At 40.9% G+C, this 71,556-nt stretch overlaps 4 protein-coding genes across 5 annotated transcripts; 3 read left to right on the top strand and 1 right to left on the bottom strand.

The window, feature by feature from the left end:
* The first annotated feature begins 1,571 nt into the window (after positions 1-1,571).
* frrs1l (ferric-chelate reductase 1-like) lies at positions 1,572-4,951 on the top strand. The gene is made up of 5 exons (XM_029504349.1): positions 1,572-1,830; positions 2,162-2,246; positions 2,581-2,719; positions 3,347-3,593; positions 3,713-4,951. The coding sequence occupies exons 1-5, from the start codon at positions 1,626-1,628 to the stop codon at positions 3,883-3,885; spliced, it is 849 nt and encodes a 282-aa protein (XP_029360209.1). The 5' UTR covers positions 1,572-1,625; the 3' UTR covers positions 3,886-4,951.
* Positions 4,952-5,406: 455 nt separating this feature from the next.
* tmem245 (transmembrane protein 245) lies at positions 5,407-17,617 on the top strand. Of its 2 annotated transcripts, none has more exons than XM_029504348.1 (18): positions 5,407-6,036; positions 7,855-7,972; positions 8,520-8,615; positions 8,887-8,999; positions 9,441-9,654; positions 9,746-9,915; positions 10,521-10,544; positions 12,731-12,835; positions 12,911-12,993; positions 13,090-13,180; positions 13,262-13,360; positions 13,458-13,589; positions 13,852-13,974; positions 14,417-14,562; positions 14,660-14,760; positions 14,851-15,025; positions 15,816-16,010; positions 16,300-17,617. In XM_029504348.1, exons 1-18 carry the CDS (start codon positions 5,437-5,439, stop codon positions 16,346-16,348), a joined length of 2,634 nt encoding a protein of 877 aa, XP_029360208.1. In that variant the 5' UTR covers positions 5,407-5,436; the 3' UTR covers positions 16,349-17,617. The 2 variants fall into 2 exon arrangements, with proteins under 2 accessions (XP_029360208.1, XP_029360207.1); XM_029504347.1 differs by having other exon boundaries at positions 8,887-8,994; positions 9,451-9,654.
* Positions 17,618-20,451: 2,834 nt separating this feature from the next.
* galnt1 (UDP-N-acetyl-alpha-D-galactosamine:polypeptide N-acetylgalactosaminyltransferase 1) lies at positions 20,452-58,702 on the bottom strand. The gene is made up of 14 exons (XM_029503726.1): positions 58,229-58,702; positions 43,256-43,368; positions 35,175-35,314; positions 34,926-35,094; positions 29,283-29,449; positions 28,569-28,696; positions 28,349-28,428; positions 27,778-27,948; positions 25,894-26,011; positions 25,467-25,647; positions 24,190-24,329; positions 23,906-24,004; positions 23,605-23,739; positions 20,452-22,763 (listed from the first exon to the last, which is right to left on the bottom strand). The coding sequence occupies exons 3-14, from the start codon at positions 35,311-35,313 to the stop codon at positions 22,617-22,619; spliced, it is 1,674 nt and encodes a 557-aa protein (XP_029359586.1). The 5' UTR covers position 35,314; positions 43,256-43,368; positions 58,229-58,702; the 3' UTR covers positions 20,452-22,616.
* Positions 58,703-65,968: 7,266 nt separating this feature from the next.
* On the top strand, positions 65,969-68,721 carry ino80c (INO80 complex subunit C). Its single transcript, XM_029504917.1, has 5 exons — positions 65,969-66,272; positions 66,975-67,091; positions 67,189-67,300; positions 67,496-67,563; positions 67,659-68,721. The coding sequence occupies exons 1-5, from the start codon at positions 66,096-66,098 to the stop codon at positions 67,788-67,790; spliced, it is 606 nt and encodes a 201-aa protein (XP_029360777.1). The 5' UTR covers positions 65,969-66,095; the 3' UTR covers positions 67,791-68,721.
* Positions 68,722-71,556: the final 2,835 nt, after the last annotated feature.

Here is a 71,556-nt window from a genome sequence, read left to right on the forward strand (position 1 = left end):
GTATAGAAATAGATGTAATGTGATCACACATGAAATACACTGTTTGCACATGTAAATTTTTGTGCTACATTTTATGTATTTCATGGTATCTGGATGTTAAACATATACATTACAATTTTATACTAATATTACACATATCTTAGTAAGCCAAAACATTTGCTAGTGTGATTTTTGATAATTTATCTCATCACTACAGATGAATGTTCAGTATTTGATCAGCGGCTATTTGATTGAGACACACACTTTACTGAAGTGACTAACGGCCTCTCAAATGAAGGCAAAACTCAGCCATGATGAGACGACTGATGAGGTGGAGTTAGATGAAAGTCCAAGAAGAGACTTCCCCAACAAACTTGAAAATAGAGTTAAAACTGTAGATTTATATCACCATCAAGTGGCAGGACTGAGTACAGCCACAGAGAAAAAGAGGATTGAGGAAAGATGGCTGGGTGTGAGGACGACCAGAAGAAGTATCCCAAAGAGCTGCCACTTTTTCCATTTGAAATATGCATCAAAATACATTCACAGTCGTTTTAATCTGTGTGCTGTGTGCGATTTCACTCCTCCAGTGTCCCTAAAGACTCATAACAGGACAGACCAAATCAGAAATTAACCTGAATGGCGCAATATTTAATTGATATTGTACTCAAAAGACTTCAAGATCCTTTATAAATGTTTAAAATATCATGAGAATATGGGCCTGCATAAAAAAAAAAACCAACTTATTATGGGTTGACAGTATGTAAAGGACACATTAAATTAAGCAAAGCTACTGAGGACACCACAGTCGTGTCCATATTCAGCATTCAGGACTTTTCAATATTTTTTTCTATCCTGTGGGTTACATTTCAAATTTGCAATTAAAAGTAAATAAAAGTTGCATTTTCTAAGAGAATGTTATTCCCGGCAGTGACTTAAAAAAACATTTAAAGTTGCACTTCACAAATAAAATGTATTGATCTTATTTAAGTATTTCAGCATGTTCTTTCTTTTGTTTCAGTTCTGGTTGTGACCCTGGGGATGATTTTGTCTTTCACCAGCTCTCATCAATTCCAATTTCTTTTCAGTCAGGATATTTATTGAAACCAATTTTGGTCACGTATGCGTTTAATACTCCAATATCTCCTCCAAATCTGTAAAATGTAGTGTCACCTATGTTAAATATTTATATTGTGAGTATTCCCCAGTTGATTGATTTTACACAGCACGTATCGGCTCCTCATTGGACGTCATTGTGTCAGACTGAGGAGGGAGTGGTGATGGAGCCTGGACGAAACCATTCATCCAGACAATCCTCCGGCTGAAAAACGCCTAAAGATTAATGAGCAGCAGCGGCCTGGGCGTCTAGATCCTGATTTCAAAGAGGATTATACTCGTGTCTCTGAATTAGATGGTAAGATTACAAATCTAGGCAATTCGGAGTTGCACTGGCGCCTTAATCCGGCGGTCCTCGGCGCTCACCCCCCTCATCCCTGTGGATAAACACCCGATCACACAATTAGGATGCGGAGATGATTTTTGTGACGCTACCTGCTGAGAAACCGAAATGAAAACCACGATGAAGAGACGATTTGATCTCACGATAGTTTAGTCGCCGTGTGTTGGTGCTTTTAGAATTATTGGCCATGATTTTCCAGAGGAGGATCGTGCAGTTGTTGGCGCTGTTGATGGAGATCGGATGGTCGGGGGTCGCGTCCAGTCCCACCGATGAGGGAGCGCTCAGGGCCGGACACGGAGAGCACGGAGAGCCGGGACACCAGGAGCCGCACAAAGACTCCTACAGCACCTTCGCCTCCGAGTTCCTGGAGTCCAGATATCTGTCCGATGACGGTAAGGATCCGGATCTGGGTCGGTTTACGTACGATTCCCAAGCAAGTTGGTTTTGTTTGCATGTTGACGAACGTAGCAGCAACACACAAACAACACAGGCTGTAAACGTGACATCTAACCTGAGTCCTCAGCATTGGGCCTTTCAGCACCCAGGCCAGCTCCCAGCTGACACACACACACACACACACACACACACACACACACACACACACACACACACACATACAAACACAGTGCAGATGGCCTCCCCCTAGTTGGCCCTTTGACTGCATTGAAATCGAGCATCACTTGTTTTTGTGTGGAACAGAGTTGCTGATTTTGTCTTTTGCAGGTTATCCGTTCCCCACCGCCCCACCAGTGGATCCCTTCGCTAAGATCAAAGTCAGCGACTGTGGAGTAACCAAAGGCTGCATAAGGTCAGAGAAGGATACATCTCTTGCCAGCTCTCTCCTCCTGAAAACAGAGCCCCAGTGTGGCTGTATTCCCTGGAGCTGCTTTATCCTAGTTGCTCTGGCCTGACTTCAGAGAATCTGTTTTGCAGGAGCTAAACATGGAAACTCCCCACTGTCTAGTTTTTGTCCCCCCACACCTTGAAGAAATTCATATAAATTGTGCTCTACTTTCAGTCGGTCTCTTTCATTATCATAATATTAAGAGAAATTGTGAATCTCGCTGTCTGTATGGCACTCTGTTTGAAGGTGCAGGATGATAAAGTGCATGAATAAAATATTTGTTTGTGTTTATGTCCAGATATGGGAAGCCAGGGTGTGACGCAGAGACATGTGACTACTTTCTGAGTTATCGTCGCATTGGCACAGACGTGGAGTATGAAATGAGTGCAGATACAGATGGTTGGGTGGCTGTAGGCTTCTCCTCTGACAAGAAAATGGTGAGCAGCCCAACAAGCTCTCTGATTACTTTAAGTCATTTAACTTTGATTTGCTTTATTGGAACAAATTACAGGAAAAGCAGGCTCAGAGATTCAACCAATCAACCACATGGTTATGTTGAAAATGCAACTTTAAAGAGCTCTCTGTCAGGTTATTATAAAACCAAATTATTAACACAAAAATCAAGTTTATATGCTTTCATTATAAGAATAGCCTAACTTTCACAAAACATGAGGAACTTCTAACTTTGTTGGCATGAGTGTTAAAAGCTTTATATGATGTATGATACAACATTTAATGGTAAGCAAAGAGTTTATATACATCCTTTCTACAGAGAGATAACCCAAGATAACCTTTCCTATCAATCAATATCAATATATCATTGCAAGTCCTTAGAACAAAATGGGGCTTAATTGAATATACTAGTCACAGATTTTTTAAGATTTCCGTTCCAGTAAACATGTAGTGTCTGTAGCAACTTTTCATTGGATATTAAAATCTGTACTGTATCACTGTCAAAAAGGCGGCAACTGTGGACTATAATGAACTGTTTAGAGTTTAGAGTCCTAAAAAAACTATTCTTTGGAGATTCTTCATTACTTGTTGTGTCCTTTCTATATCCTCAGGGAGGAGATGATGTCATGGGCTGTGTGCACGATGATAACGGGCGTGTGCGGATTCATCACTTCTACAATGTTGGTCAGTGGGCCAAGGAAATAAAGAGAAACCCAGCCAGAGATGAGGAGGGCATTTTTGAGAATAATCGGGTGACCTGTCGTTTCAAGCGGCCACTCTATGTCCCTAGAGAGGAAACACTTGTGGACCTACACCTTTCATGGTATTACTTATTTGCATGGGGTCCTGCTATTCAAGGTGAGTGGTTTAGCATTAACAAAAAATAAACTCAGAATATTTTTATTCATATATTTATACATAATATTTAATTATAACGCCTTCAATGGCATCTGACATTGTGTTACGTTTTTCAACAGGATCCATCACAAGGCATGACATTGATAGTCCGCCAGTCAGCGACCACATGATCAGTATTTATAAGTATGAGGACATCTTCATGCCTTCCACAGCTTACCAGACCTTCAACTCTCCCCTCTGCTTACTGCTCATTGTAGCTCTCACTTTCTACCTTCTTATGGGAACGCCATAAAGAAAGCACAGGAAAGCACAGACTGGAGAAAAACAGGGAAGAGAAGATGAAGCAGCAATAATAGAAAGTTGCATTTTTTGTGAGATGCCACATTTGAGTGTGCACTTTGTACAAATAAACCCAGCTTTAGAAATGTGAGACATGATAGAAAATATATATTCATCACTCAGAAGTCATACAAGGCTTTTGAAAGGTTGATATCTCTTTATTTCAGAGATGTCTGATGTACTGGTGTCAGTATGGAACAAGAAGTCTGTTATAGGAACATTAACATATATAGGCCAATTATTTTAAGTATATATCATAGTCCTCGAGTATATAATAATAATAAATACACGTGCCAATAAATCCCAAATCTTTGAAAGTATTACATGCACTGGAAAACCTGCAAATACTTTAAAAACTCCACTGTTCACTGGTGAGGAGAAGACAATGTCTGATATTAATCTATTGCAAGGTATTCTGAGGGCAGTCCACAGCTTTCTGTCCTTTTAATTCATGTTTAAAAAGAAAAACAGATGGTCTATTCGGTGGTTTAGGATCAAAGTATAGTTCCTGATGTCTGCGGTACAGTCTTCAGTACGCATTTAGTATTTACCAGATTTCTAATTATGCTTTTATTTTTAGGTCTGGCTCATCTTATTTTGCCATAATTTCCAAGAGGGGCTGTTACCCCTCCTCTACTCACAGTGGCTTCCATTAATACTGGGCACTGTGTCTGTAACAGAGAGACTGCTACATGACTGTTGCCTACACAAGCAACAAAACACTTTACAAGGGGAAAGAAATACTGTGCATTGACGAAGAAAATCCTTGGGCACTTTGCCACCTACAATAATAATGTAGCTTACCATAGACAATATGTAAAAATAAAATACTGATCTGTGTGTGTGTGTGAACAGACAGCTTTGTGAATAGAATTATAATAATATGCAGGGCAAAACTTAACATGAAACCATTGAAATATATACGTAAGTGTCAGTTCCAGCAGAAACCTTTTTCTGTGTGTAGTTGAGAGAATGAAAAAATGCCACACGTTACTGATAAAATACAATTAAAATTAACATTGTACACACTTTTTAGTGACCTGTTTTCTTTTTTTGATGTTCAAAATGCTTAAAATAACATTTTCCAATACAATCCATTTCAGAGCTGCTACTTAATAATTGATCAAATAGCAGCGTAAATAAAAGCTCCTAACCGCACTGGAGCAAACATCTTTTTAATCCTGAACTGAATCTGTTGGCTAATTAATTCAATCCTTTCCCCATCTATCTTCACCGTAGCCTTCTGTTGAAACTATTCCTCATTTCGTTATCAGTAAGTATTTGAATGTAAAAGATACAGGACACGTCTCTAAATATATTTAATGTGTTAATATATCAACTTTGGAACAAAAAAAAGAGTAGTAAAATGCAGGAAGTGCTCGTGTTTTCCTTCACACTACATTGCCCATAGTTCCTTTGGCCATGTCGTTAGTTCTACGTCACATGTTTTCCTCGTTCACGCGGCGCATTCCGCGGACATCGAGCCGAGGCGGGATCGGAGAACATGGCAGACGAGGACGACTCGGCGCCGGAGCCAGCCGCCGTCTCCCCGCCGGAGAGCCCTCACAGCGGGCGGCCGCACTACGTGTCTTTCTCCGAGAGCGTCCAGCCGGCCGTCGGGATGATGTCCCAGCTGCTGAGCCAGCCGTCGTCCCTGAAGTTTGACAAAAACATCAAACAGGCCTTTTACAACACCGGGGCGATGATCTTCGTGGCCATCTGCTGCGGGGCGGCCGTCCTGGTCTACTTCATCCTGGAGGCCTTCCTCCGCCCGCTGCTGTGGGCCGTGCTCTGCGGGACCTTCCTCCACCCCTTCAAGCACTCGCTGGCCCGGCTCGGCCGCTCCTGGCTCACCGGCCTGCAGGACACCAGGACGCCCATCGTGGTGGGCACCCTGCTGGTGCCGGTGTGGTGCGTGAACTACGGGGTGGAGCTGATGGGCAGGCTGGTGCTGGAGAGGCTGACCGTGCTGCTGGTGATCGGGGCCGGCGCGCCGCTCGTTTACTTCCTCTACCTGTCCTGGAGCGTCATCGGCATGCAGGTGATCCTGGAGCACGCCTGCGGGATCCTCGGGGCCGCGCTGGACTGTTTCCACGCCGTGTGGGTGAGTGAATGGACAGCAGCAACTGGGACAAAAGGTCTTCTGTGTGAACAGAGCTGGGTTAGGGCTGTGCAATGTGCCTTTCTCGTCATCACACTCGGTGCACGAGGAAGTTGAAGGATGCACTTAAATATAACTAAATAGCTAAATAAAATATAACAAAATGCTGGTTGGGCACAGTGGAGGGAGTCATCTGACAACATGACTATTTAATTTCAACACGATCCTTCAGGGAGAAAGTCAGAAGTAACAGAATATCAGTTTTGTTGTTTGTTTTTAATATGCAGAACGGCAGCATAGGCTATAGTGCTGTTGTCTCGCAACAAGAAGGTTGCAGGTTTGATTCCTGGGCCTGGGGCCTTTCTGTGTGGAGTTTGGATGTTCTCCCCGTGCCTGTGTGGGTTTCCTCCGTGTACCATCCAAAGACATCATGTTTGGGTTAACCAGTGACTCTAAAATGTCCGTAGGTGTGAGTGTGAGTGGTTGTTGGTCTCTGTCTGTCTCTGTGTGTTGGCCCTGTGATGGACTGGCGACCTGTCCAGGGTGACCCCACCCTCAGCCAGTGTGAGCTGGGATTGGCTCCAACACCCCTGCGACTCAGAAACAAAAAAGCGGTAGAAGATGAGTCCTTTTATAGTTATACATATATTAAATGACATACAGCCATTTAACTCTGACTCAGTCAGAGGTTAAAAGCAGCCCAGCTAGTAAAAACAATCCAATCCAATACACAGTAAGTGATAACCGTCATACTATAGTACTTGATTAACAGCGTTGGGATCTGACTTAGTACACCAAATTGAATCTTATTTCCTTGAATATTGCAGGGTTTCTTTAATCAACTTCAAATAAGTAACTAGTTTTCTTTGAATTTATCTTCACGTGTGCACCACATCTAATCTGATTTCCTGCAATTCGAATCAATCAATACTGTATTTTTCCCAAACAGCTGCAGGGGGAAATCGCTTTTAATGTTCCTCCTCAGACAGCCTGTCCTTTCTCTAGTTGCAGAGGTAGACTGACAGAGGCCACTTGTCTATAAATAACAGCCATGTTGAATTACATTGAAATATGTCTTTGTACGGAGTGGAACTGGCTCAGACATCTGTTCTCAGCTGATCAAATACTTGAGCATCTCAGTTCACCTATTTCTGGAAAGCCCAACGAAGAGAGCTTAGTCACAGATGTATTTTTGTTCATGTGCAGCAATTTAAGGAAAACATTATTCTGTTATGTTCATAATGCCATGGTCTTCACCTAATGCTGATACACTGATATTTATTGCCGAGCTACTGTTTTCACTTCTGTTGATATGTTTGTGAGCAATATCACATGATCCAATGATGCAACATGACGTTTCAGTTAAATGAGTCTTTGGTACAATCAGATTTGTTCTCGTTCTTTATATTAGCTGCAACTCACAATTATTGTCATTATCAAAATGTCAGAAAATTGAGAAAAATATCCCTCCTAGTTAATCTAAGGTCTCATTTTCAAACTGCTTGGAAAAACGGGTACTTTTGGTTGTGAACTCCAAGCACTCCCTCTTCCAAAGTTACCAATAACTTTAAACAAGAAAAATGCTCCGTTCTGCACACTTCATGAACTACAAATGTGTAGTTGGGGATTTTAATTACTAATAAATAACTCCTTTTTTTTCATAGTAATTGACTCATTGCTTCATCTTGGGTTTCAATGTGAAAAGCAAAACTTCCAAGTTCTCAGTCTTAGCTTCTGTTTGAATGGCACTTGGAGTCATTGGTTTGATTCGTACATTAGTATTTTTTTTAAACATAGTTATTGGGTTTTGTTTCTTGTCAGGTGTGCACTGTGGTTTTTGGCTACTTGTTGGCAGTTTGTTTCAAGTGGAGCCCCCAAACTGAGTCCTACCTGAAGTCTCTGGCTGTTCCTGTCTGGGCTGTCCTGCTCTTCTATATTGGTGAGTTGGGGAGATGAGAGAGCGTGTTCAGGGCCAGTTTAGACATGTTGGTTGTCTTTACATATTTCTATGCAAATTCCTGCTTTCCACCTGAGTGGAGGGTTGTTGTTGTTTTTTTTTTTTTTTCCGGTAGTAGGTGAGATAAAGAGAATTGTCTCTGCAGGTCCAGGCTTCCAATACACAGAGTGCCTTTAGAGTTACTGTATATACTAAGATGAGGAAGTCTCAAAGGTATTTTTAGCATGCATTGACCTTTAGGCGTTAAATGTTAAAAGTGGCAGAGAGGACTTAAAAGAACTTGTGTTCAAGACACGAACAAGCAACAGAGGGTTGTCGGCAAATTTAAGAAAATGTTCTTATTGCCATAGTCCTTTATGATAATACAGTTACCAGAAAACTGGGGAAAGTATTCGCCCATTATTTTATCTCACTGTTCATCCCCTAGATGTCGGCAGTTCCATCAAGATAATGCCAGCAATACAACATTCAGGTTAAGAATAAGGTTTTTCTCCACAGTAATCACCCTGATTCCTCCCTCTTTTTGTAGTGTCTCTGATGGGATCATGGAGAGTGCCCATATTTGTGGTAGTGGTTATACTCCTCATCGTGGGCTCCCAAGAAAAACCGCCTGTTCCTGGCAGAGGTGAAGATTTAATGACATGCACATACATTCACATTTCACCACAGCAACTCTGGATGAACTAGGCATTCATAGATATGGTTAAAAAGGTGGGGGTAAATGTTTTTAGCCACCTAAGCTAGGCTAATGTCGAATGTAGATATATAATTACTCTACAGATATGAAAGCAGTTTCTTTAAAATGCAAATGGTAAATAACTTATTGGATGATGAGATTTACACCTTCTGCCTTTTGTACATTACTCTTGTTCTTCTGTCTGTCCTCGTGTCCCCAGGAGAGCTGTCAGGACAAGTGTTGTCCTTCGCTGCTAATACTATTTACATGGCAATCTCCTGTAGCAACCTTCAGATGAAAACTGAGCCCAGTGAAAACTCCACCACAGGTAAAATATTTTTTTTGATTCAACCCACTGCTTTACAGTGCCGCTCATGCTGACTCATACAGGGCAAGTATCGATGAGACTTTCACATTGAGCTTAGTCAGTTGCTGAAGTGAGAGAACAACCTGCGAGAAGGAACACATGGTGTCGGTGATTTGTGATAACCATTCAACAAACATCATTTTAATGGGCATCAACCTGAGCATCACCATAGAAATGCAACCATTGATTAAACCCCTAAATCATTGTGTAAAACAGACATTTACTCCAGACTTCAATAGAGAAGCTGGATTTTTGTTCTTCATGGTCATCATGTATTTGAACTCAGCTTCTTACCCATTTAAAGATATGATTCAGCAGTGTTAAACATTTGACACAACTAACCAATATCCATTGCCATTGTTTCGTACACTCCGTGTGTCCTCTTCTGCCCCCTCCCTCCCTTTAACCTCCCAAAAGATGGCGTGCAGTCTGTGGGCCCGGTTCCTGCCACACCATCGTTCCTTCAGGGCTCTCGCTCTTTACCGACTGGCCTCTTCCCGAAAGAGAAAAGCTCTCACAGAGCCAGTGATATCTACTTTATTCTCCTGGCCTGGGCCATAGTTCTTGTTCAGGTCTGGCTCAACCTCTGGATCCTACAGCTTCTGCCTATCCCTGTGGCTGGTAATGCACATGCACACTGACATGCATACAGACACCCTTTGATAAGCTTTTTTGCATGTTATATGAAGAGTCATGTTGTATGGTCTTTCAGTATGGGTGCTGAAGAAGCTGGTTGTCCACTTTGGCCTGAAGAGTTTCGCTGAGCGGACTTTCACCTCATGGTGGACAGTGTTGGAGAAGTTTGGAAAGGAGCGAGAGGAGGCCCTGCTCCCCGGACCAATCAAAGGCCTGGCTCAGTTCCTGCTTCGCATCGACACCAAGGTAATAGCCCTGATCAGTCCACGGGTACCGCTGAAGCAGTTGTGTTTATTATTTTCTTCATCTTTGATGTCACACATCCTCGCCTGGGAACAAAAAGGTTTAATTAAAATCTGTCCTTAGATAGTTGATATTTTTGCTTTCAATAAGATGTGATAAAAAGCAGATCAACTCATTGTGTTGTTTCTGCTACATTTTGCTGTTCAGCATCGTTTCCAGCAGCAGCACTGACATGCTCTGATGAACATATACTGCTCGGCACCAAACTGCAGACATGACCAGTTTGCAACCAGTTGGCAAATGTTAATGTTACATAAATTACATTTCTCAGATTTTAATGGCATTAAACGGCTGCAGTGTGGACACAAAATATGTTTCACACTAAAATATGTCTCTGCTTGGAAGATTGGACATGAATTGTGTTTGTGTTCACAGTGATTTGCATCCTACACTCCCTGTATGGCCAGTAGTAAAATCCTGCCTGTGACTTCCTGATCCCCCACTGCCCGAACAGAAGTAGTGTTCTTGTTGCAAGGTTACATGAGATGTCTGCTGCACAGATCTTTTTCCAATAATAATCTTCCCAATGTCTCTTGTCTCCTCCCAAGCTCTGGCATTGGCTTAACAAGCAGGTAATAATTTGGAGGAGCAGAGTGCTGAGAGAAAGAGAGACTGACTGAATGAAGAATAAGTGTGTATATTTGAGCAACACGAAAGACGAGGATAAAGAAATCACCTGGACGTATGTGTGGCTGTGTGGAAGCGTGATTACACCTCGTAGTAGCTTGGACTGGTGCTTTACCCATCCACTCTCATCACCCCCTCATCCTGCCTATATGTCTGTCCTCTCGCTGCTTTTCCCGCTTTTCCTGCTTTGGTTTCTGCAGGAAGCTACATTTGGGGGAGCTGAGACTCTTTAGCCCCATCTGTACCTTCCATGCCTTTACCTAACTTGTTGGTTTTGCTTGAGCATTTATGGGCTGAATGTAGTGGCTGGGTTAGGGTTGGGTTAGGTATTCGAGGGAAGGGTTTCTGAAAATTGTTGATGACAAATCTGATTTCACTTTTTCAGTTTTTAATGGAGATGCAGGAGAAACAGGACCCAAGGTGTCCCAGGAAGAACCCTCAGAGCGAAGTGATCACACTTCAGTAGTTTTTATGGGTGACAAGGGGTCAGGCATGGACAAAACAATGGAAACACCGAACTGTTTATGAATATCAAAACTAAAATAAACGTGCTTAGTTTTATCTTCAGCTTTTGGGCTTGAATTGCTTATAGTAAGAAATTAGATGTCTCCTCAGCTCCAGCCTGTAGGGAGATGTGCTTTATCATCAAAGGCGGAGAAATTCAATATTTTGCTTATCAACTAATCTGATGAATGATGCCAGTTGTTGTTGCACAATCCCGTTGTCATGACCACTCACTAAGGAAAAAAAGCGCATATATCTCCAGGTATTGTCAGATTAGCTAAAAGCTGTTTGAGGACTGAGTGTGACTGAGAAGTGTCATATTTTATTCTATCTTTGTCAGGAAGAGAATATTGAGTAAAGTCAGCCTGATATGCTTCAACTCAGATAAAGTTTAGGTTTTGAACTGAGGGGCCTGATAGACAAACCAATGAAACCCAGTATGAGTAGTTGTTTTAAAGTCCCTCATGGCCTTAGTTGGCAGTTTCAGCAGTGCAGTTATTGTGGGCTTTTGACCTTATCACTTAAACGAGATGACTAATGGGTCCACCACAATGCTAAAATAGCCAGACGCAGAAGTGAGTTGGTGGTGTCCTCTGGCTTCTTTGAGGCATGAAATAATAAGGCCGGCTGTAAAATGGACAAAGGCAACATGTTTTGTTTTTGGGCACAAGGTGATTTGGAAATGTGTTATCGCTTTCAAAGGCTTCAGAAGTTTATCATTAGTAATAAAGGAAACTGATAAGAGCAGGCTGTCCAGCCAGGCTAGTCATTGGTCAATCCCTACATTTTGTATTTTCAAGGTTTTTGCCTCCCTGCATGAAGACAATTCAGGGTTGGGGTTAGTGTGACCCAGTATGATCTCAGGTTGCCAGACTTTTTTTTTTCTGATTGCTACTCCATGCACTAAGTTTTCTGATTTATTTATTTATTTTTGTGTGGTGTTTCCATTTTTTTGTTTGCATTGAATTTAATGTAATTCAGTTGTCCTGTCAAATATGATACCCCTAATTCTCAATACCTGGTTATAGTAAAAAAAGATGACAGGTTACTCTGAGCTTTATGCAGTTGACAGTGACTGACTGCCATATCATGTCACCATCCTTGTATTGACCAAAGTCTAATGAGAAAGAGACCTCTACGAACAGAGGCTCTTCCAGTAACTCACCATCAACTCCAGTAACTTGACTCTAACACGAGGGCACAGACATACAAGTGGAGACTAAATCTGACTGTTGACACAGTTTTGGAGCATTGAGAAACCTGAGTTAAGAATTGCGCCACCTTAGGAAAGAATTTGATAGAATGATGGATATGCTCACACACTTTCGGAGTACAAGACGCTGACAGAAAAGTCACGAGCGCACCAGCACACAGCCTGAGTGTTTAACTCAGTTGCTTTTACTTTCATGCATGTGTGCTGATGTCCTGGCTGTTTGTCAGTTTTCACAGGCAGCAGCCTTACTGTCCTCAGGGCCCAAGTGAGCAGCTTGTAGATTCAGAGTGACCTGTTCACGAGGGAAGGACGCAGGTTTCTCCATGTGTCCGATCGCTGTATGTCTTCAAATCCTCCAAACAGCACTGACTTTGTGTCTTGTCTTTCTTGGATTCCTTTGTGATCTCTGTGCAGATGATCGTGTGGTTGGAGCGATCTCTGGATAAAATCATCAGCATCTTCATCATCTTTCTGCTGGTCACAGGAACCCTGCTCATGGCACTGCTGCTGACTGCGATGGTACTGTTTTTGTTCTGCTACGACTTCAGGCCATTTGGGTGGCCTTGGACAACGAAGTAACTTTTCTCTCTCTAGGTCCATAATGAGAGTGTTCACATCATCGAGGTAACCAGTAACCTCATCAATGAGACCGTGTCTAACCATCCAGAATGGGCCAAGTATTAACATTTAATCTCATTTACTTCAAATTTGTCTCTTTTGCATTTGGAGTTGTGATTTCTCACGTTCCTTTCTGTGACACTGGTCTCCTCTAGTTGGCTTCCTGAGGCTCGTGTGGTCCAGAAGGCTCTCAATTCAGCCGCTACCAATGTCTATCAACATGGGAGAGAATGGATAACACAGAAGGTGGGTATAATGACGGGGTCAGTTTCAAATCAAATCTGAATATGAAGAAAATGTATGCAACAAATTATTTCCTGTACGCAGCTTCATAAGATGCTAGGAGACAAGGTGAACCACACGGCTGTAATTGAGAAACAGGTTTTGGAGCTTTGGGACCGAATGTACCACTCCTGGTTTGTGAAGGTAACATAAGGACCCTGGAGGTCAGGCCAAATCTCTTTCAATTCTCTCTGTTGAGCAAAAACTTCGATGTGAAAAAAATATTCTGTCAACCTTCCAGAATGTGACCCACTCTGGACGCCAACGCGGTCATAAGATGATGGTTCATAGACAGAACAGCTGGTTAGTGGACCTCCTGGACTGGAAAGACATTGCCTCCTTTTTACAGGAAAATATAGAGACTCTGCTGTCTGTAAGTATAGACCTGTTCTTCTGTTTGAGGCTCTGAGGATTTAGCTCTAATTTTTGTGTCATAGATCTGTCAGTCTTTCATTAAATAGAATCTTACAGGTGGTTTATTTGAAAATTTGCTTTAAGCCTTTTCCTCACATCAAAAATGAAGAATGAACTGATGAAACGTCACCAACACAGCTTCAGTTGGCCTGTAACTTCTGCTGCATCTGGGAGCGTGTTTTTATTATGGATGACGTACTTACTGTTGCCTCATGTTGTAGATCCTGGAATCTCTCTGGGTGGTAATGAGTAGAAATGTTGGGCTCCTCATCTCCACCACAACCACCCTCTTCACTGTCCTGTTCCACAGCGGCACGGCTCTGCTCAACTTTGCTTTGAGTCTGGTATGAAACACTGGCTGCTCTAACCATCCAGCTCAAAATGATATAGCCTTCATCACTGAGGCAGTTTGATATGTTTGATATCACCTTGGTTTATAATTTCAGTTGGTTGGTCTGTGAAAAGATAAAAACCAGTGGTGGTCACTCTAAAACATTCAATCAACAGTCCCAGCTGACATAGACAAACTGCAAATCTTAAAATTAAGGAAGGAGCAATCAGAGAATACTTGCCGTTATAAATTGATTTTGAGCTGTTGCAGATTAGAATTTTCTTTTCATCCACAATTTTTAGTGGCTCTCATGTCTGTGGCTTCTTTCCATTATTCAGTTAGACCTGATGTTTGCACAGGAACCTTTTACATTCTGTTTGTAAGGTAAATAATTTTACATCTTTTTTGCATTTTACACTTCTAATGTGTCACATTTGTTTACTGCGGGCTTGCAGGTGATTTTTCTGACCACTCTCTTCTACCTGCTGAGCTCCAGTGGTGAATATTACAAACCTGTGAAATGGGTGATCAGCCTGACTCCTCTGTCCCAGCCGGGGCCTTCCTCCAACATCATCGGCCAGTCCGTAGAAGAGGCCATCAGGTAGTCATATGCCCATGCTCATCGCGTGTGGTGGTAAAATCTATGAATACATCCCAAGGAGATTATTTTTGACCTTGTCTGTGTGTTTGTGTTGAAGAGGAGTGTTTGATGCCTCTCTGAAAATGGCCGGCTTCTATGGCCTCTACACTTGGCTCACTCACACCATCTTTGGGATTAACATCGTCTTCATTCCTTCCGGTGAGTCAGTGTGTCTGCAGCAGATTGTGCACCTTCTCAGCCACACTCAGTTTGTCCTCACTCTCTGAATCCCTCCCTTTCGCCTTGAAGCTTTGGCTGCCATCCTGGGTGCGGTACCGTTTCTGGGGACGTACTGGGCTGCCGTGCCGGCAGTGTGTGACCTGTGGTTGGCACAAGGCGAAGGCGTCAAGGCTGTGCTGCTCCTGATCTGCCATCTGCTTCCAACATATTTCGTAGATACGGCCATCTACTCTGATATCTCAGGGTACGTTTGTGGGCCTTAAGTCAACAACTTTCAACAACCCACTTGTGACTGTTAGTGCAGCACATCCAAGCTCAGTCGGTACAGTAACATGGCTATGAGGCAGAACACTGCTGGTGGTGAAATCTGTAAACGTTGTCTCCATTTGCCTCAGTCAGTTTCATAAACTGTAGGCTGTTGGACCTAATCAAAACAAAACGAGGCAGCAGGGGTGATAATACAAATTTTCAGCTGTGTTGGCAGCTCAGCCTCCTGTTGAAGTCTGTTTCTCTTGGAATAATGTTTCCCACAGCACTTTCCTCCATCGTCAGGGTCAGGACGTTATCACTAAATGTGGAAATAAGCAGTTAAGTTATGTAAACAGCAACAGCCCCAACCTTTTCCAGCTTGTTGCCCACGAATGCTGGGACTCTACATCTGACCCGGTAACAATACAGACCATTATACTTTTTCATTTAATGATATCAGCTAAAGTGAACGCAGGGCAAAGACCACCTCTCTATTCACTGTCTGTCTCTCACTTTTTTGCCCTTTAAGTCCTCCTGTTTCTCACCAGCTGTCTGTTTTGAGGCTGCAGTTTTTGGCACAGATACTTCCATACTGAGAGTTCTTAGGACTGTGAATTTGAAGCCTGCATTTCTTACAGCATAGATTGGAATGATCAGAGACTTTCTACTTTCTCAACATGAGGCATGATCACAATATTCAGACGGATTGGAGAACAGTCAGAAGCCAAATCTTGTAGTCCTATAATGGTTGAGTGTAAACAATACTTCTTGTGTCTGTGTCTCAGTGGGGGACACCCATATCTGACAGGTCTGGCGGTGGCAGGTGGAGCGTACTATCTGGGGCTGGAGGGCGCCATCATTGGGCCCATCCTCCTGTGTATCCTGGTGGTGGCGGCCAACATCTACAGTGCCATGTTAATGAGCCCCAGCTCTGCAGTGCCCACACCGGTGCAGTCGAACTGGCCCCTCCACCCCGTGAGGTAAACACAACATGTGAAACACACAGATGGCTGAGCCTGCACTATGACTACATGTTCTGACTACAAGTGAAAAGGTCCTCCGATCTTTAACGTGATTAAGGAAACGCACTCATAGCCAGATATGAAAACCCAGAGTTAAGTTAACCAGTGAAAATGTATCCAGGATCCGTGGTCGTTATCAGGTGCAGTTAAAAGAGAAAAGTTCTGCTGGGCACAGTGAAGCGGCTTGCTAGTACAGACCTTTATTCAAATCTTCCCAGCACAGCGACGCCTTCCTTGTCACTTGCAGGGCCTTCGCAGACTCCACACCTTCTGTCCTGAAGAAGACCAGTGAGTAAGCGCAAAAGGGCGAGTCCCTGTGGAACGTCATCTTTCTACCTAGTGGCTAAATCCTCAGGGGAACAGCTGCTCCCCTTCCTGAAGCTCCACACTACGCCACCCAGCTCTACAGGAATCGGTCCTGATGAGAAGAGATGGCGGTGTAATGGCTGGTCACCCACAATGCTGCCTGCTTACCAGAGGCGATTCTCTGAGCAACATGGCACCAGCTGTGTTCATGTATGACCCTTAAATCCCAAATGCAAGCATTACGCCCTGATCCCAAACACGGACCAATGAAATCACATTGGTCTTTATGAATATGAACGCTGATGCTTAATCGCTTCATCGTTCAGAACTTAGTGCCTAAATTGATTTTGTAATGTTGACTAACGACAAAAATGTTCATGCGAATTGTAAGATATGTTTTATGTATAAAGCTCCTGATTTCAGCCCTGCACACCGTGGCTGCGTTTAGGCCGCGGTGCAGTATTTGTAACCCCTACCTCTCTCCTGATGGAGGCTCGAGTAGAGTTTCTAGTGAAGGTCAACCTAAAAAGTCCTCACAACTGAATCGAGTGGACGACTGTTTTTAGTTGAACTTAATGTGCTCTTCATGTTTCGGTGGTACTAGCTGTAAGTTAGGGTTACAGTCTGTTTTAACTCTGCTCTCTTGAATCAGGCGGTTTTTAGGCTAAACGTCTATGGATCAAGTTGTTCTCTGCAGTCAGGGAATCTTGTCAGAGTTCATGTTCTGACATCTCCATTTTATTTCTGACGCACATAAATATACAAGCAAGCTTTTCATATTGAACCCTTTGCTAATCTGCCAGTATTGAAGAATGTTTACACTCAGAGGAGCTTGATATCAGCAAATGAGTGTTTTTGTGTGCACTTTTCAACTTTCAGTACGGCTGTGACTTCCATCCCCATCACATGACTTTACTTCCCTCACAACTGTCTTGGATACATCATTTTTACTCACCTCCCTCTCTCTCCTGCACTTGTCCATCCCATTCTGAACAGTCGGAGCACTTTTCTGAAAGGATTATGAAGTAGTTTACGTTGCTTGAAGCTTTAATGAACAGGCTGTACAGGTGAACTGTGTATGTGATGTGACACGTTGACCATTGACGACTACTGTGTTAACTACCTGAGGGTGGTGATGCGGTCTGGGTTGGACCAAACGCGCGGTTTTGCAACGGTTTTAGTGTTTAACTGAAATACTGTAGTTTTTATTTCGTAATGTGTTTCGGTTTCTTTTTTTTTTCCCACTGATTATGCACTGACAGATTAAATATTGTATAACACATTTATATGAACCAGTGTTTATTGTCTTCTTTAATTATCATTAACTTTGAAATGTTACATCGATGCTGCTGTAGGAAATGGTGAAACATGAGCACTATAATTTCTCAGGGTGTTTGCCAGATCCACCTTCTGAAACCCATAAAAGTTTCTTTTGATCCGTGGAAAAACATTGGAGAAAAAGTCCTGTACTTTTTCCACTACTTTACGCTGCTGCAAATATTTTTAGTTTTGGTGTGAAATTAGTCCTCCAAATTTCAAATAAATGACAGTTAAAATTCCTGCTGATAAATTGTTAATATATTTTCACAGACGACAAGTGAACAAGATTCTAATCAAAAAACAGAACATTCGTGTGTGTCACGGGAAATGACTGATTCTGTTTCTGGAAAAAAGCTGCTTTACAAATGGAAATGAATCAGCCCCTTCAGAAGCTGTCGACTATAAAGTAAGAAAATCTGATATTTTAAAGGCTCACCTTCTCTGGATGAACTCGGGTTTAAGCTTCCCTCTGTGGATGCATCATCTGTTCTGTGAAGGCTTTACAGATTGTCAATGTGTCAGTGGTGCTCTGGACAGATGGATAGAAATATCAAATCCATGGGAATCTGCGGGTGAAGCCAGCCGTCCTCTCCTCTTACATCCACAGCACAACTGGAGTTAATACCTCATATTGTTTGTCTCCACAATCAGCCAAGTTGGCCAGCTTGCTTTGCAGATGTTTTGGGAGGTTTCAGTGGCCTTGAGCTTTGAGCAATGTTTGCAACAGAATTAGTTGTCAATGCACAGAAAATGTAAACCCTGACTTTTCAGGTGACAGAAATGATTTGCAAAAAATAAAAAAAATAAATAAAAGCAGCGGTTTCATTGGTAGAACAGCTTCAAACCAAAGACTTAACTAATTAAGACCAAGGAAATGGACAAGAAAATGTCACTATTTTATTAACCTTAGTTTAGATTTGTTCAGTAAATGTCTTAAAATTTATCTAATCTATTAACGACTTCTATCAACTGATTTGTTGAAGATATGACTTAACTGAACTACAGATGAAAATGTACCAAAAAAAAAAAAAAAAGTTCAATAAAACTCTAAGACAAACAAATTAAATGGACACACATTTCTAGGTTCCCCCGTAGGGCAGCAGTCTGATTCGGCTTTGATCCATTTCATCAAATCCTCCCAACATGATTCTTCTGAAGTCTGCAGCACATAAACCAGAACGACATGTTCCTGAGCCAACACTGCTCTAAATCTCCTAAACGGATGAATCATTCATTCCATTTGCGGAGAGGTGTGTGCTTGAAGAGGGCGTCATTTTAAGATTCATTTCCCATTAATCTTTACTTCTTCAGTAAAGACGAACAGTATCAGGTTCACGCTGATTCACATCTTACTTCTCTGGCTGTCTGATTGCTCAGTACGACTGAGAAAAGTGCCTGACAACTGATTTTTTTTTCATTTTATTTCAACTGGAATCATCAGTAATCTGCAGTGAAGAGCTGTTATGTGAACGTCCCCTACCTCCTACACAGGAGACGCTTTGAGAAAACAAATGCAGATGTCAATATGGAATATTAAAGGCCTGTATGCAAAACACTTTTGTCTAATACGTCCTGATGGCTCTCTGTGGGCCTAATCCTGACCAATGAATAATTCAACAGATCAAGTCGAGCAGTTTGAATAATCCATTCTCCACCAAACATGTCCTCAGACTGCAGCCCCAGTCTATTAACTTCAGACTGCTGCTGAAGTCCCGGCTCCCATACAGACTTATCTGGTGCCTGCCCAGACTCCACTCTTCTGCAGCGATGTCCGTCTCACTGCCGAGAGATAAGGGAGATTAATCTTCCTTACACTGACGGCTGCATCATGCAGCAGCCGCCACAGTTCAACCCTCTTTGTTCTGAAAACTCAATTCTTCAAGAAGCAACCTGGACTATAAAATCTCCTCTGCTCACAATTCTTAAAACAACAAGTTTAAATGAGGAGGAAACAATGTTGGCTCAAGGCTGACTTACTTATGCGCACCGCATCACACTTCAGATCAACACATTGTGTTTGTTCAGTTGTCATGGAATCACAGCTGTTCAGACTTTACATTATTTAGGACACAAGATGAAGCTCTCTGGTTCATGCTTGCACTTGGAAATAGCAATTAAAAGAAACACTTAACGTACACTAATTTTTTTTTTCAAGCTTTCAATTGCATAACATAAAATGAAGCAAATGAGCAGATCTTAAAGGTTCTATGTGGCAACAATAGTTGGCAGCAGATCAATGAAGCTTCTTTTTTTTTTTTTTTTTTTTAAATCGGATATGCTCTCAAAATAGTGCTGTGAACTGCTGCTGACTGATACACCAACACAGGCTGTGGGGAAAAAAGGAGGCCAATGCAAGGCTGGTCCAAAGTCATAAAAAAAAAAAAAAAGTTTTTCAGATGATGTATAATGAAGAAGAGCTATTTGTTGACACCCTTTTTTTTGCAAGTAAATGCCAGTTTTCAAATTTCTCAACTCTCCTTTGTTTATAGTGTTTATGAAAACATTTAACACAGGCAGACCCACAAAACTAAAAATGAAATACTTTCTTTTTTTTTTTTACTCTCAGTGTGACATTAGCCACAGAAATGTATTATTGGTTGGGCTGTTGATTTGTTAAGTTAAAATCAAGGTTAGCTCACAGTTCTGTGAAATAACGAACCTACCATCCTCAGTGACCTTTGTACATTGTTACTCTGTGACTGAGGGGTAAGTGCGTTTTATTAACATGGATAGAAACAGAGGCAGAAATCAACACTGTGTTTGTATAGTTCTGTAAACGTTTTCACCTTTATTTTCTACATTTGGATCAGCTCAGTGTGGAAGCCTGGACATGTCAGTCAAATGCAAACCCCTGACCCCCCCAAATATCAGAGCAATTGATACACCCCATCTGTCTCGCAATCAAAACACTTGTACATCTTCACCAGTCATTCGCTCAGAAATGGAAAAAAGAAAAAAAAAAAAAAAAAAGTCAACATCCTCCTCTCGCCACTGTGGTCACAACAAGAATGAGCCAATGATGTGTCCTATGTGTAAACCCTCCCTCCACTGGAGGAAGCTAAAACTGTTCAAACTTTTAGGAAAATACCTCTCCTGCCCTGACTTGCAGCCGCAGGAATGATACAAAAAATGTGTAACAAAAGCGTGATGGCTAAAAGGAGTCAACAGTTCGGCCTGCTGAGCTCACTGAGATACAGTGAAATATTCCAGGCGGGTGTGTGAAGTGAAATATGTAATTAAAGATTAAGATATGTCATCTGCTGTTGCTGTGCTCTTTGTAATCCACAGTTCAGTCCTTTTCTCAACACTCTGCTCTCTACAGTAATTTTCCTTTCCATGATTAACTCTCCAAAACACACCTCGGCTGAGTCGCTTTGATAATCTAACAACCACTTTCCAGATACTGTTTCCTACTGCAGTTATGTCCTCAGGAGACAGTGGAGGCTTTAAAAGCAAATAAAAGCTGCAGTTCCTTTTTCTGAACAATGGAAGCAGGAGTACGCTGATCTGCTGTCAGTTTATGCTACAGGGTCTTGGTTGTCCAACAGCGAGGATTCTGGGAGCTGTTTGTTCAAGGACACAGGAACTGATGGACCGACTTTAGTACTGAAGACACTCACTCTCACCTGCAACAACACATCCATCTACACACTCCACTGGAGGAAAGAAGCCCTTGGAGTGTATTTTTAAGAGGTCAGTGAGAAGAAGATATGCCAAAATGGATTTAAGTATCAGGCTAATGCAGCCTTTTCCTATATGTATACAGGATGTGTGTGTGTGTGTGTGTGTGTGTGTGTGTGTGTGTGCGCGTGTGTGACTATGCAGTGCCTTACAGGAGAACTCCCTTTAACACTACATTAGGCAGTGAAATCAGTTATCAGTGACAGTCCTCTGTGTGTGTGTGTTAGCTCTATGTTAAACACCTTTAAAGACGACAGAGACAGACAGAGACTAGGGTTACTGCTCTGTGACACTCTCACAGGACTGTAGAAACAGACAAAGCCATGTAAAAACTGGACATAGAAATCTTAAGATATCACAAATGTCATTGTTGTCTTGCACTAAATCTCTGCTGACGGCAGTCGTGGGTTCCTCATGTTTTTGTTTTTTTTTAATCTGCAGTTCCTCAGGAAAATCCCCCAGCGAGAAAGCTTCAGTCTGCAGGAGGAAATGCTGAGACATAACACCAGAGGGAGACATACTGCTACAAGACTGTAGGAGGGGCTTTGACACATGCATTCATGACATTCCCTTTCACTCTCTCTCACACACACACACACACACACACACACACACGCGCGTGCGCGCGCATGCACCCTTCTTCATAGACTTCACCAGAGTTCATTTTCAAAATCCATTACAAAGTTAAATAAAAAAAAAACAAAACAAAACAAACGATGTCAACAAGGAATTCAGCCCAATTCTCAAAGCATACATTCATCTCAGAATACATACACACACAAACACAATCATACACACAGAAACAAGTGCACACACTCTCTTCCAAGAGGCAGTCAGTAAACCTTAAGTGATGAGTTAAGGGGTGGACTACATTGTCCAATGAAGCTGAGTGCAGAAACTCAACTTCACCAGCCAGTCTCATTTTCACGCACAAGAACGAGTCACTTGGCGCATTTAAAATCTCTTAAAAAAACAAACAAACAACAACAACAAAAAAAAAAAAAAAGTATAAACATAAAACATAAAACACCAGCCACCATCCTGTTAATGGAGTCTTTCCTCTCTTCCCACTTAGTGGAGGGTCAAACATGCTCCTCCCTCTGTTCTCTGGCAGAGGTAGTACCGTCCAATCCTTCCTACTCTCTTCCCGAGTCTCTTGATGGGAAGTCTGTCCTTTCCTGGTGCGCAATCCATTTCCCTCATTACTTACTCTGGATGTGTGTGAGTGTGTGTTTTGTTGGTGTGTGCAGTGTGTGGTCAGATGCCCTCTGGTAGTGTGACATTGCGGAGCAGCCACTGTTGAGATCGTGTGTGTGTGCAGTCCCTGACACTGGGCACCTGGCTGTCCTCCTCACTAGCCTTGTCCAGACACTGGTTACTGTTGACGTGGATCAGAGTCAGCTTCTGCACAGCATAGAAACACAAAGTGGGAGTGCGTGAGAGAGGATAAAAATCTAATTTATGACTGGTTCATCTGAATTTCCATGATATATTCCATGAAATATTAGTGAAATGGCCATCAGTACATTAGACTTTAATTTTGACATGCTGTGGTGAGGCTGAGTAATGTGTCAGTTTGAATACATCATCCTAAAACTGAAAACAATAAATATCCCACTGACTGAAATGACAGCTTGCGGCACGGCGGCATAGTGGTTAGCACTGTTGCCTCGCAACAAGAACAGCGGGTTCAGTTCCCCGGCTGGGGCCTTTCTTTGCATGTTCCCCCTGTGCATTCATGGGTTTCCTCCCACCATCCCAAGAAATGTATGTTTGGGTTAACTGATGACTCTAAACTGTCTGTAGGTCTGAGTGTGAGTGGTTGTTGGTCTCTGTCTGTCTCTGTGTGTTGGCCCTGTGATGGACTGGCGACCTGTCCAGGGTGACCCCACCCTCAGCCAGTGTGAGCTGGGATTGGCTCGAGCACCCCCAATGACCCAGGAAATGAATAAACGTAGAAGATGAATGAATGAAATGACAGCTGAAATATGTGTCTTTTTAATTGTGCACTGGAAATACACAAGGCTAACTAATTTCTGAGAATTCATCAGTTTTCTTATAACTTAATGAAGGAACAGATTTAAATTGTAGAAAAAAAACATAATAATCATACAAATATCTAAGTCAAAATACAACATGAAATTAATGCTGGAAGTGCAAAAGTCATTTTGCAGTTTTTTTTATCTTTATTGTTTATTATTTCCTCCCATAAAGCCTGTGCATTTTCATAATTACTCCTACTCACCACAGGGTCGTACTCCCACAGCTGGTTGCCTTTGAGGTGATGGCACTTGAGCATCATAACAGGTCCGTTTAGCTTGGACACATCTAGACACAAGTCGTCTGTCCTGATCTCCTTATTGGCCGTGTAGGAGAAAACCTGCCAGGTGGCAAACAGATCCCAGCTTTTTAAGCATCATTTTCAAACTTGTTCTTCCACCTACAGAATTTTATTAATACCTCTCTCATGATTACTTCCAATAGTTACTGCAGCTAACTGTTCACATTTATTATTCATTTGTGGCTCTGTCATGCTCTTCTGTTACCTGATTGCCTCCCATGCCATGGCAGTTGAAAATGCCGACCTTCTCATTCTCTTTGCGGGCCATGTTGTCCAGGCACTGGTTGGTTTCCACGTTACGTATCTGAGTTGAAAACATCCAAAAAATACAATCAGCAACACTGAATGTAAAACTGCACCCTTTAAGTCAGGCTGATGCAATAGCAGCCGTTTTGTTTCCTCTCTAAAATCAAAGCAAAGACAGTGAATGGGACATGCATTTGTGTCTGTCTGTCTTCAAGTGAATAACGGTGTGTGTGTGTGCTGTACCTCTCCCAGGGAGTAGTAGTGCCTGGGTATCTGAGAGTCAGGGTAGACATTCTCCAAGTACCAGCTGAAGGGTTTACATTGAAGCTTTTCTCTCAGAGTAGTGCGAGACATGATGTCACCGTAGTCCACTTTGGTCACACCTGAACACGCCAACACACACCAGCATGCACACATTAAAATAAAGGTCAGCAGCTGCAGTACCAAACTACATTCACATAATCTTAAATTTTCCACATAAGTGTCATTTAAATGGTATTATTTGGTAAACTAGAACAAGGTCACACCCAGACAGTATCACCGAATTGTAAAGGGCCACCTTGGCAAAAATGTGTCGCGTATCAAATTATCTTTAGATCAGGTGGAGCTTTGCAGAAGCAGAAGAGATGATTTGATGACGGTTATAATAGATTCCAGTAAAGACCATAAAGTCTTAATATTTCAAACAAGCTAAGTAACCTATGAAAGAGAGAGCAGGAAACAGGCACTTCCAGATCTCTGATGGCAGTCGCAAACTTTTGGCCACATTTTACATTTTTATGCTGTTGTTCTTATCCATAGTTCTTTTGCCATTTTGGAAAGAGAGACCCACACTATCTTTGTCTGATGGAAAGAAACTGATTAAAAACCATTAAAAACCATTCATGATAGTTAAAACAAACAAACAAACAAAATGACAGCTTTACTTATATAGCATAATTGATAAAAAAAAAAAGTAAAAAAGAAGTAATAAAATGTGATTCTCCAACCCCCCACACATTAAAAATTCATAAATATGGATGTAAAAAGTAAAACAATCGAGTATTTTATTATTGTGCCTTTACTTTGAATTGATGATAAAATAATAACCCTGCAAAACTGAAAAGCCACTGCAAACAGGAGACATGTTACAATTACAGCAGGTATCTGCTTTCTTTGCTTTGAGGCAGAAAAGTCAACATGTTTACATCTGCAGGAGTTTGTGAAGGAATTAACAGCTTCCACATCTGCCAATATTGGTATTATTAAGGGAGTTTTGATGTATCTTTAGTTGTCTACCTTCTGCCAGCCTGAAAGTGAGTGCGCAGACATGCATGTGTGAGTAAATGGGCACTTCATACTGTGAAATTACTGCCCCCCACCGCACCCCAAATGCAGCACTGCTGGGTTCCAACTGCAATATCACAATGTCACTGTCACCAGGTTAATGGATAGATCCCAGCTGCCACAGAGATCACCCTCCACACAAGCACATACACCAAAACAAATACTCAGGCACAAGTACCACAAGTCCAACTCACCAGGAGAGATGATATAGAAGAAGTTTTTAAATTCATCCATCCACACTTCTGCCAAGCGTCGGTTGTTTTTGTTAATGATCTGTCCCGTTCCTCCAGGGAAGGTGTAGGGGGTCGCCTTTCTGAACACGTGACCCACATGAGAGCATGTGACAATTTCTAGTGTTCCACCACATTGCCAGATCTGCAAAGACCAAAACACACAAGTATAGTATCTAGAATATGCACCATGCAAGGTCTTAAGACTAAATGAGCAAACGCTGCTGTGAGAGTTCAGTCACAATGATGCCTGAAGTATAAATAGTCAAATTCAATTCACAGCAAAATGTGCTTATACATGTTTCTCTGAGCCTGAGCAAGCACTCCTGAATGGCTGCCAGTGAATGGTAAAACACAGCCGTGCCAATCAGCCGTGGGTGTTTTCACTCACTCTGAAAGAGATTTCCAGGTTCTCTCCACCCCAGATGTCCATGCCTGCATCATAAGTGCCGATCTCCTGAAAATAATCTCTGTCTATGGAGAACAAACCACCTGCCATGGTGGGAGTCCTAGAGAAAGACAGAAAAACAGGGTGGATTAAGAGTGAGGTAAGTCAGTGCCACTTCATCCACCTAAGGGCTGCTTGCTAAAGGTCACCCAATAGCTACAGATCCTATCATTTTGTCTGTTTTCTGTTTTTCTGCTCACTTGTATTGTTTTAATGGCCAGTTCAGTGTGTGACTAACCTCCGATTTCACACCCTCACTGAATGGCTTCATATATTGTGTAACAGGCTTCTTTTCCTTCCTCTTTATTATTACTGCCTTTCATTTAATATCTAAGTTCCATTATGAACACACATACCTAAAAATAATAAAGAGACATTGAATATACCCTTGTTAAAAGAACAGTGCAGATAAAGTAGTGTATGCTTGTGTTTTCACTGTATCAAAGCTCTGTAATTCAGCTCAGACTCAAACACATTACAGAAAAGTAAATGGAATCTTCTAATTTACTGTGAATCATTGACATGTGCAGTTCAGTAAAAAGTATATTTCTGAGTCAAAGCCATTCGTATAAACAGTGAGTGTTTACTGCTTAAAAACACAGTTAATTACCTAAACACACTCCATGACATTGAAATAAACACTAACAATGCTTCAATAAATAAAAAGAGAAAAAACAAACAAATAAACTGAGAGGGCGTTTTCTATGATAGAAGACTGTGTTTTGTCAGTTGGTCCTATTATATGTTCTCTCCCCATTTTGCAGAGGATTTACAGCATATAATTGACACAAGGTCATTGAATATGTGCAGAGGATTTTTCATGTCTTCCTTAAACCTTGGACACTTGGTGTGTTTTTCTGTCCAATAGCCATGAAGAGAATCTTTCCAAGTGACCTCAGGCTTTTCCTGAGGACAGTAAATTACAAGGTAGAGGAGCCTGTAACAACCATTTTAGCTGCTGAGGTTTGCTCCTGTAGGGCCCTCATTCTGAGGCCTGACAGTGCGTGACAGTATCAGGCCCACCTCTTGCTACGCACTGGCTACTGAAGAGCAAACCCTACAGCCATTTAACGACAAATGCTAATTTGAAAATGTTCCATTGAAAACAAATATATAAACTTGCTTCTGAAATTACTGTTGCTGCTGTGCTGTGAAGTCTTCCCATTTATGTGCAACTGCCATCTAACAAGAAAGCGTTTGTATAAATTTTGTCATTAGTGTAAATCACTTCCTAATTTCCTGCCACACGACCACAACCCACTTCTTCTTCTTTTACAGGCCAACTGCAGGACACCTTAAGGAAAGTCTGTCATTTGGGGGGAAAAAAAAATCTGCAACCAAAGGCAAAAAATGTTACATAAGATGTATTATGTGTGTGACCTTGGATAATGTGTCAGCATACTTTGAAACAAGAGCCGGAAGAAGAGTTGATAGACAGGGAGGAATGATCTTGATTTTACTTCCAAGGCCTGGGCCATGAGAAACGTTACAGGGAAGAGATTGCATAAACATCTTGATTGATTTTAACAACAGAGGAAAGTTCACAGTATTCTTTTAGTATTCCTGCCCTGCAAATTCAGTGCTAAAGTATTATTATGCTGCATATATCAATTATGAATGCCGATCAGTGCTGCTAAAGTGTATTTAACGCAGATGCAGTCTGCTTATAATACTGACATGACTCAGACCTGGCCTTTTGTAGGGACCAAGTTCAACTGCACAACTGCAGCCCTTCAGCTGTTAGAGTTTGAATAACTTGCTAGGGAGTACTTTAACAAGTCAAACCCTGATGATTAAGCTACCACTTCTTCCTGCTGCATCACTCACCTGACAGGCAGTGTGCGGTCTCCTTTGCGGCGGTCCATCTCTCTCTGGGGTACAGGGTACCAGCGGAAGTTCAGCTTCCAATTGAAGCCTCCGTAAGTCATGTCGGATCCGGCCATGTACTCAAACGTGTCATCGCTTATCACGTCAATGATTGGACATACCACTGTTTTCCTAAAGCAAAGAAAAATTTAAATGTTACAGTACAGGCCTGAAGAGACACACACACACACACACACACATACAGTACCTCCGCCTGCTGTGCATAACTTTGGGTGGTAATTAATCATAACTAAGTGCTCATCTGCAAGGTGTGGCACTTAAACAGTGCATGTTCAGACTTTTCCTCTGCCATCACTCATTTCGCCTTCTTAACCTTATGTATTTTCTGTGTATTTGTGGGACAGATAAGGTGTCTACCTCCTCGTGTAAAGCAGTAAACAGAGAAGGAGTAATTAAGCATCAAATAAACACAGAGACAAGCACCTTGCAGCATCAACAATAGTTCATTGATATTTTTTATTTTTGCCAATGGTTTGTGCGTCCTTTGTATGTGTGTGTGTCTGTGTCTCACTTGTCTTGCTTGATGCGAGCGAGTAGAGGCTCCAGCCAGCCCGTAGTGCATTCACAATGAGCATCCAGAAAGGTTATCACCTAGAAACATGGAGAGAAAACATAAGACAAACCCAACAGTGGACACACTATGTGCAGGACGGCTCATTGGGTGTTGGGTGTCACATATGGCCATACATACACAGAGAAGGAGACACACACACAAGCACACAAACACACACCTGGCCAGTGGAAATGGATGCTCCTTTGAGACGAGCACGGATAAGTCCTGAACGCTGCTCCATCCTCACAACTCTGACTGGGACCTCAAGCTTTCTGACATATTGTTCCAATGGCCGCTTTAGGAAATCTGAAAAATAAAACAAACACATCTAGATTAAAAGAATACAATGCATGGACCCAGACCCACACTTAAGATGGACAAAAACACACAGCACACACAGAGCTTACAACCTGTTTCTGAAACATTTCATTTTGCACCAGCAGAGATCAAAGGTAAGTGTGTGCTTGTACTCTTGCGTGCAGGTATCTTAGCATGCTTGCCAACATCCCCTCTACCTGCAGAAAGCTCTTCTTGCTCCACTCACAAACACGTACAGACACACGCCAATGCACGCACATCAAACCTGAGATGCCATGGGGTATAATGGTGCTGTGTGGTGGCGGCTGGGGTGGATTGAGGGTAATAACAGAGTGTAATCCCTGCGGCTGGCAAATTAAAGACCTAATCTCCCCCAAACAGGGATTAACAGCATTGCACAGAGTAGAGTGCACACAGCACATATATGCTGACTGACTGTTAATCGCACACGCACAGCACTTACAAATACACACACACACACTCCCAGCAAAATCATATAGCCACTCTCTGAACAAAAGTAGGCTAAGCCTAAAACAAGAGGCACTGGAGGAATTAATTGAGTGTGTGTGTATACCTCTCTCACTGGCATCATCCACCAGGACAATTTCCTCTAGCAGTGTGTGTGGAGAACGGTCGATGACGGAGTGGACAGTTCGAAGCAGCGTGCTCCACGCCTCATTGTGAAACACAATCACCACGCTGGTGCGAGGAAGATTATCAGGGTATAACTTGTTCTTGCACCTGCGGAGTAAATACACAACAATCACAATCCAGCCTTCACTGATGAAATCTGTTTTCCCTGCAACATGACACAAAGACACTTGATGCAACTATACAATTGATTAATCAAAACAAGAGAACATCACAATGTACAACAAGAGACTGGTTAGAAATCGAGGCCACATTGGCAATAAGTACAGCTTGGCTTTGAACACAGACGAAACAGAGCTGACAGAGACAGAGGGAGAACAGAGAAAAACACTCTAGTAGAGACATCACAATCAAGCTTCTGTCTGATTGTAAGAGACCACTACAGACAGAGCTGCAGCTAAAGTGGGTCTACACAAGAGACTGCTGAACAGAAGGGAAGCTGCTGGGACTTTAATATCATCTAAACTTCATTAATCAGTCATAGAACTGCTTTGTTAATTAACTCATCAGTTATGGCCTTGTGAGAAAAAATATTTTTATTGACCTGAAGCAAAGAAAACTGAGGTTGAAGAATGGGTAAGCAACTGAGCACATATCCCCAAATTTAGACACACAACAAAAATAGTCAATAAGGACGATGACAGTTGAATAGTGACACTAATTAGAGTGTGAGTCATTATCAAAGCAGTGTAGAGCACACACATCAAATTCGGTTACTGACAGACAGAGAAAGATATACAAATTTAACAGAGAAGAGCAGGCATGACTGAACAGACTTGAGAGTGAAATAGACTGGGTCAGACATATTTTATATTTGTCCATACTAGTTAGTTTGAGAACAAAGTTCGAATAGTTTAAAGTATCTGTGGACTCCTTGAAATAGGTGGCTACTGATAAAAGTTTTATTATATTATATAATTTATAGAATTTTATGTATTTTTATTTTCTTATTTATTTATAATGTATATAATTTTATTGTCATCACCTTGTTTGACATGCATAGTCTTTGACTTGCATATCCTACGTTTACATTACACTAGATCAGCATTTTATGATTTATGATTTCATTTAATACATTTGGGATTCTGTAACAGAAAACTGTACTTCCCAACTTGCAGTTTGTAAACACTTTTATAGATTGGCTAACACATTCAATTTGAGGTTACATAAAATCCTTTTTTTTTTGGGGGGGGGGGGTCTCTACTTCATCAATCACTCTTTTATGAGTGCACCAACACATAACACACCGCAATATTCATGTATAAAAGACATTGCTAACCACAAATGGCTACCTTTTCTCTGGGCATACGTGTTCTTCATAATCTCACCAATGAAGATAAGTAACACATTTTCAGGGAAATAGCCTTGAAAGCATGCTCTAATCATTGAGAATGCCAGAGATATTACCAGATGGATTGATTTGCACACCAGATGGACCAAAATATCAGCACATCCAATTCTAAGTCATTGTTTAATGGTATTCCCCCAAAAATAATTGATTTGACTGGAAAACACATGTTTGAAAGACATGAGACAGAGGCCTACATCTATAGTTCAACATTGCAACCTACTATGACAGCTGCATGCAAGTTTCACCACCTCAGTCTGAGAAACCGTTATCTCTTGTTGATAACATGGAAACCAGTCTCTGAGTTCCTTCGGCTGCCAAATACAACACTCATATTAACTAAGTGGAATGTGATCTTTCTTTCTCAATCCTCATAACTCCCTTCCTATGATCTTCCAGAGCCCTGGAGGACTTCCCCTCTCCATGCTGCTGATTTTGACAGAAGGAATATAACAGTGATAGAGCAGAAGAGGTCAAGCATATACTTCATCCTGCAGCTGCCTCCTGAGCATGGCAAATAACACACACATTGATTCACAGGGTGTGGGGTGTGTGCTAATATCCTCTGCAAGGAATGGAGGTTTATGAGCACATAAGATGATTCACTATAAAAGCAGAGACACCCTTGAATTATTTTATATGTCAGGTCATTATTTCTTTTTGTTTCACATGCACAAAAAAACCCAAAACAACCAAACAACCAAACAAACAAAAAAACAAAAAACAAAAACCCAACAACAATCAAGACTCTTCACTCTCTGCACATTATCCTTGCTTTGCAGCTGATGGAAAACAAGACCTCTGTGTTTCCACCAAACCAACATGTGTTCCCACACAAACACACACACACACACAGAATGTCACATGATTTGAATTTTAAAAACTGAGGGCTTGTTGTGAGTCTTGTGTATCCAAACAGTCAGTGTCATGGATCAAAATTTGGCAACACCCAAAACAGGGTAATGAGTGAAAAGCTGTTGCTTGAGCCAGGATTGTAGCAATAGCTGGGATGGGCACAGACTGGTTTCAATTAAAGAGCATCACTCTTGCAACATTATAAACACATCAAGCACAGACATATACGTAGCATGTTCCCATAACGTTGAAGTTGGGATCTAAAAAAAGGAGAAAACGTCAAGTTTTCTCAAAGGTGTGGTCATGAAAAGTCTTTCTATATACTGCAGATCCACCCAACCACACGTACACACTCAGGCACACAACCACATATACAACACAGCGGTTTACACTGCAAGGCTGCTGTACTTTTGACAGTAATGAAAACTAACCATTAGTGAGTTTCCACTTGCAAGTTTCAACTCGTGTCAAGTGCTTTACTATGATGAAATAATTAATTTACTTTCCATAAAAAACTGCCATGTACATGCACAGAGAAATAAACACAAACCTATGCTTGCCAACACACACAGACACACATTTCCTTCTACGATATTGACTCTTTCTTATCTCCTAATTGGAAAAGCAGATAGACGGAGAGAAGGCTGAGTGAAAACACACCTAGTAATGAACTCTCGCTCAAAGACTGAAACCCATTTCACGGATCAATGTCTTCTTTCTTTCCTACCTTTCTACTGTGCATGTGCCCCCACCTGTCAGTCTTGTGCCTGTCTGTCAGTTACTCAGTCTGTCCTTCTGAAAGCCTTTGTTACTGATTTATGTCTTTTCCTCCACTCAGGTAAAGAAAAGGAGCAATGCAAGATTGAAGGCTGAGCTGGTTTCCAACTGCTTGAACTAACCTTGACATGCCTTCCATGCTGCTGGGCAGATGCATGTCTGCTGTCCCAACTGGCTCTGAACAACCTGCAGCCATGGGCACTGACAGACACTAAAAGCAATAATCCTCATTATAGATAAGAACCACCTCTGATATAAACTAGTATTACTCAAAAATAAACAATTTTTAATTATTAACATTTTGATAGTTTTTTTGTTTGTTTCTTTTTATTATGCACTAGCAAAACTGAAGGGCAATTATCTTAAGGCATGGGATATCAGATGTGTTAACCTAAAGGTCTTATGAAATGGTGTTATTACTTCCTTAATGTTATTAATTTCATGTTGAGACTGGAAATGTGGAATGAATCTTTAGGTTCACCCAATGAACTGGTAAAAAATGTAAGACAGTTCAATTTGAGAAAACAAGTAGCATTTGTTGAAAAATCTGCCATAATTTTATTGCTTGGGCCCCATTGATGCACTACATGTAAATGTATCAGCTAGGTGTGTTCCAATTTCATAGTTTATTTCAGCCTGGGGTACAAAAAGGAGAAGGTAAGTTTCCTCTTCAAGTTGAGACACTCATTGGACCCGGTTATTCAATCTGCCAGCACCAGAAAATTGTCGGCTTCACACAACCAGGCAGAGCTGGCCGAGGAAGGGGAGCAGCACCAAAGAGATGGTGTAAAGCCAACAATTAGGAGAGGAAAGACCTTGTGATGTCTGAAATTGCCAAAATGAATGAGAAAGTTACAAGAGCATAGCGGTGAGCCAGCAACAGCAAGGCAGATGGACCAATGGGGAGACCGTGACCAACAGGACCATAACTTAGGCTGACATGTGACAGTGCTGTCTCGGGGCTGGTTCAGATGGCGGCATGATAAGTTTCTGTGCAAGCTAGCGGAGATCCTGGAGCCCCACAGACTGGAAGTAAATAAGAACAATACACCCAAAGCCAGGGACCAAAGCGTAGCACTGCACTAAGACAGAACAGCCCCTTTTGTCACTGGGAGGCAGCTAGCAGCCAACCTCGAACCGCCAGCTGGAATTCCCTGCAGAGATCACCATCACAGCCCTGCGCCCAAACATTGTGCTCTGGTCAGCACCAGAGCAGTCATCATGGTAGAACTGACTGTCCCATAGGAAGAACAGATGGAAGCCGCCTATGAGCGAAAGGACAAATATGCGGTGATATCAGCAACCTGCTCCCAAGCTGGGTGGAGAGCATTCACCTTCCCAGTCGAGGTAGGATGCAGAGGCTTCACCGGGACATCTACATAGCCCCAACAGGCCCCAACATGAAGTGAGCTCTCTGTGACCTTGCAGAGGAGGCTGAGCAAGGGAGCTTCTGGTTCTGACTCTGAAGGAAGGACAAAGCTTGCAGAAAAGAAGGATCCTAGGCAGGCTTGAGATGTTCCAGGGATGATGGAGTGAAACATTGATGAAGGGTTGCCCCCCTTCAGCAGTCTGTCGGAGGTGCGACAGGCAGAACCACCACCTGTGCTTATATCACGTAAGTAGGTTTTGAGACTGTGATGTGTTCAATGGAAGAGTAACAAAGTAGTTACACTCAGAAAAGTCACTAGGGAAACTAGGGAGGAGTCCAGACCTATAGCTTGGTTAATTTGATCCAGACTAATGGATCAAAAGGAAATTGTTTGCAGTTATGGTGCGATTTGTGTTCACACCAATTTTTCAAATGAACCATGATGCCATACACATTGTCAGCATAATTGCACTTTTGGAGCTACATGAAACTGTATGGAGCAATTCACTTCAATACTCTTAGATGTTTATTTATGTTCTCTAGTGTCACAAAAAGCACCACCTTATTAAATTTGTCTATGTAACACACTTTGTAAAGTGACTTAATGAACTGCTGGAGTATATAGAGCAAGATGCAAGCAGAATACAGTTTGACTGTGTGGCTACTAAGGGAAAATCCCGAATGAATCAATGTGTGAGCACATTTGCCAAATGACTTACATATGCAGACACTGCAGGTAGCTTATTATAGGAAGATGAGAACTGAATAATTCATTAGAAGCAGATGTATTTAGTTGTATCTTAGCTTTAGAAAACACACTAAAACTAGATTTACAAATCACCATTGAATGGTTCAGTTCATTTGCAGACTTTCAATGTCCCCCAATCTACAAGGAGTGCTGTCCCAATATGCACTGCATTTATCTGAATGTTAGTCCGATTTATCCAATATGAATTCTCTTCACTTTGCAGATTTTATGACTTGAGTTAAATTGCTACCTGATTAAGATAGTTATAAAAATGTAAGTATAATTTTTGTTCTGGCATTCCTCTCTGTACCAAACTGTGTATTCACACATCTGTCTCTTTTCATGTCACTATTCATGAGTAACCTTAACTGTGTCCCACTGTGTGACAGGTCCTGTCACCTTTGGGCAGAACTTAAATAGCTGAATAACAATGACAGGACAGATGATTAGCTACAGTGATGTTGCTTACCCTTCCAGGCGGACGTCAGGCAGTGAACGATTCAGAGCAATCATCTCAGAGGCCATGAGGTTGAACTGGTTGATCTTGAACATCTCCTTCATCTTCTCCTGGTTCTCCTTGGGGATCACGACAGGCTTCCCTCCTTCACCAGGCCCATCCCGCGGCCTGGTAAGGCCATCTACAATGGAGTTGATCAGAGGGGCATGAGAATGTCTGTGTCTTTGTGATCATATTTTTGTGCATGTGTTAAACACTGACCATCTCTCCCAGGCAGCCCTCTCTCCTTCTTGTCGTCACATTTGTTGCACTCACTGAAGTAGAGCAGAATGAACATGTCCAGCATCACCCACACCAGAGAGGTGGCTAAAACCACCTTACAGTAGGCAAACCTCCGCATCCTAAAAATGTAATAAAAGGAAAGAAAGACCGAAATATTAAAGCTCTGCCTGAGGTGAGGAGTGATATGGAGGCTCTGGGCTGCAAACACAGCCAAAGCCTAAAGAAAACACTCTCCATTGCTCCTTCTATCGCCCCTTAATTTTTTGCTCACTCCCTTCAACTTCCACTCAACACTTTCATCTGTCCTTCTACCTGTCTGTCAGAGTCTCTGCTCTTATCTCTCAGCTGTTTGGCAACAACTCTCCAAATAGTCATCTCCACAGTCAGATAGAGCCTGAAAGTGGAAACTGCGCATTGATAATTTTCTAAATAACTCCAGATGAAAAACAGTGAAGGTACCTGTTAGCATCTGGCAACATTTTAAGTGCATTGAACATCTGTCTTTTAAAATGAATGTTTCATGTTACCAAAGCAGTGTTTTAGTTGCTTTGAAGTGTCGAACAAAGATACATGCCAGAAACATCTACTGTATCACAGTTCCCAAATATCCTGCAGTGTATCAACCAAACTGCCACATACGTTTAACATACCAAATCCCTGTTTGCTAACGCCGCAGGTGAGTGCACACACAAACACATGCACATTTACACACAAGAACACACAGAGCAATGAGAGGAGCTGTGATCGTAATTGCTTTTCTCTGGCAGGCAGCATGAGACAGGCACATTAAAATTCCTCTGCTCCCCTTTCTCTTTCTCCAGCACCATCTCTCCTCTCTCCCTGATTCTCTGCTTCAATGATCCCTCAGGTTGCAGCAGAAGGGAGAAAATTAATTTCTGTTATGCCCCCTGGGAAAATAAAAGGTGTGCATGTATAGCTAGTGTCGCGTAGCTTAGCTTAGTTTAGCTGCCACCTAGGATGGAGAACTGGAGAGCAGCATTTCTAAATTCCACCTGGTAGGATTCTGGTAGCATAAAGTGCCATAAACAGGAGCAAACGAGTGAATTTTTTTAGATTTTGTCCCTGCAGACCCAAATAGTTTCGCTGTCCTGACAATACAGTTGTTTGACTTCTTCTAGCAAGTTGAATCTGTGTACATTATCAATTCCGCAGCAGAGCATGAAAGCTTCAAAAGTATATGCTTTTATACAGTAATATGTTTTCACTTGGAATAAGCACTAAAAAAACATATCACAAACATCAAATTAAATTGAGCTCTACCACAAATTATCTTGACAATCATGCTCCCTAAGTTGGTAGGTGAATGCTCAAAGAAAGAGTCATAACAATGACCACTATCAGCAACAAGGCCATGCCAACTGCTGCAAAATGTTGTACTCAAATGATTGAAAATAAAAATGACACCTTATTAGAACCCTTTTCACAATATGTTGAAAATAACGGAAAAAAAAGTCAAGAAAAATATAAGACTTGGGAGCTAGCTTATTTTGTCAAAACATAAATATTTTAAGGTTTGCTCTAATGATACTCATGAAATGGTTTATTGTACTGTAGTTTCACATCAAAATGTTTTGCATTATTTGCAGTGTTGGGCAAGTTACTTCAAAACTGTAATGCATTATTTATTACTTGTTACTGTCACTTCAAAGTAATTCATTACATTATTACTGTGTTTGAAATGCAAGGCAATGCATTACTTTTAAAATACTCTCACCAAAATAACTGGAAATATGGATTTGGCATTCTAAATGTGGCTTATTATGCTCATCTAGTTGTTACACATCCAGTGGAAGTTGATGTGGTATCTGATTGAGCTAGACTTAAGGCTAAAAACTGTATAATATAACAACAACATAATAGCCATTTGTTCTGTTGTGTAGAGAAGATTAGAAGGGAAGTGAAACATTGTGCACGCTTTTTTCCTCTGCTGATCTGAACAATGCATTGTAACACACATTATTGACAGTTGTACCGGGTAAAATATGATCACCTTTTTTGTAATGCCTTACATTACTGTTACAGCAATGCATTACAGTAAATAATTACTTTTGTAATGCGTTACTCCCAACACTGATTATTTTCATTTTTCATTATTACGTTGGTGACACATTTTAAACATTACGTCTTTAAAAAAAAAAACAAACAAAAAAAAAACCTGTTCTCTTCTTCTCAAGGTTGCAGCTGTTTCAGAAAATATTCCTTTACTCATTTGAGTTGCCATCAGATTAATCACTACAAAAATGATTGATTCTATGTTGTTTTAAATAACTAATATGTTTGCCTAAGGGTAAGGAAGGAAAGCGGTTCTCATGTTTGTGTTGTTTTTGTCTAGAGTACCTGTAGCATGTTCACATTGACATGCTTATGGCTCACTCACAACACACACACCCACAAGCATTACTAAGTAATTGTAGAGAGAGCATACAGTCTGAGTGCTATAACAACAAAGGCATGCTATGCTGAATGTTACTGGATCTTCATAAGTCTCATCTTTGCACTATTCCTTTTAAAACCTCTGTATTTTTTCCCAGACACACTAAAGCACCCCTGTTCTGTCTATTTACAGGGTATCCCCCTTATGAAACCAATAAAATTCAAAAGACAGCTAGGCCAACAACTGAAAACCACTGTCAAACAAAATAAGCACAACACAGTAATTACAGAATCGACTCTGTTGCATTCCCATTCGATAACCCTTTGGATAATTCACAAAATCTTCTTGATATTCTCAAAATTTAATCAAATGCTTCGTCTCGCTGTTTGGATCCCTCCTCTCCAAATTTTTGGAATTCCAGGAGCAGTGGGAAGCCTGATCTTTCGTCCTTGCTCCCCAATCCCTCTGCTCTGTTTCTCTAGCCACTACAGGACTGTAATGGTCTCGCTTGACCTCCGCACAACATGCCACAACGTGATAACACAGCAGAAGCTTGTATATGTATATCTCTCTTCATCTCTCCTGCACAGACAGAGATGGGCCCGTTTGCCAAATCTTTAAAAACACCTGAAAATGTAGACAGACACCAACATGGAAACACTCAGTTAAAGAAAGACCCACATATATTCTTGCTAACAAAGTCAAAATGTTTTCCTGAATGCAATTTGATCCTTATTAACATAAAATAAGTAGACAGCAGTGCTCTAAGCTGTAGCAGAAAAGATTTATATATATATACATTTTAAATACAGATATACACCTTCATGCTGTCGCTTAGCCAGGCCTCTCCACTCACTGTATTTCTAATCAGGCATGGCAAAGGACACCTCAGTTCTTCTCTGTGCTGACGGCAGTTTCAGGCCCTACTTCTCTGTGTGTTGTACGTGTTTGAGTCTGTCAGTTTAGTTTATGTTGGCCGCTAGTCTCTTTGAAGTCTCTTTAAACAGCCTGGCTCCCTATGACATTAAACAGACACACGGTTGTCCATCTCTGCACTCTCTCCCTAATCCATTAACATATCACGTTCCCTCCATCTTTCTTTTATATCTCATTCCTGGGCTTCTCACCCTTTCTCTCTCAGCCACTCCACCCCCACTCTCCTGTGCATCTCTTAGGGATGTCGTCTCCTTTCAAGAGTGGTTGCCATCACTACTTCTCTACTAGAACACAATTTCCCCCTTCACATCCTTCTCTGTGCCTCTCCTCATATCCCCTCCTCTCCACAGTCTTAATCCCCCTTTATAGATTGCACAACCAGTGTTTCTCAAAACCACTTAGAAAACTCTGAAACTGCTGAGGATCCAGGGTTTCACTCACTGCACAATTTATAACCCAGAGCAAGGACCCTCCCTTCTGTGGATTTTATGTCTATAAAATAGTATTCATATGAGAGACTGCCTGACTAGGACAAATGTCCACACAAAGTTTGTGCTGCTAATTCAAATAGCAAATTACTATCATACCTGGCTCTCTGTCCAGCCTAGTTTTATGTTTATTCCACACAACCACATTATTTCTTTACTTTGACCACTTTCATGTAAGTGCATGTTGTATGCACTATCCCTATCTTCAATGGGGAAACTAAATCTGAGCTATTTAGGGGGATATTCATTCATTCATCCATCTTGTACGGCTTACCCATTTCTGCATTGCAGATCACAGTGGGCAAGGGTGGAGTCAATGTGGACAGGTTGTCAGTCTGTTGTAGGGCCATCATACAGAGACAGACAGAGACTAACAACCACTGAGACTACAGGCAATTTAGAGTCACCAATCAACCTAAACATGATGTCTTTGGACAGTGAGAGGAAACCCATGCAGGCACGGGGAGAACAGGCAGACTCCACACAGAAAGGCCCCAGGCCTTGGAACCGAACCCATGACTTTCTCTTTGTGGGGCAACATCCCACAGTTGGTGACTGTAAATGTATGTGGTGACTTGAGTAGCATGGTGGCCTAGTGGTTCATGCTGTCGCCTCACAAAACTGATTTTCATGGTAAGGGGTCTTGAACAACTCTAATTCTTGTTTAAACTGGAGCAGAACACAGGCACAAGCTAATATTAGGGAGGCAAAACAGAACAAGGTGGCCTAAAGACCCTCTCTGTGGTGGAGCTGAAAAAAAAAAAAGAAAGAGCAGTATGAACCTGGTCACTTGACTTCCCACAGAGGAAAGACATCCAGACAAAAGACAAGGACAAACATACCTGAAATACTTTTGGAATACATCCTATTTTAGTGCTTTAAAGCACGGGTGGACCACTTCCGCTCACACAAATAGCACCCCCATTTACAGCAGAAATAATTGGTACAAAAAATGGTTTTGATGTCTGCAGCTAATACCATCCTTCATTACAACCGTATAGATGGGTCATTTTTATATAACTCTTCTATTTAAACGTATTCAGGCCTGAAGTTCTGTGTAAGTGAGGGCATGCTTCTTTGAGTGACCTGTGAGAGAATGTTTGCTTGCCACAAATCAGTAAACACTACAGGCTCAGTGTCAGGCACCAAGTGGGGCATCTGCAGCATGGGCACATCTTAACTACCCACTCTGAGCTTCAATATAATCAGGGGTTAATGTCTTTATTTACAGTGTATGGTTTCAAGCACACCAAAAACCATAACAGATATTTCATGAAACCAGCTATGGTTATGGTTATGGCTATCTAGTTAATTAAATCTGTCACTAAATCAATCATAAACCAAGGTAGTAACCCACAAGCCAGGATCTGTGTGGCTTACCATTATTCAGTATTAAAGAGGGCAAAGGGTAAAACAGATAGGACTGCCTATGGCAGTGTAAAAGTCCCAGCTGAAATTGATTACCAATGCAAAGCCTGGCACAGGCACAAAGTGGAATTAAACACCTCAATCTCCAATCACTCGGGCATTTCCAGCCAAAATCAATACACATTACTGTCACAGAGGGTGTTCGTTCCTTTGATGGGTGAAGAGAGCACAGCTGCCTGGCTACACCAGCAGACCACACATACACACACAAGCAGAGTGCGCATGAATAAAATAAAAAATACAAACATAAGAACCCTCAAGCCACAGTGTGTGTGATGCAAATGTGCTGTGATATCTCTTTTAAGAACTCATAATCCCACAAGTTCTTGCCATTAAAATGTATTTTTTCTGTCTCGAGCAGATAGGATATTATCTCACTAAGGTACAAAGGTTCTGAGAGAAAGATTTTATGACAGCATTGAAAATGAAGAGAACAATAAAACAACTTACACAATTAAAATACCACTTAAAATACTGTGTTAACTGTTTTTATGCACAGCGATGCACACAAACACACATACACACGCACACACTCACACACAAACCTAGCAGGTTAGTGACTGGTCTCTACTGAATTTCAACTCTGCACCTTTACCACAGTGCATGCCCACCAAGCAAGATTTGTAAGACTCTGGCATCACAGCACAGTTTCTCTGCTTACAAATCATTCTACAGTCTTCTTTGATTTTTTTCTCAAACATTGGACTATCATATTGTGGATATTCAAATACAAATAATTTTACAATGCTATGAGTAAATTAAGTTTCTCACTCTAAATGTTTTTTTTTAATCTACAATAATGTTGGTTTAAACAGATTTTTTTTTATTTTTTGGAAAAGGCTTTGAGGAGAGAACAAAGAGACAGCTATAGTCCACTGGGGGAAAAAAGACATTTGCTTTCCAGGCAACCATTCATTACCAAGTCTCACACAATATGACATTTGTATAAGAACCTTTTGCACCTAAATCCTACAAAAACACACAATGGCCAAATATTTTTGTACTGCAGCTAATCTACATTATACAGTGACAACTCAAAACTAGAACAATGAGTTTATGCAAGTATTCCACCCACAACCACCCACATTGTATTTTATCCGAATCTGTCTTAATTCAGTGATTTTTTTGCATTGGTGGTGCTTTGAAATTTGAACCCTGGCTCTGGTAGTGTTATTTCATCTATTTTCACCAATGAATTTAATGTTTCCTCCTTGTTTGGGCTTTCTTAATAATACGCAAAAACCTACTGTAAAAGGCAATTTAAATTACCGAAATTATTTCTATTTGCTAAATGCCAGAATAGTGAGAGAGATCATTTTTTAGACAATTTTTTATTTCTTTCTTGAGAGTCAGACGTTTACATACACTAAGATTACTATGCCTTTAAACAACCCTAGAGCCCAGATGATGATGCCATGTCATTGGAGGTCTCTGACAGGTTTATTGACAACATTGGAGTTAATTAGAGGCACATCCATGGGTGTATTTTAAGACACACCTGAAACACACTGCTTCTTTGTGTAACATCATGGGAAAATCAAAAGAAATCAGCCAAGATATCAGAAGGAGAATTGTGGACTTGCACAAGTCTGGTTCATCCTTGGGTGCAATTTCCAGATGCCTGGAGGTGCCACGTTCATCTGTTCAAACAATTATACACAAGTATAAACACCATGGGAATGTCCAGCCATCATACCACTCAGAAAGGAGACGGACTCTATGTCCCAGAGATGAACGTGCTTTGGTCCGAAATGTGCATATCAACCCAAGAACAAAAGCAAAAGACTTTGTGAAGATGCTGGCTGAAGCTGGTAAGAGTGTGTCATTATCAACAGTGAAACGAGTCCTGTACCGACATGGGCTGAAAGGCCACTCTCCAAGGAAGAAGCCATTACTCCAAAAGAAACATAAAAAAGCCAGATTACAGCTTGCAAATGCACACAGGGACAAAGACCTTAATTTTTGGAGACATGTCCTGTGGTCTGACAAAACTAAAATTCAACTTTTTGGCCATAATGACCATCGTTACATTTGGAGGTAAAAGGGGGAGGCTTGCACGCCTGAGAACACCATACCAACTGTGAAATATGGGGGGGAACCTTCATATTGTGGGGTTGTTTTGCTGCAGGACGGACTGGTGCACTTCACAAAATAGATGGCATCATGAGGAAAGAACATTATGTGGAAATACTGAAGCAAAATCTCAAGACATCAGCCAGGAAGCTTGGGCGCAAATAGGTTTTCCAAATGGACAATGACCCTAAGCATACTGCCAAAGTGGTTACAAAGCGGCTTAAGGATAACAAAGTCAATGTTTTGGAGTGGCCATCAAAAAGCCCTCATCTCAATTCTATTGAAAATTTATGTGCAGAGCTGAAAAGACATGTGCGAGCAAGGCGGCCTACAAACTTGGCTCAGTTACACCAGTTCTGTCAGGTGGAATGGGCCAAAATTCCTGCAAACTATTGTGAGAAGTTTGTGGAAGCATATCAGTTTAAAGGCAATGCTACCAAATACTAATGAAATGTATGTAAACTACTGACTCTCAAAAAAGTAATAAAAACATTTCTAAAAAAAATTATCTCTCTCATTATTCTGGTATTTAGCAAATAGAAATAATTTTGCTACTCTTAATTGGCCAAAAACAGGAAATGTTTAATCTGATTTAATGTTAATATAGTGTATGTAAACTTCTGGTTTCAACTGTATCTGGTAAATGAATGTTCTCCTGATGAGTGACACAAATAATACAAATTCATTCAGTTCTGTCTGAACTATATTGTAAGCAGTCCACAAGATTCCTACACACATACCTGTCCAAGATACAAAAGAGGTCTCTGGTCAGGTGTGCAAGGTGCTCCACCAGCAGAAGGGGCGGAGCGTCAGAGATCCCACTTCCTCCTTTGCTTGTCACTTAAACATGCTCCTTGAAGAGACAAGAAAGAAACAGACCCAGAATAAACATTTGTTTGAATATGCAAGTGACAAAGGAGCATGCACACTAAGCAGTTGAAGAGATATGCATAACTCATATGTTGTCTGACAAAGATATGTCAAGAATGATCTGTACAAAATGCATATCTGTTTGTTTCAGTTCCAGTCTGTGGAGAGTGGGTTCGTCAAAATTGCTTTGTTTGGGGCCAAAACCTGAAAACACAATTTCAGGAAGACAAGAAGCTCTCACTCTCAGCTGATTGAAACACACTTCCTGACTGTATACGCACAATAGTAACACTCATCCCTCGCATATAATCATAGTCAGAGTCATGAAGTCACCAGACATGTTTCCAGTTGCATTAACACTTACCAGCGTGAGTGGAAATGCATCACTTGTGTTTGAGAAGTGGACTTTGGAAAACTGTCATTCATCTACAAAATACTCGGCAAAGCACTGTATCTTTCTGTATTGTGTTATAAATCCATCATTGCCATGCCTTCCACACCCACCCAAAGGTTAAACATAGCTAAAGGCACTCTGCCAGCCTTGGAGCAGGATAAAAAGAGAGGGAGTGAGAAGACAGAGGGATGAAGGGGGGGAGGAAAACAGCGATGGACAACCGACGGATTCTCAGAACTGCTCATTTCACTGGATTAATCTGCTATTTTTGAAAAGTCCGCAGAGAATGAAGATGAGACTGAATATGACTCAGTGTGGGTGTATGTGTATGTGTCTGTGTGTCCTTCAATCTGGTCCTTGGCCTACTTTAAAGCCAAGTCATCATTCTGTTCCACCGGGACTTCGTATTACCAGCCAGTGTATGTGTGTGTATTCAGAGTTTGTATTACAAGACAGGCTATACCATAAATCTTTTCCTGCCAGCCCACACAATCCTGCGTTGGTGAGAGTGTGGAGGCTGTACTGCAGTGCAGGTGTGCTTCAGTAAGTGAAGGGTTGTGGCCACCAAAGGTGTGTCGTCTCCTCCTGGATGAGTCATCATTCCTCATATCCTCCCAGCTCTCTCTCTCTCTCTCTCTCTAACCCTATCTGACACACATGTGATGTTGCAACCTGTCTCCTCTTCCATCTGTTTTTCTGATCATTTATAAATCACACACCTCCTCAGCATTTCCTCAGTGTTTGAGTGGAATGGAATCACTCAGCAAATCAGCAGTGAGACAAACAAGAGCTTCTACAAATATATATCATATTCCCCTGGCGATAACAAAACAAACAAAACAAACCTGGAGAACCACACGGACAAAGCTACACACAAAACCCCTCAGTGCAAACAGTAACCCATCTCTGACTGGATTTGCAGAGCAAACTATTTCCTCTGACATTTCATGCTCTAGTCCTTTCATGAATGGTGCGTGTTGAGAAGAAAACTGAGAACAATAAACAAGATAGACGTGTCTCTATTGTCTATGAGAGTGAATACTCACTCAATAAGTATTAAGTATAGCTGTGCTAGTAAACCAAATTAGAATTTGAACATTTGAATGAGACAGTGAGAAACCTGCTATCTGTATGTGTAACTGGGCTCCTATCCAGCAGTGCAGCAAACTTGGGAGGTCTTCGAACATATGCAGCTACCTCAGCTTTTCCTACACCTGGTCACGAATTGTTCTCTTATAAAGTGTAAACTCTGACTTCATATCATTAAAAATACAAAAACATGCTATAATTGCTGTTGCTGCGCTATGACAGACCTGCTTTCCCAAGCATACTGACTGTCAACCTGAGGAAGCTTGGTCAGATGTGTAATGCAGAGCAAGTAGGCAGAGGTGGACCTGTCCAAACAGTGAACCCTGCCACTGGAACATGACATTATGTCACCACACTGACATAAGTGTCCATAGAGCAGAGACAGAAATCTACTCCATATGTGTTCACTTTGATGCAGTTCAGTGTTTCCCCTAGGATCACAGCCTTGGGGCGGGGGTGACTGGTGTTGCCATCATCGCCCTGTGAGCGTTTAAAAAAAAAAAAAAAAAAGGATATTTTGCTTTGCTTTCTTGTGAAATTTTTCAACACTCACTGGCAGGAGTCTGCTCACTTGTGTGAGTGCTGAGGAGAACCGTGCGAACATGGAGAGACAGAAATGACATTCTGTCGCGTAAATAAGATAAATAAATACTATGTAGTTTAATAAAAGCACAAGGTAGCTATGGATATGTTCTACAGGAAAATTAACCTTAAATGATGTCTGTTGTGATCTGGCGCTATAGAAAAAATGTAATTATATTAAATTAACTTTACCTTCTAGGGGGTCCAGGAGGTGCAGTTGGCAGGGTGGGGTGCCCCCCTAATATAATGGTAGGGGAAACACTGCAGCTTAAGAGGATAGGTGGTGTTGTGAGGGCTACAAATGCTCTGGCACTGCATACAGGAAAACATGCAGAAGCTTTAAACTGATTCTACTTTGACTTACAACAGTCACTACTATGCATCTCCCTCGCAGTAGGGCTCAAATGAGTAAATACAAAATTCAAAGAAAGGGAAAACTCATCAAGGAGTACAACATTCTTTGATGTTGAAGGTCTGTGGCCAGTTTAGTTCTTAGAATGCTCATGACAAAAATAAAATTGATAGAAACTAGGCAACATTAACTGTCCCCTAACACGCACACACAGACACACACTCACACTGCTTCAGTAAACCAGAGACACTGTCTTGCAAAAAAACACACATTCATAAGCTTTAATTACTCAGCACTGTGTCAACAGCCAGGGTCCATTTCCGACTAAGAGACAGGGTCTTTGATTCTCACGCCTGGGTATAAGCACTCTCATGGTGCGTGCTTCATGATGAAGAGCAGACTAGTCAGCAGTTTGTTGCAAATGAGACCAAAGGTGCACGTACACATGCACAAACCCACAAACTCAAAGGGCAGTTTTCTGTCATAGTATTGTATAGGGTATTAAAGACAAATTTGCATCGCTAAATTAAGCATGCAGAATGGACATCCACACTTTCAGTAGAACCATCAGTCAATGTTACATTCATTTTAAATTTAAGAATTGCAGCTGCTGGCAAAGAAGCACTCTGTGTTCACATGTACTTTGAGCCTAGCTCTCAGAACTGGTATCTGGAGATAAAGTTAGTTGCTTCTTAAAGTCTTCATTCTCCTTCTTACTGTACTTCTTATCCTCTTTCTTTCACCTATGACCATCTCAGAACCAATGCATTTTATGCAGCACAGCAGCCAATAGGCTGGGTCATCATTCTGCCCCACCCCATATCTCTGAACCTATTGAACACTCCCTGTTATTAATCTGCAAAGTCTAGCTGTCTCCTCAGTCTAGTTCTGGGTATTTCATGTAGTGAATTCAAAAAAGCAGTAACTGAGTCAGCATAACAAATGCTGAGGGTAGGATGAGCTTGTAGGTGGACTGTAGGGCTGAGCGATATGGCTGTGTATTAAAAAATAAATAAATAAATAAATAAATAATCAGATTTTTTTTTTTCAAACAAATCTGAATCACGATTAAAATCGATTTTTTCCCCCCCTACTTAAAATCAGTTTGCATTCCTTCTAGGGTTAATGTTGACATTGCAAACAGTGACAATGTAACTTTTCAGTCAGCTTTAGCTGGTTTCAAACACAATGACAAATGACACAATGCACCTTCAAACTAACTTAAAAAAATAAGTAAAACATAAAATACGTTGCGACTGCATCTGTGACTGCTTTCCTCCGGGTACCTTTACTATCATATGGGATACAGTTTGTAAATGTTTCCAAGAAGCTAGGTAGTTTTGGTGCCAGTGCTTGGTTTGCCACGGTCTTGTTCTTTTCAGAGGGAGCAACACCTCTCCCACTTGGCAGCATGCCTCTGTTTGAGGTGCTGCAGTAAATCTGTAGCACTGCCACCTTTAGTAGCAACAACCTTTAAAAAAAAAACAAAAAACAGTGAGGTGTTTGTTCAATGTCTGATGCTGAAAACCTGAACCAATTCCAAATAACCAAAAATATGCTTCCTTTCTTCGGAACGAGCTCTTCACTGCTTGGTACCATGTTGTGTGTATATCAAAAGCACAGGGGGTGTGCGCACTTTGAACTACGGGAGCTCAGCAGGGAGCGTTAGTGGCGGATAATGAAGAGAAAATCAATTTTCATTAAAACAAAACGACGAAAAACACAAATTCGAATTAATCAATAAAATCGATTTATCACCCAGCCCTAGTGGACTGATAAGGAAATCTCAACTAGCAAGCACAAGTCCTCAATCTATGTAGAAATCACTTAACACACATTCTGTCTTCACCCACATAACACTGTGCAAGCTAAAGTTGATTTGATAAAACCCAAGGGCTCTGAGGTTATAAAGCAGGAATGGAGCCAAACAAGGTTGAAGAGCTCTGAAATAGCCTTTGTTCCAGACAATTTAGAGGTTGGTATGGGCTGAGCTAAGACTAGCAGACAGTCAAATCAGTCGATCACAATTCCCCAAGCTCTGAGAGAACACACTGTGACCAACCAGCCATGGCCAAGCATGAAACCAAACTGCTCTGAGCCAGAGAATAAAACTAAAGAGAGCAGATACTGGTTAAGACAGAGATGAAGGTCTCTTTTCTTAAGATAATAACATTTTAATTTGCTTGCTATAAGCATGTGCATGCATTATATAGATGTTTGGATTCCATTCATGGTTTCACTGTGTTATCTGACTTCTTTGCGTATGCTGTCCCACAGGGGGCCCAAAGATGACATCTGTGCCAACTGTACCTCCCTTCCACCTCCTTCAACCCTCTCTTCAACCTCCTGCTCTGTCAAACACCTCATGTGGTGGTGGTGTGGGAAAGGAAGGCCCTGAAGGGCCTGCAGCACATCATACATGCACAAACACCAAATCTATGATAAATAGAGACTAGAGGAAAGGCAACAAAAGATGACAACAGTATCAGAGGCAACTATAGCTCACCGTTTCTGACAGTTTTCCAGGGGAAGCACAGGGGGAAAACAGGAATACCAGGAATAGAGCAAGAAGAAAGTAGGTAAGAAGCAGCTGGTCAAATGTCCCTAGACATGTCACTATGTCGCACTTATCCTGGATGAAAGGCTCCACACAAAAGCCTGTTTTGCTTTCCATAATAAGGACATTCTCTGGGAGCCTGTCACTTTCTAGATACACTGCGTGTACCCACAGAGGGAGGCAGGATAGGAAAAGGAAAAAGAGGGACCAGAGAACAGACAGAAAATGACAGATAAAAGGAGAGAGACAGAGAGAGATCTGCTTCCTGTTTATGAATAGTAGAGAGCACAGGAAACAGAACAGCAGGCCACTAGTCCCCTGTTAACAGGAATGACAGCGATGACAATACAGACTCCAAGCAGACACACATACTTGCTACCTTCCCTCCTGTGTGTCTTGAGTGATTAGACAGAACAGATTTAGTTCAAAACTTTCCTATCTATCTCTGTGTGTCCTGGCGACATCTGGAGATTTGCAATTTGCTCTTAGTTCCATGTCTCCCTGCTGTCGCTGCTCTGGCCAGCAGCCGCGTTAACAGGATCAAGCTTAAGCGTGTGCATGCCTCCAGCTGTGTGTTCAAACGTTCCCGGCAACATTCCCAATCCAAGACTTCTGAGCAATTCTATCGCAATTTTACTCTCTTCTGGTGTCATGTCAAATATGAAAAACAAAGATACTGCAATTACATTAATGTAAGTTAATTAATTTTCAATGTAGCATTAAGGAAATGTGTGTATACACACATCTTAAAATGTATACAAAATAATATGAGAGAAAATGCACTGCCATCTTTAAGACATAGAATATAACTGAATTTTAACACATGTAATATAAACATAAATAACAACAACTAGAAGGAAACATACTCAGTACAGACCATTACCAAGGCCACTGTCAAACACCATAAACCATACTTTATAGATAAAAATATGATTTGTTAAAATTTTCCAATTTCCTTGGCCAATTCATTATCTCTCCACAAAGTTCAGAGAAAATTGATTAGGTAGAGCTTGTGAAAATCCTGCTGACAAAAAAACAAAACATCAAGCAAAAAGATACAATTGAAAACATCTCCTGGTGGAAATAATGACATAAATTAAAGACCACTGCACAAAAGCCACGTATGAGAGACTTCACCCACACAGTAAATTAGTTTTTGCTCTCACCTAAAAGATTTTTCAAAGTCAGTTTGTAGTTGTATTACAGGGAAAAAGCTGGCATTGCTTTTCCTTTCACAAAAAGACAAATACATAAATGAATGAATAAGATAAGATAAAATAAAATAAAAGATTGTAAACTGTAACATGAGAGTCAAACACAAATACAGGATTCAGGATTGGATTATATTTAATTTTATTAATTTTTTTCAGACATTGACTACACAAAAAAAAAAAAGCTTGCATTCAAAATCATTTAATGTATTCTCTAGCAATTAAAATGTTTGTCTAATAACTTTGAATTATGGATGGAAAGATTATGGATTTTGATGAAATGATTCTGACAACTGTAATGTATTCATAATGTTTATATTCACTTTCAAACAATCTATTTAACACTTATTCAGCACATGCACACACGCGCACACACACCAGTCACAAACCACACAGTTTTATAGGGTAGTTAATAGGGTAGATATACCAAATTGGATCTACTGTACCCTTTGGCTACAACTTTCTTTTGGCAGGTTTTGCAGTTTGGGTGGCTATCATCCTGAAAAACCCCCTGGTCAACCTTTTTATAACTAAAATCCTGTACTCATAATTTCACCAGGTTTTTGGAAGTTGGATTGCAGAAGTTGAGAAGGGAACTGGTTAAATATTGATTCACATTATTTCATAAACAAAAGGCAATGACTGAAAAATGTAACAATAAAATTGTTTATGTAAAAACATTCAGTGATCATGCGTAACTGCTCACTCTCATCAGGTATACTGAAACATTAAAATCAACACTGGTTGTCAGACACACGTACTGCAAATGTTATATAACAAATAAACTTAGCTAGACTCATTGGATGTGTTCCTGGTTCAATGTTTGGAATTCATGTCTTAAACACACTGTCACTACATAATACTGACATGACAGGGCAAACTTTAAATTAAACTTGGTGCAGGAAGCTAGTCCAAAAACTACCATACTATATATAGTTGGTATTTGCCTGTTTTCATTTACTTGTAGGAATGCCATCCTTACAACTGCGATGCAATCTGATACATGCCGCAGTAGTAGACCCAAAGCTAGGATGACATGCTATACGTTTAACAGACATCTAAATAACTGGCTTTGCAAGTGTACTGAGTCACTGCACATGTGCATGCTATCCAATGCTGCAGAAGAATATCTTTGGTTGCTTTTGTCCCACTATCTAATAAAAGAGTGGGACATTTTTCATCTCACAGTTCATACTTTACAGTCTGTCATTCACAGTCAGCTGTATTGTGTCTAAACCTAACCGACCTGTCATTAATCTTGTTACTTAATACTGCAGGACCAAAATAAGTTGTTTGTTTATGTGACCATAAATATATTTTTTACATGAACACTCAATAGCGTATTGGCTGCTGGAAAATGCACAATCACTTGCCAGCCAAAGCTCTAAATACAATGATTTAAACAACTGCTACAGACACACTTAGACACATTTCTTAACCCAGCTAATGGTATCAATATTTCATTTAAGCAGCTCTGTCACAAGGTCAATAGCCTCTGGACACGCACGCACGCACGCACGCACAAACTCCTAGTCACACTACATAATCTCTAATAAACTTTCATTGTGAGTTACAAATGTTCAGCAATAAATTTGTCCGAATGACTCCAGGTGAAATCACATATGATCTCGAGACATGACTAGTAGGTCCATCCTCCTTCCAACTGAGCCTTATTAATAAGTCACAGAGACTTCCATCTCTATTTCTGTTACTATGCCTCTGTAGATCCTATAGTAATAAGGTAATTTCCATAGTTTTAGGTGCATGTATAATAGTATGAACGCACTAATCTTAGCAACAGATCAAGAGGTTGGCCACTGGCTCCTGCTTCACTTTGCATTGTTATGAAGCATTTGTTTAGCCAGGCAAGTCCCCCTACAGTAAGTGTAGAGCCAGTATCCTGCTTCTGTCTCTCCCTGCAGAGCTGTAGCCACACTGACCCACATCTTATCCTCTGGGAGATTACTCTTCAGCACATACAACACACACACAAATTCCCAGGGCAAGGAAAACACACTGCACTTGATATTTGTGGTTTGTAGAAATGCAATTTCTGGTGGCTTAGCATATATGCCCATGTGTGCACACTCATATAAACAATGGGCCTCTGTTCTGCAGTTCATCAGCTACGAGTAACAGTTGATATAGCTATCAGTGTGACTAGACCTGACCAACTCCACTCAAAGAGACCTCAGACCCACACACAGGCCCACCGACACTCAGAGTAGCAGCCTAGTAGCTGATGATGGCTGACAGAGATGGATGGTGGTATGTATGTAGGCCACGAGGGAAGAGCTGTACCTTAGTTAGGGTGAGCCCAGGGAAGATAAGTTGATCAGTCACACAAATCTGACATAGCTACCACAGCAGGAAACTGTTCTGTTCCCCTTCCTGTATTTCGCATTCTCTTTCTCCTTCAACTATTTAAAGAATGTATATTCAGGTTTGCAACATTTAAAAAAAACAGCTGTTGCAGCTTTTATAGAGTGGTTGCATTTCTGATGTCTGTGTTGAGAACCTTTGTGCTCATAATGAGCAGCAACCCTGGACAAGAAAATAAAAGCTACATAAATTCACTATTGCTTGTCTTCTTGCAGTTTTCTTCTGGTAAGGTAAAATTAAAATTGAACTGGTTCACACTGGCATTTTGGTTGCCACCACAATTTACTTTCAGTGAAAGAGGTGAAAATAAACAAATGCATTTGGATTAGCTTTGTTTGTTTTTTCAGGTGACCTGAGTCTCATATTGCCCCTGCATAAGTTGGTTAGATTTGGTAAATTGAACCCAAAACAAAGACAAGAAGCAAATTGTATAGTTTTAGGTGGAAGTTCAAAAGGCAAATCTGCCAACTCAATCACCTGAAATTCAACAAATTTACTCCACTGAGGGGTTGAGTTACATTTCTGAATTACTTCTTCCTTGTCTCAGGACATTGTTTCACGGTGGCTAGTCAGAAGCTGAAAGTTACTGTAAATTTAGCATTATATTTTTAAAAAGTCGTGCTCTATGCTACACAATAATTGCCAAATTGGTCCATATGCAAAGATATCATCTTTCCCTTACCTGGACTGCATATGTGATGAGTAGTATTATCTTAGGTCATTACAGGTTCTGCTTAAAGACCTTTACTTGGGACACTAATACTTATAAGACTCAAGATCCTTTGAACAGTGCTTAAAGTAGGAAAGGCTTCCATGTGAAAGCACTGTGAACAAAAGATCCATTAAGAACTGTCACCCAGTTACTCCTTTTTGGGTGAGAGCAGAAAGAATTGAGTCTTAAATCTCTATAGATCCTTAGGGGTTTTCTAGATTTTGCAGCTCTGTGGATACAGTAACTGAGTGTTTAGCTGAGCTGCCTCACATCAAAAAAGTCCTGGTATGAACCCTACTACCAGCTTACTACTATGTCCATGATAAGCACACTACATTAGTCCAGTACAGTGTCGCTGTGTCTGCCTGCTGCTCCAGTACAGTGAGGTTGACACAAATGCCAAGAACAAATCTCCCTTCATAGATCATGTACAACTTCTAATAAGTCTTATTTTTCTTCCTTTTACTGATAACCACAACATGAAGTTCAACCCTTTATAAGCAACTATGAAAATAATGAGGAAAATGGTATTAAAAATTCCCATCACATTCAAGTTTTACTTTACAGATTGCCACATGAGTTGGATGCAGAGGGCAACATGCTCTCACTAAAAGTGTACACACAAACAATAACTTCAGGCCAGAGTAGTGAGAGACATCTGTGTGCAAATATGTGTCACACAATTGTTTCTCCATGAGGCAGCAGAAATTGGACATATTCCACTTCCTCCTATGGGGAGTATGTGGAGGGGTGGCCAAGAAGCACAACTGTCTCCATAGAAACTATGTCTTTTCCTGTTGGGTGATACATCAGAACAAAACACCTGCTGTAACTGAAATGCAAATGCATGAACGGATACAAAAAAGGTTCACGTGGAGCTAAACTAACTACAGTATAAAGCGTTCCTCCAAGCTTCCAGAGGAGCTGGTGACATCGATAATCTTTCATGTTATTCATGTGTACAAGGTGACTACTAAAGCTCTATACTAAAACAACATCTGTTTATGCAGTAGCCTAAGGTAGTACAGTACACTAAAGCCAACTGGACGTGCAACAAGTCAGTTGCCATAGCATGATCCATTTGGATTTCGTTCAGATTACACAAATGACAATAGGGTTCAGTGTTGACGTGCATCCTGTAGAGCTATTTAAAACTGCTTTATTATTCCCTCACAAAGTTTACCTGCTTTTTACTCACACTCACAAAAATGTGTGATGTCTGTAACTTCCTGAAACCAACGATCAAATATTCACTCTAACTTCATGACCAGCTCTGCAATGCTTAATATTTGCTTATTTTTTCTTTTTTCTGTCATTTGTTGCGCTTAGAAACAGAATGAAACATAATATTCCAACGTCTAGATCTGTATAGAATTGTATAGTATAGTGTCTATCTATATATTTAGTTCACCATTTCAATAATGCTGTGTCCTCTGCTTCGTGTGATGGTTGGCTTTTGATACATTTGGCTTTTTTAAGTGTGGGCCATTCAGATCAACTTGAAGGCATATGTTTGAACAACATGCCTATTCTGTATATTGGGCTAAATCCTACTTTTTCATAATCATGCCAGCAAAAAAACACCATTTCCTTCCAGCTTAGACACACCAATTGTGACAAGCACTGAATCATCTGTGTCCTGTACACAGTCTAAATATACTGCACCACAGCACAGGCCTGCTGTGCTTTTTATCCTCAGAGCTTTACAATATTTCCTTTTCTGGAAAAGCTTTTTATGAGGAGTCAAAGTACAGTGAGCTCGGCCAGGGCATTCTATGTCAATGAGTGACAAACGAGAAAGACCATTCTCTTAACAATCTGTCTGAAACTCTGTGCATAAAACCCAAACACTGATAATTAATACTTCCAAACAATTCACACTGAACATGTACACAATTAGAGGTTAACGTGTTTGTGTCATTAGTTGGTTCCTGCCTGAGAGTGACCAGGGAGCTGGCAAGACTCCATGGTGGCACTGGCTGACCCAATTCTGTGCAACTCTATCCCCAGCATGACCTGTTGGAGAGCAAAAGGACACACACACAAGGAGAAAAAAACACAACTGAAACAGCGTGAATCCTAACCCTTCAGGACTAAGAGGCAGAATGAGGGGGGGAAAAAACAAAACACTAAATGCTGCTGATGGCTATCTCTCCCAATCTCATCTTTATTGGTTTTGTTTCACTTACTTCAAAGATCATTTAAGTCAGTACTAGCTGATCTTGCTTAACAGGCTACAACATCTAGAGTGATTTTATGCAATTTATTTGAGGATGGGTTACTAAAAGCAAGATCAATGGGTGGTATCTCTGATGTGTTTCAGATCATTTTTTTTTAAATTATGGCCTGTGAATTTACATAACCCTAGTTCAAGTCCAATGGCAGACCTTTGTTGACTCAAAACTATTTAAAAATGTTTTCAAGATGTGAAATTTAAATTAAAAATGTGACCAGTCGTACAAATTTTTACTCTGTTAAAAAAAAAAAAAAAAGTATTTTTATGTTCATGTGGTTCTGGATAAATTCCTATAATTAGTGAAAAACAACCTATATAACAGGTATCTATTAAGAACCAAATCTGTCTTCTTCTACACTGCCACATTATCAAAACAAATTGAGGCAAAGTGAAGAGATAAGTCTGTCTGATGTGCCTGGAAAGTAATCACCCAGTTATTTCTTGAGAGAGGGAGAGTTGATTAAAAAGATGACTTTGAAGTAACAAAGTCAAACTGACATTTTCCCAGCTAGATCAGATGTAATGGCAGCGTTTTCCGGAGCACTTGCTCTAAGCTCTCTCTGACAATACATATCCATATTAGCAAAGTAAAAGTTCATTTCAAAGTCACAGATCTTCATTCTTCATGTCTGGTTGCATTGGGACTGCAAGCTAATGTTATTTTCATGATTAATCAATAATTTGGGATTTTTTAGGATTAATGACCAACAACAGTGAAAACTGCTCATTAAAATTTTTGAGAACTTAAATTGACGTTTCAAATCACTTGTTTTATTTGATAAACAACCAAATATCAGTTTATTACTTTTGCTTGAAAAATTAAAAAAACAATTTACTTCTTTTCAACTTGATTGTTGATTAAATATTCAGTCATTCAACAAACTGAGTGGCCAACCGGCCTAGCAAAAGTAGTCTTCTTAAACGCATGCTTGTGTTACATCTTAAACAGATGAGTAAATCAACCAAATAAAGGGTGGAACTACAATGAGGCCAACTCATACTGCATGCAATGCTTTGCAATTAAAAATATAAACCAGCCACCCTGACAAACATACTGGTCTGCGCCTAATGTCAGGTCTCAGTGGGTGCACAAGCCCAGGTCACTGTCTATTCATAGAACTGATGACAATGTAAGAAATCAAGGTGACCAAAGTTTTGAGGGATAGGGAGGCTGGTATGAACCCTTCTTGCATATTGTATAATAAATGTGTTTCCATGCATGTGTCTGTTAGAGTGCATGTGCCTGATCCAGCCATAGTCTGGAAGGAGGAACAATGGCATTCCTGTGCTCTGAGCTCCAGGTGGCTGTGGAAACCCAATCCCAAACCAAGCCTCACTGGCACACAAGAGTGCCGGGAATGCCGAATGCTGCTGCCTCCCTCCGGAGACATGGGGCAGAATAGAGCTATTGTTCCACACCAGCTCAGGGCAATAAATGCACCAAAGCCACTCACGATGACAAACACAGATTATGCACACAAAGAGATTATATATCTTTCACTTTCAATTTCACCCAGAGATGAGAAAAATCATTAGGGTGGAACAAGTCTAATTTATTATCACAAAAACACTCAGAACTGTAAAAGAGTTTTGTTGCACTTGTGCACATGCTTTATAAATGTACAAGTTTTGTAACCCCAAAAAGAAACCACTAATTAGATTTGAAAACATGTTATTAAATTATATGACCACCTCTACTATCAACATGTGCACGTGCTAACCCTGTCTCATATACGTTTATGTCCTAATTGCTGCAATTCTCTTCTTTGAGAAACCTAATTTTATCATAATCCAAAAACTGACCACTAATGATGTGGCAAAAATATTTTCAACTTGCAAATATTTCAAATCAGTCCATACGAATATAGAAAAACAATATATGCACACAAACACACACAAAAAAAGACAGGCACATCTGCTGACACTTGAACACACAGTCAAAACACACAGGTCAGGAAACACACCATGTCGACTCCACGGCCTTGAAATTAGGAACATGATTCATTTCCTTTCAGTACTGGACAGTCATGCCTTAACACAAGGCTATGTTCAGAAATATAGCTCTGGGGCAAGGCCCTACATGTGACAAATACAATCCTGGTCAGGAAAATACACATGCTGAATGCAAATTTTTTGTTTTTCAATATTTTCTATCTTACTGTTAAATGGCTAAGCCAATGCTTATTTTAATGCTGTACAACACAAACATTTGTGATCAAAGTCATCAACTCTCGTTACCAAAGAACCAATGCCACAGGTAGCACAAAGGGTACAGTACCTTCTTTTCCTACCGCTCTCACAAAGCCAACGCCACACACGGGCCTTCTTACTTTCTGTTTCAAGAACATGACAGATGAATTTAGTCAGTTACCCATTCATCCTGTATCTTCCTCTGGTCTGCTCACCTGCTGCTGTGTTTGGCAGGATTGATTGTGAATGCATTTTCTTATCTCTTAAGATAATTACAGGTTTGTAAATGCATGCTCATTGTCTTCTGTTTGACTCTCCTTCGCACAGATGGACACACATCGGTCAGGCACCACATGTTACAACCAATACCTTTAAGGAGGTCTCTTAATGAGGGAGAGGATGTGGGCCCTCAAAAGCTCCAGCCCAACAGGGAAAGACACCCCCCTTTCCCTGCTGAGAAAGGGGGGTGTGAAGCTAAATTATTATATTTGACCTCTACCAGGACACACAAAACACAAAAAGTCCCAACCACGGGTTAAATTCCTGGTGTACAGCTCATCTTTCCAGGTTGTGATGCAACACTGAAGCTTTGAAATGTTCAGCGAGATGAGGAAGTACACATTTAGATCCAAGTGTTACCATTATGGTCAACTTTAAACATGCTCTGCATTGGTACTGTCACCATCTGATAATGCTGCCTAAACACACTGTTTAGATGGACTTACTGCAGTCAAATGCGGCAAGTGTGAGATAATATTAATGTGGCAGTGGCCCATTCACGGTCAAGAGGGGACGTTAACGTTAGGTGACTGTGAAAGTGTCGGCGAGCTTCGTGATAAGAGAAATGTTATTCTCTCGTTGGGCTTGTCTCAAAGCGGCGGCGGAGCGGCGTTGTGTCCCGTTAAGTGGCGACGTAAGGTGACAATTTGTGTGTTTAACGGGAGTCGCATCACATCTCCGTTGCTTGGCTGCTTCTGTCAACAAGCGCCACTCAGCCATAGCGCCAGCCCGCCGCTCCACATAACGTTACTGTGGCCAACCTGCCCATCAAAATGTGGCCGGAGAAAAACGAAAAGGGAAAGAAAAGGGAAAGGACGCGGCAACGGCACAATATTTGCCATAGAAAGTGTTCACTCACCTATAGAGACGGGGCTCCTCAATCCGCCGCTGTGGCGCAAGAGTCCGCAGGCTAGCCGAGGCTCAAAACTGACGCCGATTCGGTTCAAAGTGTCAACGCTAAGTTAGCAGGCTAAGCTAGCTTAGCGAGCTAACGGTGGCGGTGATGGGGGTGATGGTGGCGGCGGAGGTTGGGGGGTGCTAGGGGGAGTGTGGTCCTCCCTGCGTCGTCGAGCCAAACCGGTCACCTCAAACGAGAAAAGCGAGTCAGGAATGACGCGGGTGAAGTCCACTAGAAGACCACCAAGCAGCGTCGGAGGGCGGCGTGAGAGGAGACATCCATTTGGCAGTGTGAGTGTCGACGGAGTCGGCGGCGCTGCCGTGTGAGCTCCCTCTCTCTACGGGCGGACGTGCTGCCTCTGCCTCGGTCCGTCTGACTGGCGGAGGGGAGCTCTGCTGCTGATGAGCGGAGCAAACAGGCGGCAGGCAGCATCACCGCTCATCCCTCCCTGCACTACCCCAACCCGGAAGAAATACCATCATTCATCCCATCCTGTTTTACATAGTCTGAAAAAGTCTTACAACCGCATCAACACAAAGGTGCCGAGCAGGATCTTGTAGGAGCCACAGAGCAAGTGCTGAATATGTATTTATGCATATTTTTTGATTCATCAGAACATGTGGCACAACGCCTGCACTGCATGAGCAAATATAGGTGGTGTATAAGCTGCTCATCACTGAACATAAATCACAGAAAGAGCCAAGTCAAGATAAATATACTCATAAATCACACTTTATACATCATCAGAGGATAAATCTGCCAGCTTATCTTGTTTGGGTCTGTGGAAACAGCTGCTGTAAAAACAGAAGCACCGCTCAAAATGTTAGTGACATGGCCTAAGTGGTGCTAAAACATAAGATAAACACCATAGGCAACAGAATAGTGTTATAGTTATGTACAAATAAACAAGTAAATCTACATCCAAATGAAGGTAAATATGTTTGTCATCCGCCTCATGGCAGTTTTTGTTATATCATTAGATGATACAAGCTTGGTTCTGGAGGAATGTTTCACCTCTTAATTGCTACGGTGTATTAATGTCAATAAGTGTATGTTAAATTTGCTATAAAATATGTGTCTACCTTTGTGATGGAATATGAAAAACAATAAGTGCCATAACTTTTATCTGTTTGTATTTACCAATTGTTTAAAACGTGCCATAAATCCAGTGAGACCTCAGATACATTTAAGGGCTTGTCATATACTTCAATCTCACAGTAGAAAAAGATACTTGTCTTCCTTTTTGCTGCAAGGGGAAGGAGAGATTTTTATGGCAATTGGGATGCTCTTAATTACAGGAAGCTATAAATAATATGTCAACAGTATTGTTCACTAATAACTGTTCTATCAAGGGAGTGTTTAAATGTCTTCACTGTAGGTGTTACCTTTTTTTCTTCACAATTTATTACCAGAGTAAGAAATGCACTTGGGAGTGCTCAGACCGTTGCCAGTGTCAGGCAGAGGTAGCAGCCTGGCTATACCAGTTCCTTTTCTACACTTGATACCAACTTATGGACTGCTCTTTCACCGGGATGGTAAATTCTCAATTGGCAACGGAGTCCAGGGTATAATTTTGACAAAGGTGTAATTCTGAGTGCCTAGGCCACAAATTATGTCAGTCCACTTTCTCCGAGTTACACAAGCAAATTGGTTTGCGTCAGCACCACAGGCAAACTCCTGTTCTACATAATGAAGTAAGTGAGGAGCTGTGTTTCATTTTTATGGGTCAATGTTCCACCTGCACAGACACAAAACACTCTGCGTTGACTTGATGAGATGTGAACAGCAATGCAGCATCTCTTCTAGGTCATGTCATGCAGATTGTATTCAGCAAGGGAGATTTAGTCCAGTGAATGATTAAATATGTGATACGCACAGCTTATTTTCATTCTCCGTCAAGAAGCTTGCCATCGTGTATTAGTCATTATACATCTGCAAAAGGCTCTCACATTTTGGGTTTTATGTCATCTTGAATTATATATTTGATTTGGAAGCAAAACCCCCCTGTAATCTGGGCAAAATCCTCTTTAAAGCTGTGAAGGCTTTAATTTGATAAAACTGGTTGATTTTTGTTATTCTTTTATATATATATATATTTATTTATTTATTCATATTAAGAGCATGATTATAGATTAAAAACACGGGCTTGGGACTAAAGAGTTGTTGTGTTAAACAAAGACCAGGAAGGAAAAAAGATGTGCATCACTCATATACCCTCGAGCAAGGCAGAAAAAACACCCTATAATTTATCAGAGCCATGCAAATGAGCTTCATTTTGACGTAAAATCATTCTATTAATAACTGTTTTTGCATATGCAAATATACAATTCACAAACTTCTGAATGCTGCAAATGCTTTAACTACTACGAGCAAAGGGCCATAGGTTAAAAGTACTGTTCTTGTGTTTAATTTTCTCTCATTCACTCCACAGGGTTATACATATTCAGATAATCTTTCAGTGTATGCAAATATCCTCAAACATAGAATTATCTGTCTGGTTGCACATGCATGCATTCACACATGTGAGAGGTATCCATTCCCATTCCAAACACTGTCACATATCCAGCACCAGTCAAAGGCCTGCTGACAAAGATCAATAAGTTGTCCTTTTCAAAGGCATAAAAGAAAGCTGAGAACAGAGTAGAGCTCGGTGTGGCACAGGTATGTTTAGACTATAACTTTGTATATAACAGGTACAAATCCTGTACTTTGATATATCAGGTTCCAGCACACTGCTCCAACCTGCTGTCTGTGTGGACGTGCCCACACAGAATACGGTGCACAGGTCTAATGCCCCACAGTTACAGCTCATAGTTTAACTTAACACATAAAACATTCATATCTGTTTGCAACTGAGCTCACACAAAGTTTCCACATATACTTTATTCATGTTTCTGGCAGCAGCAGTATGCCTGTGCTGAAATATGAATGAGACGTTTTCAAAGTCCTTCCTCTGAATCAGCATTTCACCTGCAAGTGGGGTCCTCTAGTCACTATAAGATAGGATAAGGACAGAAAAGTAGCACTGAGGCTTCCCCATGTGTGTTTTAAATTCACCTGCCCACATGCAAGCGTTACAGTATCCATCAGTTCATCAAGGTCTCCACTGCAGCTCACGGGGCAGCGTGTTGAATTTGGATGCAGTATGGGTTTGTTCTGAGCAGATGTGTGAATGGTGACAGGGCTCTCCCTGGTGGACCAGCACAGATTGATGGATATGCTGGAGGCACTCTCCTCTCAAGGATATTTGTGTGAAACACTGTGACTGAGGGACAGCAGAATAACCATGTACCTCCCAAGGCATAGCAACCTTGCACCCTTATCAGTTACCAGGTTACCGTTGGCCACTTCGCATACAGAGTTATTCTGAGATGTAAATTTGCTTAGTTTTAGCTGAAGCACTTCATAGATCCACAGATCCAAAGATCCAAGTAACTCTCTTTGCTCACTAACTATATTGAAATAGGACTGGCCACTAGTATTCTTCTGTGCTTTCCAACCTGCGCATTTTGACCCTCCAAATACCATTCTCTGATTTGCATGAAATACTGGTTAGTTCTATGTCTTTAGGCCTCTAAAACTTTCTGATTCAGATTAAAAAATCTCCCAGTTTCTGCTTGAAAAGACTGGACCTATAATTAAAACGCATTTCAAGCCAGTAGATGGCAGATAATTTTCTCTATAGCTACTCTGAAGGAAAATTTAACAATAACAAGAGAATCACAACCATCTGGAGAAGCTCTTACAAAGGAGAGTAAATAAGTCAACCCTTAGTATGCTTCCATCATGGGCTCTCATCATTGGTGTGGGATGATTACATTGAAATCAAGGTGGCAGGATACAGGAGGTGGGATATATCTGTTAAACATTTTCTCCAAAGGCCCCTGTGTGTTTGGATAATATTAGAAGCGCTTGAATTAAGTGTGTTTACTACATGTGTTCTCATGGTAGCTTTCCTCTGTGACTTCAACAGCAAACAGAACATAGTCCTGTTCATGCATTTTTTAATACTGGAAAAAGAGGACAGGGAATTAATGATATAAATATAGGGAATATGCCCTTTGGCAGAAATCTTTTAGTGAAATGTTATAATACAAGAAGAGCATAAACGTGTAAACATGAGCATAACCAGTATACCTTCTTTTTGTATTTAGTTCCAAGTTATGTATTTAAAATAAATGGAAATATTATGGCATGTTGGCACGCTGTATAAAATGCAAAGCAGGGCTGATAGTGCGGAAGAACGCCAATACTGTCACCTCTTTCAGGGGGTCACTAGCAAAGTTAGGCTAACTTAATAATGAGGCCTTGGAAGCAGCTAATTGCCTGTCACTGATTTTTGCCAATAAAGCAGTATAAAGGGAGTTTGGAAGAAAATGTGCTCCTTGTTAATTCTTCAGATAGAATATCACTAACAGGCGGCACGATAAAATGCAATCAAAGCACTAAAAATTAAAGTGCACTGCATATCTTTAAAGCAACATTAGCAGCTTTGTTATTTAAGTCCATTGAAGAGCTGAAAAGTAATTGTTTCCACTTAGCAAGCCCATCCATTATAAAATACTTTGCCACTTGCATTGTGCACAGATTTGTGTGTGTGTGCAGGAGCATTCAAACACATGGTGGCAGCAACAGCCCGCACAGGAATATCTTTCTGTCTGCTGCTAATAAAGCTGCAGGTCTGGTTAATATGTTAACACTTTTAGTGTCAACTGCACTTTTAAAGATAAATAAATAAATATATAAATACAATATTTTCTTTTATTATACTTTGAGTAAACACTTTTCCGCTTTGATGTATTTATATGTGTGTGTGTGTGTGTATGTTTGTTAACATTCAATCTGATGTCTTTATGATGTGATCGGACCTTTGGCGCCATAATCCGATCTGTAGTTCGAGTTCGGATCTCATTTCTCCCGTTCAATTCAGCGCAAAACTACTATTGACACAAGAGCCAGAAACTACTGAAGAGCGACCAACTCATTCATCAACCGCACACCAAAGCCAATCTACAGTAAGTCAATTGCTGTTATTAGAAATATGAAATGTTAGTTTTTTTTCTTTAACTAATTGTGTTAAAGGGATAAAATTAGTTCGATAACTTCCATGCACTGTGAAAACATATAGGCCTGTGTCTGTTTCTAAGACTGTCCTGAAGTACGATGATGAACTACATGGTTGGATCTTAACATAATTTTCAACTCATTGGTACTGATCTCACACAGATTTTATTATTAATGGGTTTATAAGTATTCAACTGTCTCACTCCTCTGGGCAGAATAAAAACAGTAAAAAAAGCAAGAAGTGTCCACACCTGTTTCTTTTTGTTTATAGTCATGTCACGAAGAAGCTCTCGACTGGAAACCACTGGATATTATGACCTTAACGGACACCCATCAATCTCTTACAAGGAGAAAATGAACAGGTAATTTAAAGTGTAAATGTCTATGTAGTTGTGCATCAACGTAATGTTCTATCGCATACATTGTAGATATTTATCACAGGTACCGTTTATTTCCTCATCCATTTTCAAAGCTCTCACTCTCATTTTCAATACATTCAGGATTTTCAGGACTCACCACTCATCCCATCACAACCCAGCAATCAGCAGCTCTGGGAACAGCAAAAGACATTTCCCCTTCATGATACTGTTTTTGTTTGTTCCCATTTTGACTTTTGGTAAGTCCCCACTCTGCCCATAAACAATTGAATCAAGTACAGCAACTTGTGAGTTTTTTAGAGTGTGCGACCTCTGGATAAAAGAACCCTGACCTGATGATGCCATCTTTTATCAGTCCATACAGCAGGATTACTGTCCCCAGTTGTTAAAGTGAGCAGCAACGTCTTGAATCCAGGACTTTCTGAGTCCCTTGTGCCACCTCTCATCAACACTGACAGATGCAGTGACTTGGAGAAGGAAGTGAACCAGCTGAGGTAAAAATTGCTAATATTAAAAAAGCATATTAATTCCCCTTTTCCAGCAGCCGACAGATTGCCAAATTTTGCTCTACAATCGCTGGGTGAGACATCGAATTCACTGTCATTATATTCATCTGCCAAATTGAAATTCACACTTTTACTTTTTACATGTCTACAGCTGCCTCACATTCTTTGTGTGTGTGCTGTTGCGTGCAGGAGCAAAGGTTATACGACAACTGACGTCCAAATCACACTATTGGGGCAAGACATGATAAAAAGAAACCAGCTTTTCACCCAGGTACTGTTATTCAGGTAGGACCAACACACAGAAAACCTAAACTCTAACTACATGATGTTATAGTTTATTCTTCCTTTTTGCTGTCTATGTATTTATTTTCCTCATGCAATACACATACATACATACATAAAGAGGTACAACAAGATGCCCAACTGGATTTCTATTTCTTTCTTTCTATCAGGGAATGAAGAATTTAAAGCACCAGGGAACACCTCTGGGAACCTTCATTTGCGATTATGATGGCGATCCATTTCAGACGTTTAAATATCTGTGAGTATTACACCATCATTAAACATGTCCAGATACATACAAGATTTCATTCTGATTATGTTATTGTCTTTACTTTAACTCATTTTGACCTGTGAGTGAGGGTGAATCATTGAATGATTGGATATTAGATATTTATTCTGGTGGCTTGGTTTCTAAGTGGTTAGCATGCAGCTGGATAGGGGAAGGTTTATTTTTCTGTGTACAGTTTTGTGTACAGTTTGCATGTTCCTTACAACATGACATTGAGTTTTCTCCGGGTGCTCTGGTTTCCTCACAAAATGTAAGATATGTGTGTTGTTTATTTGGCTACTCTGGACTGCCCCTGTGACTATAAAAGATAAGCAAGGTAACAATTTTTGAGTAAACAACAGTATTTTGAAACAACAAAAAAAAAAAAAGGGATGGGATGTATGAACTATGTTCTGCATGTCTGTGCTTGTGTAAGTTTGTGTAGACATGCATATTTAGGTTAACTGGTGATTCTGACTATAAATTTTCCATAGGTCTGATTGTGAGTGGTTGTTGGTCTCTGTAAGTTGGCCCTGTGATGGACTTGCGCCATTTGGACTTGCCCAATCGGAGCTGAGATTGGATCCAACACCCCCCATGACCTGGATGAGCAGCAGAGGACGGATGATGATGATATAAATGAATGCATTTATATCAATGTTATTTTGAACAAAGAATAAAAATAAATAAATCAAATAAATAAAAATAATGAATAGAAAACGATCAATTACTAAACAACACCAACTTAAACAACATCAGATATTCAGGAGTAGAAAAAAAAAAAAAAAGTCACTTGTGATCACATGCCAAAACCATACTGTGAGTGTAATATGCTCAGTTAAAAGCATATTGTGACATTTCTTTTTAATTTTGAGGAAAGTTGCTGAGACCACTTGCTGTATATTTTAATATAGATCAGAAAAAAAAAATAGATTCAAATGGAAAAAATCATTTTGAAAAAAGAGGCATGTTTTCAATGCGTTGGAATGTCAAAACTTTAAACTCATTTTTGTTTTCGCAAAAGAAACACATTATCATAAAATCTTGAAAGTGCAAGCATTAATATGGCTCCCTGGTGAAGAGAACATAAACAATGACAATAACATGGATTGATTTGGATATTTTCCAAGCTAAATAACATCTATGTATGATTATCAAAATGATTTTCAAAGTGAATATTTTTTTCCACTCCATTCATGTCCCGGAAGTGAATCTATTCTACATCCGGGTTCGCCGATGTTCCAGAGCCGGATGACGGATGGATAATTTAGGGCAAAGAAACTGCAATTTACACCGTTTACTGAGACGACTGTGAGCCTTCATCGCCGGAAATGGCATCGCAGATCCCCATAACGATCCGGGCTCAGCCGACGGCCGCCGGCTCGGCCGCTCTCCGGGGGAAGAAACGCGCCGGTGGTCTGGCGGTGTCAGCCGCTCCGCAGGCCCCGGGGAGCGGGGGGAAGAAGAAGAAAGCCCCGCAGACAGCAGCACCGACAGCACACACACAGGTGACACACAAACACACACACACACACACACACGGGGATGTTGCGTTATAATCACCGTGCTTCCGCGGCTGATAATTGCGGCTTTCTCAGACTGTCACTCAAAGACCATCGTGCACTAAAATGACTTGGAACAACATCAACCAAACACAGAAAAAACACCACAAGGTGCACATTATTTCTGAAAGCTCCATCCGTTTTTCATTTAGTAAAAGCAACTGGGCTCTGGTGATTGATCCCTTTGTTTATTATTCATACTGTATGGGCACTTAGTAAGGCCTTGCCAAGGTTTATGTGGTTAAGGTGCAGAGTATTTCAATTAGTGTTACCTAAAGCTCAGAATAATCATTGACAGGACATACAAATCCCAACAACGCAGAGGAGAATGCAGAAGAAAAAACAGTCTTTATGTCCTAAAAAGCAGCACACTTGTAGACTTTGTGCCACAAAACAAAATGTCGCTACGTGTACAGGTTTACTATAGTCTGTGGAAGACACATTTCTACTAAAAACAACAAAAAAAAAAGGCAGACATTGAAGAGACATGTTTTTATAATGCTGCTATATATCCACTCGCAACACTTTATGTGTTCGTACTTTATTTGTTAGATTATATTTAAGCCCAATAAAAAGCTAGTAGCTTCTGATTTTAAAAATGTGACTGCTGCTGGTCTGAAAAGCTGTTGTTTTCTCACGCTTCATCAGACAGCAGCAGTGGAGACGGCGGCAGAGGTGAAGACAGCAGGCTCAGTAGACAGTGGTCCAGCAGCCACCGCAGAGTCTACAGCAAAGCCTCCACCATTCAAAGATGCCACATTTATGGTGAGGATCTGTGTCTGTCTTGGTTCGAAATTCATTTGCTTCTGTTTCTTCCTTCTCAGTTTCTGTCCTATTTTTATTTCCTTCTCAATCTTGGCAGCATTCTGGTATTGGCGGTGCAGCAGCAGGCAAAAAGAATCGGACGTGGAAGAATCTCAAACAGATTCTGACTTTGGAGCGGACGTTACCCTGGAAGCTCAACGATCCCAACTGTGAGTATGCTCATCATCATCTACCTGTTATGTTTTTGTCTTTATTACAGCTTAACAATCAGGCCTTATTTCTTCATTCAAACAAAAATTGACACAAAAAATTGACTTTTTATGGTGTATAACCACTTCCACAGAATAAAAAGACATATTTTATGCTAACCAGTATTTTAATGATTGATTTTTCTGTGTTTACAGATTACAACATCGACGCCCCTCCCTCCTTAAAACCTCCCAAGAAATACTCCGACATCTCTGGCCTGCCAGTGAGTAATTGGTTTGCTAAAAGTGTGATTTAACAAGGAACTGCATGGCCTCGGCCAAGTCTTATGTAAACTAAACAACGGTTTTCTTTTCTCAGGCAAACTACACAGACCCGCAGACAAAACTACGCTTCACATCCACTGAGGAGTTTTCCTATATACGCCTCCTCCCCACTGATGTTGTGACAGGTTACCTGACCCTTCGAAAGGCGACATGCATCGTACCCTGACGGCAGAGCGAGGCCTGAAACATGTTGGAAGCAAAGGGACTCTGTGCGCTCACAGAGAACTCACCCAAATGTGAATACAACTGGAAAGATCGGTTCGTAGGCTGATCAGTGAAAAACATCAGCATTGCTGTTTTGAAAAAGGCAATTTCAGTCATAATTGTTACTGTGTGACTAAATAAACAGATTTTTTTTTTCATCTAGAAAAACAGAACTCTTTAAATGATTTCCTCATTCTGTTGTTTGTTAGACATGTTTCTATGGGAAGTGTTCCTGGAAGTGATAATATCACTATGAGAGAATGTCCAGTTAAGTGGACACATTTCTGATTCGGACAAAACTGTGTGTGAAACAAAGTAATGGATCATTTTCCTTCTTACTTGTTAGAATGTATTTTTCAGTGTCTGGGATAATATTTTGAAATTAAGTGTTCTGACAGACCCTCAAGCGAGTTTGTGCATTACTAAGTCACAAACCTTACAAACCTGAGGGTTTGTAAGTTATTTCTCAAGAAGCATCTATGGCTACGAAACTGTATCCCCTTTGTGGTAAAATGTCTGTTTCCAGGGGTGAGAGTGTCTTTTTACACCACGAAAAATGTCAGTAACTCAACTGAAAATTCAATGTGACTGATGCAGAGCAATGTTGCTGATGTTGAACAGCTGTTGGAAGGCATTGGTCCATTTCAGATTGTCAGTTTGTTTTCTATCACGTGCCTATTAAAACCAAAATATATTTTTGTCTGAAAATGGAGGCTGACACAATTGCTGGCAGGACTTGTATATGACAACCTCTGATTACACTTGTTCAACGCTGATATAAAACACTTATTAACACAAGCTTTTATCAAAACAACCACACCTGCTACAGTACTACGCTTCACCTTGCATCTTCTGCTTATGCAGAGGCCCGCATGTATGTAAACCATGGAAATGTAGCTGTGCCAAGATTTGCCAAGCTGGCTAAATTTAACGTGCCATATATAAATGTAGAATTTGTTCCACATGATTTTAATTCCACAGCTACATTTGATGGATGATTTGCTCAGCAACTTCAGGTGAACATGTGTCATCCATCAGACATGGCAGGCATCCAGGATAATTTCCATGCTACATTTCATGCTATTTCTCACAAACTTGATGAATGAGGTCCAATATATTTCCCATGTGGGTGATCCCCCATTAAGCAAATGATGAGAATAAATGCACCTGCAAAGTCACAGAGGACCAAAGCCTTGTGAAAATGAAAAAAATTGTCATGCTTTGCATGCAGAAGCCCCCGGATTCAAACTCCAGCCACAGCGCAAACCAGTGGTAGGCTTGTGGCATTCCCGGGCCCAGATAAAAGGAGGGTCGTGGCAGCGTAAAAACCGGCCAAATCCATCATGCAGGTCACAACGCTGACTTGCTATGACGACCCCTAAATGGGTAAAAGAGATTATTATTTAAATAATAATAAAAAAGAAAATTATTTCACCAGAAATCTGACGTGTTATACTTCACCCTACATTTATTTTTTTTAAAGCAAAAATAAGTGGCACAAACATCCAGAGTGACAAGGTGCAGAAATAGAATAATATTAGTATTTCTACAATTGGCCATTCTAATGTAACTTCTCTTAGAGCTGGACTTTGAGAATCAAAGCAGCATTTCCATTCCTGCGGTGGCATCTGAACCTACACAGTGATTAATGAACAGCATCAAGGCTTTCTGCTACTCTGGCACATGAGCCAAAGGAGGTTGCATGTGTAGGTGCTTTCACATTTTTGCCCATAGCTGAATGGTGTTCAGTCAGGAAAGCCGTTGTGTCAGTTGATTTGTTTGCTTTGGGGTGGTGGGAAATTACACAGGAATATGCATTATATTAATTAGCTTTGCACTCATTGCTGACATGCACACACACGCACACAAGCCTTGCAGTTACCCTCGTTTTGCAGTCACCCTTTGTCACCACTTGGATGTGCCAGAGCTCTGCTCATTCTGCCATCCAGACTCACTAAGTGTACTTGGTGCCCCAGCATGAGTCAATGAGATGACACAAGTGTGTCCATTTCTGATGAAACCCTCCGATTTATCAACACGCACTGAGATCTCAGTGCCTCTAGAGAATTTATTCAGTAACAGGTTTGACTGCCTTTCACATATTTGTGGTGTTTGATGAAAGCTGGGAAGTAAAAGGCTGCTATAAATCAAGGAAGCATACTAAATAGTAATATGATTAATATGAATGATATGATAAATATTATCATTATGAATAGTACTCAAACAGTTTACACATTCACTGAAGTGCCAGCACATACTGATAGACATGAATATAGCATTCATAATGAACTATAATAGAACCACGAGCACACTGATTTAAACAGGCTGATGACAATCATTACTAATTTTAGTGTCGGCACTGAAATGGATGTATGCAATTTAGGACTACATCCCAATCATATAATAATCGTAATTAAGGAATTGATTGTGGCATGCATAAAATGACTCATCTGCCTTTGATGGAGGCTTTGGCACCTGCAGCACTGCACAGGATGTGCGTTTTTTTGGAAAATGCACACATTAACAGCTGAAATCAAGGATTGGCTCCTCTGTTAATTTTGTTTTCAGGTTTATACTTTGGTGAACTTCTGCTGGCAAGTTTAAGCTACATCAGGGAGATACAATATGTGAATTAAAGCCGTCTTGGGGACCTGTCTGCCCTTGGGTTTTGGGTCACTGTCACATTTTAGTGGGATGGATGATGGAGATGGCACGAGTGCTGTGTAATGTCTAGAGACTGTAATCATTTAGCTCCTCTCACTATGCAGCACAGTTTTTCCTGGATTGCCTTTCACCCATTTCCCTGCACTTATGGAGATGTGACAAATGCAACTTTTTAGAAGTATTTGGTGGATTTGATGGGCATGTATTTGATGCAGATTTGTTTTTGATGATGGCTCAGTGTGCCGTCACCACCAGGAAGAAGCATTTGCTTCAAGACTGATATAATCCATCTTATATTATCGTATCACATCGTATTACTCATCTGACACATCTTACATGAAAAGAAAAATGAGAACTACTCTAAAATGTCAGGGCGGAGAAATGGACTGCACCACCAGCACTGGTAAGCTGATCGATAGACCAGCTTCACTGCCTGCTGAGCCAGCAGGGGAACTTTCATATTTATGTTTTTGACCTATTGGAACAGCACAAGTATCACAGAGAACTTCTTTACTGCCTGTTAACAAAGATATAACAGCCTGAATCTGTGTTACTTCACCACATAAATTATTCTGGTACAGCTGTTTAGGCCCAGTGTTTATGGTGGACTTCAGTTATGACACTGAACATCAAGCCAAAGAAAGGGATCAGCTTCAAACACATGTAGAGCATGATCCTTTCAACAAATCCAGCTCACAGAAGCCTTTCTGGAAAAAACAAAACAAAACAAAACAAAACAAAACAAAAAACCACACCCACACCTTGCACTGAAATGTGGACAGTTCAGTGTGTGTGGAGTGTGGAGAAAAACCCCAGCTTTTGCAGCTTTTGCAACTTCCTGAAACCAACTGCCACAACAGTCCTGTTCTCCCTTTCCTCTTTTTTAATTTTTTTTTTTTTTTTTTGCTGCAAATGGCAATGTGCAGGTGGAAGTGAAAAGTGGGCAGAGCTCCAAGTGCTCTCCAGCTCTGGTCTCCGCAGTCCTCACATAACCTCTGTGTTAGAGATGGGAGGAGTGCAGCTGAAATCTGAATCAACTTCTTAACAACTGTCTGGAGACAGCA

This window comes from Echeneis naucrates, chromosome 6 (genome assembly GCF_900963305.1).
Source record: "Echeneis naucrates chromosome 6, fEcheNa1.1, whole genome shotgun sequence".
NCBI classification, from domain to species: domain Eukaryota; kingdom Metazoa; phylum Chordata; class Actinopteri; order Carangiformes; family Echeneidae; genus Echeneis; species Echeneis naucrates.

Excerpts from the sequence above, each read along its gene's own strand:
- ino80c (XM_029504917.1), top strand. The coding sequence starts at position 66,096 with ATGGCATCGCAGATCCCCATAACGATCCGGGCTCAGCCGACGGCCGCC. Across the intron at positions 67,092-67,188 it reads TCAAAGATGCCACATTTATG|CATTCTGGTATTGGCGGTGC; the intron begins GTGAGGATCTGT and ends CAATCTTGGCAG. Across the intron at positions 67,564-67,658 it reads CCGACATCTCTGGCCTGCCA|GCAAACTACACAGACCCGCA; the intron begins GTGAGTAATTGG and ends TTCTTTTCTCAG.
- frrs1l (XM_029504349.1), top strand. The coding sequence starts at position 1,626 with ATGATTTTCCAGAGGAGGATCGTGCAGTTGTTGGCGCTGTTGATGGAG. Across the intron at positions 1,831-2,161 it reads CAGATATCTGTCCGATGACG|GTTATCCGTTCCCCACCGCC; the intron begins GTAAGGATCCGG and ends TGTCTTTTGCAG. Across the intron at positions 3,594-3,712 it reads ATGGGGTCCTGCTATTCAAG|GATCCATCACAAGGCATGAC; the intron begins GTGAGTGGTTTA and ends GTTTTTCAACAG.
- galnt1 (XM_029503726.1), bottom strand. The coding sequence starts at position 35,313 with ATGCGGAGGTTTGCCTACTGTAAGGTGGTTTTAGCCACCTCTCTGGTG. Across the intron at positions 28,697-29,282 it reads GGATGATGCCAGTGAGAGAG|ATTTCCTAAAGCGGCCATTG; the intron begins GTATACACACAC and ends TTTATTTTTCAG. Across the intron at positions 24,005-24,189 it reads ACTACTACTCCCTGGGAGAG|ATACGTAACGTGGAAACCAA; the intron begins GTACAGCACACA and ends TTTTCAACTCAG.
- tmem245 (XM_029504348.1), top strand. The coding sequence starts at position 5,437 with ATGGCAGACGAGGACGACTCGGCGCCGGAGCCAGCCGCCGTCTCCCCG. Across the intron at positions 13,975-14,416 it reads TCAACTTTGCTTTGAGTCTG|GTGATTTTTCTGACCACTCT; the intron begins GTATGAAACACT and ends GCGGGCTTGCAG. Across the intron at positions 15,026-15,815 it reads ATCTACTCTGATATCTCAGG|TGGGGGACACCCATATCTGA; the intron begins GTACGTTTGTGG and ends TCTGTGTCTCAG.